General features: G+C 43.0%; 1 protein-coding gene across 1 annotated transcript; it reads right to left on the bottom strand.

Annotated features, from left to right (window-relative positions):
* Nucleotides 1-5753: 5753 nt before the first annotated feature.
* On the bottom strand, nucleotides 5754-60344 carry LOC141133203 (C-type lectin 1-like). The gene is made up of 9 exons (XM_073622421.1): nucleotides 60143-60344; nucleotides 42999-43049; nucleotides 37203-37310; nucleotides 33495-33536; nucleotides 27334-27375; nucleotides 22297-22338; nucleotides 19951-20114; nucleotides 16068-16177; nucleotides 5754-9858 (listed from the first exon to the last, which is right to left on the bottom strand). The coding sequence occupies exons 1-9, from the start codon at nucleotides 60183-60185 to the stop codon at nucleotides 9720-9722; spliced, it is 741 nt and encodes a 246-aa protein (XP_073478522.1). The 5' UTR covers nucleotides 60186-60344; the 3' UTR covers nucleotides 5754-9719.
* Between the last annotated feature and the right edge of the window lie 1346 nt (nucleotides 60345-61690).

Below are 61690 nucleotides of genomic sequence, written 5' to 3' on the forward strand. Positions count from 1 at the left end.
ACCCTGGGTTCAGACATTTTCTATCAATGACAGCAATGAAACAGACACACTACAATCTGATGAACCAATAAACTTTGTTTACTGATATGATAAAGACATTTGAAGGTGAACAACATAAACTTACACTCTATAATAATACTTCAGGTGTCACCAATGGTGAAATAGCAACAACAATGGATAATGGCAAATGATCAAATATAAAGAACAATTGACATGTGACAGTCTGCATGACGCCCAAGAAGGAAGCCTCTTCTAAAGATGATGCACAAGAAAGCCCGCAAACAGTTTGCTGAAGACAAGCAGACTAAGGACGTGGATCGCTGGAATGTCCCGTAGTCTGATGAGACCAAGATAAACTTATTAGGTTCAGACAGTGTAAAGCGTGTGTGGTGGCAACCAGGTGAGGAGTACAAAGACAAGACAGTCAAGCATGGTGGTGGTAGTGTCATGGTATGGGACTGCATGCACAGGTCATTGAGAAATCCATGAATGCCAACATGTACTGTGACATACTGAAGCAGAGCATGATCCCCTCCCTTCGGAGACTGGGCCGCAGGGCAGTATTCCAACATGATAACGACCCCAAACACACCTCCAAGACTACCACTGCCTTGCTAAAGAAGCTGAGAGTAAAGGTGATGGACTGGCCAAGCATGTCTCCAGCCCTAAACCCTATTGAGCATCTGTGGGGCATTCTTAACCTCCCTGACGGTAATCCCGAGTGTGGCTCGGGGTTAAAATTTCAGTCCCATTAGCGGTAACCCCGAGCCACACTCAGGATTACATCGCAGGATCCTGGTGTGGCTTTACTTACCTTGTCCCCGGAATCCTGCGATGTCCCCCGCAGTGTCCGTGGGCTCTGTCCTCCTCCAAAGCCTCTCCTTGCCAGGCTCCGTTCCCTGCGAGCGTCGCGACGCACGTGGGCGGAGCCTGGCGGCAAATTCAAAAAATTGTAAAAATCATAACACATACAGTACTGTAATCTTACAGATTACAGCACTGTATGGAATGATTTCACATCCCTTTTGTCCCCAGTGCTTTGTCCTATGCACTGCATGCAGTTTTATGTTATATATACTGTTCTTTCTGCCTGGAAACTGGAGATTGTCCATAGCAACCAAAAAGTGTCCCTTTACGTCAAAAGTGGCTTTAGACCAGCTATAATACAGCGATAGTAAATTAGAACACTTGCAGAATTGAGCGATAGTGAATCGTGGGGAAATTTATTTCATTATTATTTTTCATTTTATTTTTTTAATTATTTATTTTTATTTATTATATTATAATTTATGTTTTTGTGTTTCAAACTTTATCATACCCGGGATATCTACTAGACTCTTGTTTGGACAGATTTAAGTGTGTTATTGTTAAGAATTACAGACCTACAATATAAAACGCCAAATTTCCCTTCAAAATAATTGTACCGCTTTCAGCACCTAAAATCTGAAAGAATCATACCGCCAGGGAGGTTAAACTGAAGGTGGAAGAGTGCAAGGTCTCTAACATCCACCAGCTCCGTGATGACGTCATGGAGGAGTGGAAGAGGAATCCAGTGGCAACCTGTGAAGCTCTGGTGAACTCCATGCCCAAGAGGGTTAAGGCAGTGCTGGAAAATAATGGTGGTCACACAAAATATTGACACTTTGGTCCCAATTTGGACCTTTTCACTTAAGGGTGTACTCACTTTTGTTGCCAGCGGTTTAGACATTAATGGCTGTGTGTTGAGTTATTTTGAGGGGACGGCAAACTTACACTGCTATACAAGCTGTACACTCACTACTTTACATTGTAGCAAAGTGTCATTTCTTCATTGTTGTCACATGAAAAGATATAATAAAATATTTACAAAAATGTGAGGGGTGTACTCACTTTTGTGAGATACTGTAGATGTCACCACACTGGAATGTAAAGACACCAGTCACCTATTTATCAATTCGCATGGTGAAGGGATATATCACCTACTTGCATATTCCTGCACTTTGTATGGACTTACTTTGTTGTTTATTTTTCTTCTATTTTTAGTTTGTTGATATGCACTGATCAGTCACATCACCATAGTTGTTGATTATCACCAGCACCTACTATTCACAGTTTATACTGTGCATCCATTGAGTGATATATGGGATATTACTTATTTTTTGGTTCTACATCTATCTACATTTTTTGTATTGTTGAGTTTGCACAGCATATGCATTATTTATCGTAGGAAGGCATCCCTTTGTGTTCACTTGTATAGTTGATACACCTTTCAGAAGAATTTTTACCAATTGCAGGAGTTTGTTACTTTAAAAATACTTTTTTCTTACCTTATTACTTATAAGCTGGTATCTAACAGGGCAGCACCACTATTATATTATTACTTTTCATTGGCCATGGATTCGCTGATCGGTGCCTGCGGCAGTTTGTCATCACACCACATTCTGAGCGATAGCGCGAAAGTACTACTACTACTATAAGACAAAACTGTTACTGCCATCTTGTGGCAGAAAAAGAGTTCTACAACCAGTAACGTCACCATCTGTTACAATAATAAGAATGAAAGGGTTTTTTTTTAATTAATTTTTTTGTATATATGGTTTTGATACCTCAAGCTTTTTTGAAAGGTTCCATACTAATATCAATACAAGTCTAAAAAAGGATCTTATGATTACTTACCTTGTCCAAAAAGGCCACAAAGTTCTCCAACATAGGAGTTATACTGCTACACTAAAACATTGTGTCTGTTGCTTTGCCATGCTGGGCCCAAAGAGAACCGGACAGGAAATCTACAGTACAAATAACTCAATATGTCACCTCTAGAACCAAAAGGCAAGATTCTGGTGGCAGGCCAACACATATACTAACAGGACTCTACCCAAAATGGCTGAACAATAACATCTTGTTGGAAGGAGTATATCAGTAAAATATGGATTGTTCTGGCTGTAATTTGACAGTAAGGGAATCTTTCAGACAGGCAGTACTGACCGCTGCCCTCCAAAAAGTGATCCACAGTGGATTGCTTTTCAGAGAATTGTATAGCAGCAGCTCACATGTTTTTTAGAAGGCTATACTGCCACCTTCTGATGCCTGTATTATTGCTTTTTACTTTTTCTTATAATTGCCAAATGGCATTTTTACATTGCTGGAACACACCGCAATTGTGAGCCAAGGATGTGGCTCACAGTTGTGATGCGGCCCCATTGATTTCAATGAGTGAGTTTGACAGGTGGTGCCGCTTGTCAAACTCTTTAGCCTGAGTTAAAATTGCCAAGGCCAAGAAGTAAAGCATCACAGATGAGGTATGTATACAGCCCTTTCGGGTCATAACTTTAGAATTTCATCGGGCGGCCAGGGGGTGGTAAAACCAAGGTTCAGACACATTTTTATACTCCCCTCTGGCTACCAGTGTAAAAAAAAACTTTATCGTCTAGTTAAAGTAGAACTATAGCCTTACCTTCAGTCTTACACATTTGTACAGGCTCCTTTCCTGTGCTAAACTTGCGTTTGCTGATTTCACTGCACACTGTGTGCTTTTTCACAGTGTGCAGTAGAAGCTGCAGCAAGTAAGATGGAGACTTTCTTGTTTCCTGGCTGGAGGACATTCAATATCACCCAGTGCTTGCCACACCAGGATGACTGTCCCTGGCCTGCCCTTTTTATTGACTAGATTTCAGTTCTTTCAATTATAGAGACTCAGCATCACAAGTGGGCATTGCCTAAGGTGGTCTGCATACAAATGCAACTTGCATTTTATCCATTGTTTGGATTTCATTTTAATTTCACTCATGCTTGCTATTGCATAGTGCATAACTACCACTAGACCAGTTATGTGTTCTAGTCTCAGTTAGGTTATCGTATGCACTTTACTTTGGATGAGCCAGGTTAGCCTAATTGTGCATTATTTCTGGATATGCGGCTGAAGTCGAGTGGTTTTGTTTTCTCCTCTTTTTTTTTTACTTGCTTTGTTTAGCTTACGTTCTTTTTTCAAAATTTTGTATGTAACACCCCCCCCCCCCCCTCCCCCGTAGGAGTCGCTGGATCTTGATTCCCCCTATTCCTGCACAGCCAGGCAACACGCATTTCCGACTTGCATCCAAACAAAAAAATCAGTCCATGGGCTTGTTTTTGTTGTTTTATTGGGGAAAACAAACTTCGATATGGTATAGGGATTATGGGATGCCTAAAAATGAAGATCCTGGACTGTACTCACATTCCTGCTGCACTGGGCAAGACTTCTGTTCAGGCCTCCAACTGTTCAGATCCTCTAATGGCAGCCAGGATGTCTACTGCACAAGACCCAAAGGTAATGGTGATCCCTCACTTAGGTTTTCTCTCCTTCCTTTCCTCAGCTCCTGCATAGAGGCAGAGCCCCCAGACCCAGGGTCCCCTCCCAGGCCACACGGTAGCAACCTCAGCACTCTTTCTTCCACCCAACTCCCTGCTGCTCAGGCTCCACCATATTTAAGGGCTGACTCAGCCGCCCTGCCAGTGCCTTCTGCCTGGGGATTGGCCAGATTCCCTCAAGTATGCAGATCAGGACCTCCTACCCTCCGCCCACTAACTTCCAGAAGCTTCTCCAAGCTTCTAGAACCAGAGGCACCAGAGACCTGCACTGCAGAGCCCTCCAGCCTGACCTGGAGTAACCCGACCCAATTACAGACTTACACAACTACCATGAGTCAACAATATACATTTACCTACACTAGTTGCACATTAGAGGGTGCTACAAGTACTTATTGGTTTGTTGCAATTGTGTTATTGTGGCCTTGTGTGATGTGTGTCCAGCATTATGTCTGTAATATGCAAAGCCACAAATATATAAAGAATTTTAAAAAATGCAGCTTGCCAAGGAACTTCTACTCCTCTAGACTGACATCCAGCCATCAAGGCATTTTGATATTTGTATAACAACTCACAAGAGCCTGCTCACTGCTTGCAACAACAGGTTTCTTAAGGGTTAGGCTGTTGTGCCCTTTCAGGAAGTTATATTCAGCACCTTGGTGGCCTCCCCCGCCATGGATTGTTTGCATTGCATAGAGAAGCACAGGTGTCATTATTGGGTCACAGGCATATAATGAAAATGGTAAACATTTTTTTATGACATTAATTTTTTTTTCCCAATAACATATTGCTAAGGGGGGGGGGGGGGGGGGGGAGCGGTTGGGGGAGAAACCAGGGAAAGCTAAATTTAAACAGATTCAACTTCAGCTTTAACATTTTATTTTATTTCATGAACATTTAATATGATTTAACAAAAATATACTAAAATATTTTACTTTGTATTTTAATAACTGAAAAGTACATAATGACATGCAGCAACCAGATGCCCAATAAGAACTAGCCAACTCTGTATAGATGTATTCAGAACTCACTTCAAAGCAAAATTATCCACTTGACCTATGAAAGGTTTACCCCCCTTCCTGAATAGGCCCTTTTTTGTGATACGGCACTGCGTTACTTTAACTGACAATTGCGCAGTCCTGCGACACTGTACCCAAATAAAATGTATGTTCTTATTTTCCCCACAAATACAGTCAGGTCCATAAATATTGGGACATCAACACAATTCTAATCTTTTTGACTCTATACACCACCACAACGGATTTGAAATGAAACGAACAAGATGTGCTTTAACTGCAGACTTTCAGCTTTAATTTGAGGGTATTTACATCCAAATCAGGTGAATGATGTAGGAATTACAACAGTTTGTATATGTGCCTCCCACTTTTTAAGGGACCAAAATTAATGGGACAGATTAACAATCATCCATCAAACTTTCACTTTTTAATACTTGGTTGCAAATCCTTTGCAGTCAATTACAGCCTGAAGTCTGGAATGCATAGACATCACCAGACACTGGGTTTCATCCCTGGTGATGCTCTGCCAGGCCTCTACTGCAACTGTCTTCAGTTCCTGCTTGTTCTTGGGGCATTTTCCCTTCAGTTTTGTCTTCAGCAAGTGAAATGCATGCTCAATCGGATTCAGGTCAGTTTATTGACTTGGCCATTGCATAACATTCTACTTCTTTCCCTTAAAAAACTCTTTGGTTGCTTTCGCAGTATGCTTCGGGTCATTGTCCATCTGTGAATCGCCATCCAATGAGTTCTGAAGCATTTTGCTGAATATGAGCAGATAATATTGCCTGAAACACTTCAGAATTCATCCTGCTGCTTTTGTCAGCAGTCACATCATCAATAAATACAGGAGAACTAGTTCCATTGGCAGCCATACATGCCCATGCCATGACACTACCACCACCATGCTTCACTGATGAGGTGGTATGCTTTGGATCATGAGCAGTTCCTTTCCTTCTCCATACTCTTCTCTTCCCATCACTCTGGTACATGTTGATCTTGGTCTCATCTGTCCATAGGATGTTGTTCCAGAACTGTGAAGGCTTTTTTAGATGTTGTTTGGCAAACTCTAATCTGGCCCTGTTTTTGAGGCTCACCAATGGTTTACATCTTGTGGTGAACCCTCTGTATTCACTCTGGTGAAGTCTTCTCTTGATTGTTGACTTTGACACACATACACCTACCTCCTGGAGAGTGTTCTTGATCTGGCCAACTGTTGTGAAGGGTGTTTTCTTCACCAGGGAAAGAATTCTTCGGTCATCCACCACAGTTGTTTTTGGTGGAAGAATCGGTCTTCCGGGTCTTTTGGTGTTGCTGAGCTCACCGGTGCGTTCTTTCTTTTTAAGGATGTTCCAAACAGTTGATTTGGCCACACCTAATGTTTTTGCCATCTTTTTGATGGGTTTGTTTTGTTTTTTCAGCCTAATGATGGCTTGCTTCACTGATAGTGACAGCTCTTTGGATCTCATATTGAGAGTTGACAGCAACAGATTCCAAATGCAAATAGCACACTTGAAATGAACTCTGGACCTTTTATCTGCTCCTTGTAAATGGGATAATGAGGGAATAACACACACCTGGCCATGGAACAGCTGAGCAGCCAATTGTCTCATTACTTTTGATTCCTTAAAAAGTGGGAGGCACATATACAAACTGATGTAATTCCTACACCGTTCACCTGATTTGGATGTATATACCATCAAATTAAAGCTGAAAGTCTGCAGTTAAAGCACATCTTGTTTGTTTCATTTCAAATCTATTGTGGAGGTGTATAGTGCCAAAAAGATTAGAATTGTGTCAATGTCCAAATATTTATGGACCTGACTGTAGAGCTTTCTTTTGGTGGTATTTGATCACCTCTGTGTTTTTTCTTTTTTGCTCCAGAAACAAAGAATGACCGACAATTTTGAAAATAAAGCAATATTTTTTACTTTCGGCTCTAAAACATATCCAATAAAAAAATGTAAAAAAATCAAATTTCATTTTAGGCCAATATGTATACTGCTACATATTTTTGGTAAAAAAAATCCCAATAAGCGTATATTGATTAGTTTCCGCAAATTTTATAGTGTCTACAAACTGTGGGATATATATATATTTTTTTTTTTAACTTGTAATGGCGGCGATCAGCCACTTAGAGCGGGACTGCGATACTGTGGCGGACACCTAACTTATGACACTTTTTTGGGGACCAGTGACAACATTACAGTGATACAGTGCTAAAAGTATGCACTGTCACTGTACTAATGACACTGGAAGGGAAGGGGTTAATATCAGGGGCAATCAAAGTGTTAACTGCGTGCCTAGCTAATGTATCAGTGTAGTGTGGGAGGTGCTTTTACTAGTGGACGGCATGGATCAGGGTTTCTGCTTCCATGTCTTCCGTACTGATAGAATGGCAATCACACCCAAAACCCAGAAGTGCAGAATCACGTATATATACATGATTCTGCACAGCACAGCCGCCCTTTAGCAGTAAATCTGCTATGCAGCAGTCAGCAAGTGGTAAAACGAATGCTTGTTAAAGTATAGCTGCAGCCATTTTTTTTTATTACATTTTGGATACAAAACAGGGAATAGTAAAAAAAAAAAAAAAACCCTGTCAGGTCTTTATTTTTCATCTAATGTATGTTGGTTCTCTATTGGGGAGATTTCCCTTCACTTCCTGTCCTGTAGTCAAAATAGAAAGTTAGTGAAAAGCTCATTAAAGTGAAGGAAATCCCCTCTCAGAAAGCTGTCACTGCAGATTTCTCCTCTACACCAGTGGTCATCAACCCTGTCCTCAGGGCCCACTAACAGTCCAGGTTTTATGTATTACCTTGAAGAGATGCAGACTAGAATACTGCAATCACTGAGCAGCAAATGATATCACCTGTGATGTATTTCAGTTATCTTGCAAACCTGGCCTGTTAGTGGGCCCTGAGGACAGGGTTGATGACCACTGCTCTACTCCATTTCTAAGGGCAACTAAAATTTTTGGATTCTTTACCAATGATAATGGTCACCAGAACAAATAGAAAGGGTGAACCTTACTAGATGGGACACAGACATCAAAGGGAACCTGATAGGGGTTCTAGTCCTTGGATACTCTATCCAAAAATAAAATAAATGTTTTGTGTTTAGATATACTTTAAGGTAAACCTGACCCAATAACTGATTTACTTAACCCTGGTTTGATACCTACTGTTGATTTTAACGCACTCCCCTACCAATGGACATCCCTAATTCCCTTTTGTCACTATTATTTTGGAAGTCAGTAAATATGTGGGTGTAAGCACACCCTCCACCCCAACAAAAACAACGCTTGGACTTGGAAATTGGCCAGTAAAGCACTTGCTTCATTGAAGAAGTGGGAAAAAGTAACTCCCAAAAGTACATTTTATTTTTTAACAAACTCATCTAATAATGGGAGCAACATGGGGAAAATTCTAAAAAAAATTAGCAGCTGTGTTATAATGCCTGCTATCTGATCATTAGTTAGAAACCATGTCATGTACTAAAATTCTTTCAGCAATGGATATACAGTACCTGTAAGGAGGAGGCTGAAATCTGAAGGATTAATGATGTTTCTACAGTGTATGTTCTCCTCATATATCTATTATCTGAGTTTGACTTTGGAATGTGTTTACTGACTAAGAAATGTTTAGACCGATAGATTAGCATGGCTGAGAGCATCCTGACTTGTATTTTTTTAACCAAAATTACTATGAGTATTATAAGATCGCACATCATATGGAGATAAACTCCTTTTCCTGGAATTGCCATCCCTTTTCTCTGTAGACTGCACCCTAAATGTATTGTAATCCATCCTTCTTTATTTTGTATAAAACAAGGGACATTTCCCTTAATAAAGCGGACATGTTTTTGACATCATCTCATGTGCAAATCATTTAATGTGTCCTCAGGGCCCCGGTGGAGTGTATCCAGCTGCCTGGTCCTCTACAAAAACTTTCCTCTCTTGCCAATGACACCACTCAACTTCTCTGATGCAGAGAAATAATCCCCCAAAGTCCACTGGGAAACCAGCACTTCTGGGAGTGTGGATCTCTGTGGTCCCCCCCAGCTTTCACTGGTTCCTCATGCTGACCTCACGCCACTAATGTATCCTGGGGTCAGAGGGAGAGACCTGTGAAAGCTGTAAGAAACCACAGAGTTCAACTCTCCTGGAAGTGTTGGTTTTCTAGGGGACTTGTAAGGACTATTCCTCTGGAAAGTGGCAGCATTGAACAATGTGGGTGGTAACAGAAGTAGGTATTCAGCCTATTCTTTACAGGTATGTCATTTGCTGATAGTATTTAAGTACATGTCAAGGTCTCTTTAAGTAAACCAGCACTCAGTACATATTGCTTAGCTAATGAAGTTTATTAGGGGTACTCAATATGTATCTCAGCAAGCCCATACTCCTTTACATATGTATCCAATCTTGTGTTCGCAATTGCGGTCATTCCATGCTTGCACGCCTCCTAGAATTTCTGCACAGTGTTCATCATCATGATCATTATTGGGTTCCCCATCATTCCAGGCACTGGAAAAAGATTAAAAAGATAAGAATATTTCCATTTTTCATTATTTATGAATATCACAACCATTAATGAGGGTGTCTGTAGTGCCTAGGAGAAAACCTAATCCGCAGTTATTTGCCCAAGTAAGAAAAAGGACTTTTGTCGACATCCTTCAGGATTGTGTCAACCGCATCATTTTACAACACTTTGAGGCACCTCTGAAATCATTGGTGCATTTGATCTGCAGTTGACCTCCTTTTGACCTGCATTTGACTTGCTTTAAGTGGATTTTCATTTCCATAGATTTGTATGGGAATGCAAACTCTGTTTAAAGTAAACAAAGGCTCATTAGCACAGGTCCTTATGCAGGTTTTCCATACAGTATATATCGAGAGTGAATGCTAAACAGGCCCAAGAAAACTGGAGACTTCTGCAATGTCGAAAAAAAAAATGGTGAAAAAAAATATAGACTCCTTTTGAGAAAGTAAAAAAAGAAAAAAAGAATTTGGTGTTAAAGGGGTAGTAAACCACAAAAAAAGTCAAATTGGGCCTCGGGCAGTTTAAGTCATAATGTGTAGTGATGATCAGAACACCCCAGGGTTCGGTCCTACACCAGAACTCCAGAATAGGGAAAAAGTTCTGACCCAAACCCAGAACCCTATTGAAGTTTTTGCGAAACGCAAAACATCAAAAGTCCCCATTTTTAAGGCTTATATGCAAGTTATTGGCCATAAAAAGTGTATGGGGGCCCAGGTACTGCCCTGAGGAAGATGTAATAAATGCAAAAAAAAAAAAACTTAAAAAAAATATTGTTTTTAAATGAGAAGGTATTTTAATAATGCTTAAAGTGAAACAATAAAAATGAACAATTGTACTATGTATAGAACCTGCTCCGGAAAAACTGACATATATAAAGAAAAAAAATGACATTTAAAGTGATTGTACAGGTTCATTTTTTTTTTAATAACAAATATGTCATACTTACCTGCTCTGTGCAAGGGTTTTGCACAGAGCAGCCCTGATCCTCTTTTTCTGGGGTCCCCCAGCGGCGATCCTGGCTCCTCCTCTTCATCGGGTGCCCTCTTAGAGAGCCCTTTTCCATGGGGGCACCTGCGTCCATTGACACAGACAGCAGGACTCAGCCCCTGGCTCCCATGTCACTGGATTTTATTGACAGTAGCGGGAGCCAATGGCTCCTTCTGCTATCAATCTATCCAATGAAGACCTGAGACAATAGCTCGTTCTCAACACCGGAACAAATGATGTTCAGATAAGAAAAGGGGGGGCCTCTGGGGGGCTGCTGCAACTTTATTAATTACAGCTTGCTTAAATTGATTTTCTCCACAAGCTTTCTTTATTTTGTCAGAAGCCATGAATCAGACTGAGACAGAAGTACAGTTAAATCTCACTTGTTTAATAATAATAAAAAAAGATAAACATAGTCAAAACATAGCCAGTCTTCAGGAACCTGAACGGATAGTCAGACAAGCCAAAACGTCAGAGAGCCAGAGATGAGCGTAGTAGAACAGCAAGCAGGATCTGGAGCCAGAAGGAAGGTCAGCCAAGCAAGTCTTTAACAGGAACACAGGAGAGCATCTCCAGAGATGTGACCAAGGCGAAGCCAGAGATCATCTGGGCTGGGTGGCTTAAGTAGGCAGGACTGATGAGCAGGATATTATCAACAGATGAGTCACTGTGGAGAGATAGGAGCTGGCAATTAGCCGACAGCTGAGTGGCCAGCTCAGAGAAGGAAGGGCTCCTCATTGTTCTCAACCTGTACAGGGTGAGGAAGAGGCCCCGAGGTGGTAAAACGGTTGCAGACCAAAGGTTTTATTAAGGAGACATGAAATACATTTGAGATATGCATATTAGAAGGAAGGTCTAATGAGTAAGCCACTGGGTTAATCCTGCGAAGAATACAGAAAGGCCCAATAAACCGAGGTGCGAACTTCAGAGAGGGAACACGAAGTCGGAGGTTGCGAGATGACAGCCAGACCCTGTCCCCAGCCTGGTATGAAGGTGCAGACAGGCGTCTGCGGTCAGCATGGAGTCTGTACCTATCATTAGCATGTCGCAAAGCCTCCTGGACTTGTGTCCAAGTGGAACAAAGACCACGGAGATGCTCCTCTAACACAGGATACTCTGCGAAACAAATGAGTCAACATGGAAGGTCGGAAACCATAGTTCGCCATAAACGCGGACAATCAGGAAGCAGAATTCAAGGCACTATCGTGAGCAATCTCTGACCACATTAAGAGGTCTGACCAGTTGTTATGATGGTCAGAAATATAGCAACGTGGGAATTGCTCCAAGGAATGATGACTGGCTCGTTCTGCGGCCCCATTAGACTGCGGGTGATACGCAGAGAAGAAAGCAAGCTGAATTCCCAACTGTGCACAAAAGGCTTGCCAGAACCGGGACACAAACTGACTACCCCTGTCCGAGACAATCACCTTGGGTAGCCCATGTAAGCGAAAGATCTCCCTAGCAAAAATGGAAGCCAATTCCTTAGAAGTGGGCAACTTCTTAAGTGGAATACAATGAGACATTTTTGAGAACCGGTCAACCACCATAAGGATAACTGTGTTACCCTGGAAGTTGGGTAACTCCACAATGAAATCCATAGACAGGTGGGTCCAGGGTCTCTCTCCATTGGGTATGGGTTGTAGGAGGCCCACTGGAAGGTGTTGTGGAGTCTTACTCTGAGCACACATGGAACAGGCAGCTACAAAGGCAGTTACATCAGCACGTAGACTAGGCCACCAGAATTGTTGGGAAATGGCCCAAAAGAGTTGATTCTTCCCAGGGTGGCCAGCAGCCTTGGGAGAATGGTAAGTCTGGAGCACAGCAGTATGGAGACTCTCTGCGACAAAGCAGCAGTCACAAGGTTTCTCAGGAGGAGCATGAACCTGAGCAGCAAGAATTTTGTCACCCAAAGGAGAAGTGAGACTGGTGCGAATACGATCAGGAGGAATCACAGGAACCGGAACCAACTCAGCCAGGAATGTGAGATTCTTATGGTCAGTAAGAATAAGAACAGGCACAGTGGTACCTTCGAGGAGATGTCTCCTAGCATAGCGCTCTCAGAGGTAGGGCGTTGAGACAGAAGGGCGCCAACTCCACTCTCAGAAGCATCAACCTCAAGGATAAAACGTAACATAGGATCAGGATGTGCCAACACAGGAGCAGAAACAAAGGCAGCCTTGAGACTCTCCAAGGCCTTAATGGACTCCGGGGACCAACACTGTGGGTTACCTTCCTTTCTGGTCATATCAGTCAGGGGCTTAACCAGAGACAAGAAGTTAAGAATAAACTTCTGATAATAACTGGCAAAGCCGAGAAAACACTGCAGAGGATGTAAACCCACAGGCCACTGTAGGACTGCTGAAAGTTTCACTGGGTCCATTGAATAACCAGCAGTGGTAGTGACATTACCCAGGAATTTAACCTGTTCACGATGGAATTCGCACTTCTCCAATTTACAGTACAGATTGTTCTCTCTTAGTTTCTGAAGCACACGACAGACATCTGTATGGTGGCTCTTCAGGGACTTGGAAAATATGAGGATATCGTTGAGATAAACCATCACACATTACTGCATCAAATCTCGGAGGACATCGTTATTAAATTCCTGGAAAACTGCCAGTGTGTTACAAAGGCCAAAGGCATTACGAGGTACTCATAATGGTCTGTTCTGGTATTAAACGCAGTTTTCCACTCGTCTCCCTCCTTAATCCCCACGAGATTGTATGCCCCTCTCAAATCAAGATTTGTGAAAACCGTTGCTCCCTTGAGGTGGTCAAATAACTTTGTAATCAACGAAATCGGATAGGCATTCTTAGTTGTGAAACGATTGAGACCCCTATAATCAATACAAGGTCTCAGTTCACCACTCGAGAAAGTGTGTCTGCAACATACTCCTCCATGGCCTTATCCTCCAAGACTGACAAAGGGTAAACCCAGCCACGAGGGGATATGGCACCAGGTTGAAGGTAAATTGCGCAATCATACAACCGGTGTGGAGGCAAACTAACGGCTTGACCTTTGTCAAAGACTTCATTAAAATTGCAGTACTCCTCCGGCAGGGAGGAGAGAGAAGTGCAGAGGACCTTGGCTACTAGAAGCATGTCTTGCCACTGCATTGTGGCAACCAGGAGAGAGGGGTTGTGCCTCTGTAACCAAGGATAACCAATAACCAGCGGAAACTTAGGTGAGGAAATAACTTGGAATTGGATTATATCATGGTGAAGAGCCCCTACGGCCATGGACAACGGAACAGTCTCATGAGTCATATGGGCAGGCTGTAGAGGTCTCCCGTCAAGAGGCTCAATGGCAAGTGGAGTGTCATGCAGCTGCAGCAGAATCGAGTGCTTCGATACAAAGGCAGCATCAATGAACAGGCCTGCAGCCTCAGAGTCGATTAGAGCCTGTATCTTGACGAAAACTCAGCCCAAGAAAGGGTACCCGAAACCAGGGGCTTATCCTTCTGGATAACTGGGGACGAAACAACGTCAGCCATACAGGGGTTAGGCACCTCCTGAGTAAGGGTGCTTCCAGAAGTGTCAGGGTCTGCAGAGACTATAGGGGGTAATTTCTCTTCACTGAAATGGTGTTTGGCAGGGCAGGCAGGAGAGGTAAGTATTTAATTTTTGTTTTACATGAATAACTTTTGTTTTGTAAATCATTTTTGCAATGGAGTTACTTTAAGGGAGCTACACTTAAAAATGTTCAATAGAGTGTAAATTTTTATAATAATACTTTTTAAAATAAGTTGTTGAGGATAGGTTGTCTTCCCAAAATGTGATTCTTCTGTTTCAGAATTGAATTGTCTTCTTTTTTAGTAGCTAGGTGAGAAGATTTTGAAATAAATTTGCTGTTTTGGATAAGTGGCATGGGCAATGGTCAGATTAGGTTAGCCTCATCAGGTAGCTTTAGCAGTGAAACTTTTCTATCAAACAGTAATAGGCCCTCTTTGACCAGCAGTTGTTCTTAATCAGAAAAAAATATAGTGAAGCCCTCACATATACACTCGCCGGACACTTATTAGGTGCGCCTTGCTAGTAGCTTGTTGGACCCACTTTTGCATTTAGAACTGCCTTAATTCTTCATGGCATAGATTCAACAAGGTGTTGGAAACATTCCTCAGAGATTTAGGTCCATAGTGACATGATAGCATCACGCAGTTGCTGCAGATTTGTCGGCTGCACATCCAAGATGCAAATCTCCCTTGCCACCACATCCCAAAAGTGCTCTATTGGATTGAGATCTGGTGACTGTGGAGGCCATTGGAGTACAGTGACCTCATTGTTATGTTCAAGAAACCAGTTTGTGATGATCTGAGTTTTGTGACATGGCGCATTATCCTGCTGGAAGTAGGGTTTTTGTTATGATTACACATTATGATTGCTTATACCAATGAATTTTATTGGTATAAGCAACCATTTTTGCTTCATGAAACTGGTTAATTCTTTTTGAGATGGGAATGAGGGACACCTACCAGCAAAAATATGCAGGCATAGGACACACCCCTTGCCACCCCCCCTTAAAGGAGAATTGTACAAAAAAACAAGATTTGTTAAACCCACAAGTTCTTTTTTTTACCACCACTATTCCTTTATATGGGATTTTGGAATTTACAAATGCAGCAATTTAGAAATCAGATGAAAGGTTTAGTGCTGGAAAAAACACTTTTTGATAGATAAAAAGTGCATTTTATATACAACTATATAAATCAGACCAAAATGAGGGACAAATGAGGAGGAATGAGGGACAGAGGGACATTGCTCCAAATCAGGGACAGTCCTTCCAAATCAGGGACAGTTGGGAGCTATGTCTTTTGTTGTGATTAGCTATGATTGGCCAAAGCTAATTACATGGTAAAGATGGTCTGTGATTGGCCCTGTTTGTACCATGTGATCACTGTGACCAATCACAGCTAGCAACACAAGTGTATACAATGGATGGCATGAAAGGAAGCCCTCCATTGTTTACAATTGTCATGCGATCTGCTGTGATTGGGCACAGCGATCATAAGGGGAATGGCAGCTGACCAGTACAGTGATCAGTCATTGACTTTGTCCGTTGAACACGGCGGATACAGATCGCGACGCTGTGTGGCCATGAGAGAGGCACATTCTGGGAGGACATCATATGACATCCTCCCAGAACAACAGAGCTCCCGCCCGCCCTATAGTACGATAACAGAAGGTGTTAAGCTATTTTGTAAACTTACCTAAATTTCAGAGGGGTTTCATCAGCCCACACCCATATATCAGTGTCCTCACTGCTCCGCTTCAGTCCCATCCAGAATCTACCTTTTCCTATGGTTGGCAGTAAAGCATTCTGTTGCATAAAAAAGAACTAGTTACCAGAAATATTTTACTGGAAAAATATAATCTATGTGTATTGAACATTGAAGGTCGCGCTGTCCAATACCTACAGTATATTGTATCTTCATCTTGTTTATGACCCTTCCATTTATAATTAGTACATCTGCTTGAATATGGCCCTCTGTTCTATGTATCTCTTGTTTAAATTATTTTAAATGCCCTTTTTGTGCAACACTTCAAGAGTCAGTCTGTCCAAAACTAATATATCACTGGAGTGGGCTTTGTTGAGTTGGATTACCAAAATTCTCATCAGTACATTCGATCACATGATAAATGTCATCCGAAAGTTCTTAAAAAACATTTGCTTTTAACATTCTATTTTGAAGTGAATGGACTTTCCTGAACAAAAACTACATACGCCTTTCCCATACAGTACTGCTCCTTCCAATTTCTCATCACTGCGGTAAAAAATCTGACACCACTGACAATTTGAAAATGAAATAAATGTTCTTAAAATTAAAATTTTAAAGAAAGTTCTACTAGTTTATGGCCAGCTTAACTATTACTTTTGCATGGACTAACCCTTTAAAATGATAAAGTCAGTCAATAGCATTAACAAAACTGTTTTTGAGTCCTCCATGTAAAATAGTTGTATCCTACCAGTACAGCTGTTATTTTTCAACTTCATTTATTCACTTAAAGAGGAGCTGCAGTCTGCTCACATAATTTGTAATAAAAACATCTTTGCCATTCTGAAGCTTCCCTCCAACCCCTTTGCATATTATTTTATATATACTGTGATTCTGTACTTGCCAAATATGCTGCAGAAATCTCCCTCCACTGAGTCTGGCTGCATCCATTTTAACTGTGGGCAGCTGAAGCTGCTGCCTGTTCACTTCCTGGATTTACACAGGCACACCTCCAGCTCTGCAGCTCTCATTGGCTCTCTTATGACTCATTCTCCCTCCCTTCCTGGCAAACTCTCACAAGATTCAGAGAGAAAGCCCTGCAAGATGTCATAAGCCTAGGCTCTTTACCAGACAAGAAACAGAATGTGGGCTGTATAAGGTAATTACTGGCAGAAAAAAAATGTTTTACTATCCAAAGTTAAAACAACAAGGGCAGAAGATTTAATAGATGGAAAGGTGGAAAAAATGACTTTAAAGTGGTTGTCAATCCTTGTGTATACTTAGTAAAGTGACTGGCCTCAGGTGATATACAAAGATGAAAACAATCCTTCTACATAAGTTGTACCTGATTATCTGCAGCCCTCTCTTCTCTACAGCTATTCAAAGTGCAGTATTCATAAAGCTTAAATTGCTCTTCAAAGAGCAACATATGATCAATAGAATTTGGTTTGCACAATTTGCACGCAGCACTTTTTTGTACAGTATTGCACAAGATAAATGATAGCTGCAAGCAGCACTTGAAGGATGCTATTTATTAATGGACTTTCTCCTTAAAGCTGCACTATATGGATTATGCACTATATGGGTCATTATAATTTTATAATTTAGTATTATTTGGTATAGTTTGTGGTTGATGGTTTAAGTGCTGTTATAAAAGATGAAATCTTTATTGAGATGTGGGGAATATTATTTTTTTTCTACACAGACATGTGTTTACATTCACCTGTCCAGCACATTCCTCTCAAGTCACAACAGGCCAAGCTGTCTAGCAAAATTGTCAGTTACAGGGTTGGGAAACAAACAAACCCTATAAAACTAGCAGGGGTGCTTAAAATGACCACCTTTTGTTTGTTTTAAACTTTTTAATAACTTTTGCTGCAACCTCCTAGCTGGAGTTGGGCTATAATTTGGTTGGACTCTGTCCATAGTGACAACAGTCGTGCTCACTGCAAAATGAACAGCATTGTCACTCTTTTATAAGAAGTTGAAAAACAACAGATTCACTAGCAGGATCAACAGGTAAAAAAAAAAAAAAATTATTATTGTTTTTTAACAGCTCTAAAAACACATTATACACAGTTTAAAGCTTGTGTGTATGCCGGTCTGTCCGACAGAAGCCAGCTGTTCTTGCTGGAAAACCAACAGCCGACCGACTCCCGATCAGCACTCTCAGCCAATGGCAGATCGGAGTGTTCTGGCAGGGGGGCCGTCCCCCTGTCAGAACACAACAGCTCAGCCGGGGAGATCGCTGAACTAACCTTACATGGTTAGTAGAGTGGCTCTGACTGGAGATGACAATTTGTTTTTTGTGCGAAAAAAAAAAACTGTAGTGTGTACCCGGTTTAAAAAGTCACTTGCCGGACTGTCCTTTATGATCTTTAGAATTTAAATATTAGACTCTAAACATACTCTTATTGGAGCAAATAATTGATCAATGACGTTGTCATTACTTATGATACAGAAGCGATTCCTGTATTGCACTTTTGGAACAAACAAGGTTCAGTTTTGGTAGCATTGTTTCCCAATAGTAAAAAAGTAGAACTACTGTATAGGCAAAACTTTTTCTTTCATTTTGGATACAGTAAGGGAGGGTCATAACCTCTGTCTGTATACTACTGGAGAGATTTCCCTTCACGTCTGGTCCCATGGCCAAAACAGGAAGTGAGAAGAAATTCCTGCAAATTAAGGAGATTCCCTGGGGACCCCCAGGTCACCAGAACTAGTTTCCTCATTGGAAGATTTCCTCTCTTACTCTCTTACTGTTCTGATGTCAAGCCAAAATGTGGTATTTTCTTTTACTTTCACATTCAATGATAATGGTAAACAGGACAAATAGGCTGAATCTCCCTAAGGAGGTCTCTTACAACAAAAGAAAACTAATAGGTGTTTCTAATCCATCCCCACACTGTCCAAAACAAAAAAGTTTTGCTTTTAGTTGTACTTTAAACTCCATTTCCTCTTCCTCCCTCAACATATCAGATTAACACAGAAATAGGGAGTCTAATGCCCTGTACACACAGTCAGACTTTGTTCAGACATTCCGACAACAAAATTCATGGATTTTTTCGGACGGATGTTGGCTCAAACTTGTCTTGCATACACACGGTCACACAAAATTGTCAGAAAATCCGATCGTTCTAAACGCGGTGACGTAAAACACGTACGTCGGGACTATAAACGGGGCAGTAGCCAATAGCTTTCATCTCTTTATTTATTTTGAACATGCGTGGCACTTTGTCCGTCGGATTTGTGTACACACGATCGGAATTTCCAACAACGGATTTTGTTGTCGGAAAATTTTATAGCCTGCTCTCAAACTTTGTGTGACGGAAAATCCGATGGAAAATGTGTGATGGAGCCTACACACGGTCGGAATTTCCGACAACAAGGTCCTATCACACATTTTCCGTCGGAAAATCCGACCGTGTGTACAGGGCATTAGACTGAATGCACACAGATTTTTGTCTCAGATTTACCAAAACCATATAATATGAGGTCAAACCTTAGGGGTTTCAATTTGTATGCAATCAGGCAGGCCCTTGCACCACGTGGTTTTGGTAAATCTGAAGACGAAAATCTAATAGTGTGTATGGGGTCTTACAAAAGGTAAAATGGGGAGGGGACATGTTTTGTTTTTATAAAAAAGTTTACATTTTACGTAGTTGTCGGTATCACTAATCTATAGCTTGACTTTACATCCAGTTTTCATGGAAGGTTTAATCATATGCTCAGCATGAATTGCTTAAATTTGTGATAGGTTCATTTACCAAGCTACCAGGAAAAATGAGAGATATAAATACTCTGCTGGTTAGTAAACTTTCACTCTCTTCACTACGTACTCAAACACATGACATCCAGAGGCAAGTCAGAGATTTACCATTTCATATATATCCTTCATGATCAGGAGGACACCGTTAAGGGTTGCACATTTCTCTCTGCTCTTCTCCCATGTTTCCAAACTGAACTTGAAATAGTAGCAAAAGTTATGAATTAACTTCCATCCTGGGGGGCAACTGATACAGCTTCCCCCTGTTGTGTCCACTGGTGAAGAAAGGATAACACGATAAAGGCCAAAGTGAAATATTAACAAACCAATATAAATTGTTTGGAAATGCAACGTATGTTTGATGGGTTTTGTACCATTACATGTTCTGATTTATAAGGGCATTTTTTTAGGATCAGTTCCTTTCAGTGCAGTTGTTTTAGTGCAGTAGTTTGGGCACTAAAATCTAAAATATGCTAAGCTCATGCCAGAATTTTTGTCCTTGATATCATATTAATGTATTTTTTATTTTGATTATGAAATTTTCAAAACTGTAGCATTGTTGCCTCTACAATAGCCTTGATAGTAGGAGTACATGTCAAGGAGATGGGCTGAGATTTAGGAGTTAGAAAGAAGCATGCAGACTGGTACTGGGGCAGTCCTCTGGCAACCAAGCAGAGGAATGCAAAGTGCACCAAAACCTGAGCTATGATAGATTATGCTTGTGCATAGAAAGATGAGGTGGACCCAGGGTTCAGAAGTAAAAGCTGCTGTCCACCAACCCTTATGATTCCACCATTTAGTCCACTAAAACCAAATGTACTAAGGAAATTATGTGTTAGAAGGTTAAAACTGGTATGAATTAGTCATAGTGAAACAAAGTGTGCTTTTCATAAATGATAAATTTGCAGCAAACATGTAAACTCAAATGTAAGAACGACTGCAAAGGCAGTCACAACCTTTATCAGCGTTCCATACCATAGTAATTTAGAATACGCTTATTAGAAATATGATGTATACAAGGAAATAAAAGCAAACAATAGCAAAAAGTGACGGTACTTTAGGCCTAATTATCAGCCTCTCTAGCATCTCCTGCCTGCCCACTACTATCAGTGCCTTATTCTAGTGGCTTCTATAGCATATCCAGCCAGCCTAGTACCCTTATGCCGCGTATACACGCTCGCACATTCTGACAACAAAATCCATGTTTTTTTTCCAACGGATGTTGGCTCAAACTTGTCTTGCACACACACCGTCACACAAAGTTGGTCGGAAATTTTGAACGTCAAGAACGCGGTGATGTACAACACGTACGACGAGCCGAGAAAATGAAGTTCAATAGCCAGTGCGACTCTTCTGCTTGATTCCAAGCATGCGTGGAACTTTGTGCGTCGGAATTGTGTACACACGATCAGAATTTACGACAACGGATTTTGTTGTCGGAAAATTTGAGAACCAGCTCTCAAATTTTGTGTGACGGAAATTCCGATGGAAAATGTCCGATGGAGCCTACACACGGTTTGAATTTCCGACAATAAGCTCCCATAGAACATGGAAAATCCTATCGTGTGTACGGGGCATTAGTCTAGACAAATCTAGTGTCTCCCTGCCTTGCACCACCTTCACAGAAGATAGCAACTCAAAGTTTTGTCTGCCCACCACCTTCAGTGGGCCACAAAGATGGTCACAGTGGGCTGTACATGTGACATGCCTAATGTAAAAAAGGCATATTTGTGTTGGCTGGAGTAACACCATGATAGAGAACATTTTGTGAACACCTGCCTTGCTTGGCTGTCTGAAATCTTGAAGGGTGTTTTTAGTCTAGCCGCATTCATTTTTTTATAGACACAACAGAAAGTGAGAGGAAATCTTTTCAAAGTGAGACAAATCCTCTTCTAAGACAGTTGTCTCTGTAATAAATGTTATTATTGAAAGATTTCTCCTTTATTCCTGTCCTGGATACAACTCAAATTGTTAGATTTTCCTTTGCTTTCATTTACAACAGTGGCCATTACAAAAGAGTGAATCTTCCAAGAGGAGACAAAGACAGCAATAAATACCTGAATGGGGTTCACTTTTAATACGCTTTACTCATTATTGGAAAAAAAAAAGTAATCCTCAACTATTTTATTTATTAAATACCAACAATAGTAAACCAAAATTAGCGGGACATACTGTAATGTATAATGTTGAAAAGATTTCATCCAAATGCCTTCTTCATTTCAAATAATAGTAGTATTTTTAAACTGAAGAAGCCACTCAGAGAGTAGAAACATGTTCCACAATAAACATCTAATCCTGTTGACTTTGGTTTCTTCTGGAAGATATTTAGTAAAGGCCTCATACACAGTTAGACCTGGTATCAAAGCACATTCCCCACACTTCTGGTAGTTCTATAGTCTACCCTAGACACGCTTGTATATGTTGAGTATTATTACAATATATATAAAGGACTTTTACCTTTTGTCTTTATCTTTGACATGTCACCCATTATGTTGTCAACTAGCAAAGAGAAAAACAGGGAGATAAAATCTGGTTATTTTTTAATCACACTACCATGTAATACATTTCCATGTCTTCTAGAAATTCTGTAAAAGAAAAATAAATGCAAATGGGGTAACTAGAAATAATACTCCGTGTGGGGATATCTTCTACGTAGTGCAGTTGTATACATTTAAATGTTTTACCTTTTTTTTGGGGGGGTTGCAAACTATATTGAGTGGAAGACATTTTGAGAGTTGCACAATACAAAAAAATTAAGTTACTAGGTAACAAGAATTTCTTTCTTTTCCTCCATAGTATTCAGCCACACACAGGTCAGGATTAAGGTGATATCCATCCTAGTAAAGCGGTTGAACTAGTGATTCTATATTTGCAAAGAATAAAGTAATTTTAAACTTTTGTTTTTTTTTTTTTTTGTTTCACTAAACATAACAAACATGTTATACTTTCCTCCTCTTCTTGGGTCCCTCTTCTATGCTCCTGGCCCCTCCCTCCTGTCAAGTGCCTCCACAGCAAGCAGCTTGCTATGGGAGCACCCGAGCCGAGTCACCGCTCCCTGTGTCCATTCAGACATGGAGGTACGGCCCGTCCCCAACCCCTTTCTCTCCTGATTGGCTGACTGACTTTGATTGACAGCAGCGGAAGCCAATTGCTCCACCGCTGTTTCTCAGCCAATCAGGAGGGAGAGTCTTGGATGGGTGAGACACCCATGGACATCGCTGGACAGAGATGGAGCTCAGGTAAGTATTAGGGGTGCTGGGGTGGCTGCTGTACACAGAAGACTTTTTATCCTAATGCATAGAATGCATTAAGATAAAAAAGCCTTCTGACTTTAAAACTCCTTTAAACCCCAACTAAACTTTCATTTTAAATCAGCTAAATAAAAAAAAATATCTCATTTTTTTTTATTTATTTAGAAAGCAGCCACATTCCAAGTAGCAGGCCCCCTATCGCTCTTGACGTACACCTATGCCGATTCGCCCAGGAGAGCCAAACTGCCACAGTATAATGACGTTGGCTGGTCCTTAAGCGGTCAAGACAGCTTTCTTTGACTAAAATAGGATTTCACATGACACGTGACTTAGAGTCTCACAAGTGGGACCCCAAGCTACTCGTATTGCAAGACATCGCTCGTTTATCAAGTTAAAAGTGTATTTAAAAATGTGCTCGTCTTGTAAAACACTGGCAGAATAAGTTACTCACAATCCAAGGCTTTAGTGTACATTTTTTTGTTGGTTTTGCTTCATTTTTATGTAACTGAATAAACTGCTACATCTTCCCCACAATGCTAACAGGGTACAGATGCTGAATGAGCAGGAGACATGAAAAACAAGCTACCACTAAGGAAGCAGATAATATTGAGGAAGGAAATGTGTTTTTTAAAAGCACTTTTGTGGTGTGCACATGTTTCTGGACAAAGGACGGTCCTAAGTAGTGGTGAAAGCCCTCCTGAATGGGCTTTTTTTTTTTGTTGGTTTCATTTTGCTGGAGGTTCAGGAAATCCGTGAATCCGTGAACATAGCGTCCAAACCCCAATAAAGTTTATGGGAGCCTTACAAATATGTGAATGTATGGGAATATTGTTTTTTTTTTTTCAGCTTTTTTAAAAAGAGAAAAGCAAAAAAATTACAGTTAATGCAGCTCAAAGGGCAACATTATCATAGTTGCCAACAGTCCCGATTTTCCCGGGACAATCCCGATTTTGGGATCCTCGTCCCGATTGGAGGCTGTCCCGAATCGGGATTTTCCATAAGGAAAATCGGGAATGTTGTTTTTTTTTATTTTTGGAGCAGCTGGCTCCAGCAAAATGGCGGCCGGCGCCGCCGCTCGATCTTCCCCTTAGTGTTCAGTCAGTGGAGAGAGGAAGGGGGCTCGATCCGTGCAGCCAATGAATCGGCTTCTTTAGCTGCACGGCCCCTCCCCTCTCCACTGAAGACACGGAGCCGCCGTGTCTTGCCGAAAAGTTCCCCAGCTCGGTTATTTCTGCGCAGTACAGGGGGTCCTTACTTGCCGAGGGGAACTTTCTCGGTAGAACACCGGCCGCTCCTGGACGAGGGGAGGGTCTGCACTGAGGGGGGGGCTGCACTAATTGAGGGGGGGTCTGCACTAATAGAGGGGGCTACACTGAGGGGGGTCTGCACTGAGGGGGGCTGCAGTAATTGAGGGGGGGTCTGCACTAATAGAGAGGGGGGCTGCAATGAGGGGGGGTCTGCACTAATAGAGGGGGGGCTGCACTGAGGGGGGGATGCATTAATAGAGGGGGCTGCACTAATAGAGGGGGGGCTGCACTGAGGGGGGTCTGCACTAATAGAGGGGGGTGCACTGAGGGGGGCTGCACTAATTGAGGGAGGGTCTGCACTAATAGAGGGGGGCTACACTGAGGGGGGGCTGCACTAATAGAGGGGGGGGCTGCACTAATAGAGGGGGGCTGCACTAAGGGGGGCTGCACTAATAGAGGGGGGCTGCACTAATAGGGGGGGTTGCACTAATAGAGGGGGGCTGCACTGAGTGGGGGTCTGCATTAATAGAGAGGGGGTTGCACTGAGGGGGCTGCACTAATTGAGGGGGGGCTGCACTAATAGAGGGGGGGCTGCACTAATAGAGGAGGGGGCTGCACTGAGGGGGGTCTGCACTAATAGAGAGGAGGGGGCTGCACTGAGGGGGGTCTGCACTAATAGAGGGGGGGCTGCACTAAAAGAGGGGGGCTGCACTAAAAGGGGGGGCTGCACTAATAGAGGGGGGGCTGCACTGAGGGGGGCTGCACTGAGGGGGGCTGCACTGAGGGGGGGTCTGCACTGATGTAGGGGGTCTGCACTGATGTAGGGGGTCTGCACTAATGGAGGGGGTCTGCACTAATGGAGGGGGTCTGCACTAATGGAGGGGGGTCTGCACTGAGGGGGTCTATACTGACTCTGCTGGGGGCACCTGATGCGAGGACAGACTCTGCCGGGGGCACCTGATGCAAGGACAGACTCTGCTGGTGGCAGGCGACGTGGCTAGTGACACGCTCAGGGATCCCACTGATTCAGCATTATGGTGAGTTGAATGATTTAATTTTATATTACAATGTAATAATAGAAATAATGCACTTCAATCATCCTGACACCATAACAACCATGGTGTCGGGATGATTGAAGCGTTAACACCAGGTGTTTGGAGTATCTTTATCTGCTGATTGTTAAACTTTCTAGAATACACATATTTTTTATTGTGTAGGATCTGCAGCTGCTGTCCTGTCATTCCCCTCCCCCCCTTTCCCTCTCCACATTCATCTCAGACTCTAACCACACCCTCTTGAGCCACGCCCATTTAAGCCATACCCACTATTTCACGTAAGCCATGCCCATTTTTCACCGCGGCGCGCAAAGCCTCTCTGAACCATACCAGGCTAGATATTCTCTGACTCCAATATACCCCCGTAGACCCACACATCCACAGAACCAGAGATGTCAGGATGAGGCCCTTCTTCCAATCAACATGGGGACAAGGGTCTTGTGGGGGGAGGCTTTACACCCTATCCTGCAGGGTACCATCTCAATGTTAAGGGGACAGCTAGCTTGTTATTGTTCAAAAGGAGGCTGCATGCTTGCTACCCATCCCTTTCTTGGCCAGCCAGGCTGCATGCCAGTATAAGGATCTGATTTTGGGGGAACCTTGTGTAGTTTGTTTTTTTTTTTTATTAATCTGGGACCCCTCTCAAAATCGATACCAGGCCCTTATCAAGGATGGTATGGATTTTGCGGGGAGCTCACCCCATTTTGTTTGGCCTTTTTGCCTGGGCCCCCCTTCAAAGTTATACCAAACCTTTATCAAGAACAGGATTTTAAGGGGGACCCCTGCCATTATTTTTTGTTTTGATTTTCTTCAAGGCATGTGGCCTGGTATGGTTCAGGATGGGTGGCACACAGGGTCCCCCTCAAAATCGATACCAGACCCTTATCAAGGATGGTATTGATTTTGCAGGCATCTCACCCCATTTTATTTGGCCTTTTTGCCTGCCCCCCCCCCCCTCAAAATTATACCAGACCTTTATACCAGACCAAAATTATACCAGACCTTTATACCAGACCTTTATCAAGAACTGGATTTTAAGGGGGACCAATGCCATTATATTTTGTTTTGATTTTCTTCCAGGCATGTGGCCTGGTATGGTTCAGGACGGGGGGCACACAGGGTCCCCCTCAAAATCGATACCAGACCCTTATCAAGGATGGTATTGATTTTGCGGGCATCTCACCCCATTTTGTTTGGCCTTTTTGCCTGGGCCCCCCCCCCCTCAAAATTATACCAGACCTTAATACCAGACCAAAATTATACCAGACCTTTATACCAGACCAAAATTATACCAGACCTTTATACCAGACCTTTATCAAGAACAGGATTTTAAGGGGGACCAATGCCATTATTTTTTGTTTTGATTTACTTCAAGGCATGTAGCCTGGTATGGTTCAGGACGGGGGGCACACAGGATCCCCCCAACGTCCATACTAGACCCTTAACCAGGCATACAGTCTGGCAAGGAAAGGGGGAGCAGCCAGCATGCCTCCTCCCCCTGAACCATACCAAACCACAGTTGAAAAAATTCCTGAAGGTCCGCTTTAATACCTGCTAATTAATCTATAAACAGCATCAGTACAAATGTAAGGTATCAGAACCTACAGCAAAATAATGTACTAAGACTGCAGTCACACATTTTTTCAATGCATCGATGTGCATTGCCACAAGGCACCTATTCACTTTGAATAGAACCTTAACAGGCCTCAACAAATGTCAAAAACATTCCTGCACCTCTTTTGAGCAATGCAGCAACCACAGCGCACAGTACATTCATATGTTCACATGTGTGTGCGGTGCAATGAAAGGCAGGTGTGTACATTTACCCTTGTTCCTTGCTTGGCTGTGCATGCATGCATGGTAACCTTTAATATAACACGTGCTCAGAGGTGTAAATCCAGTTCCATACAATGAGTGAAATGGGTGTGATTCTCCATTTACCTGATTTCCATAGGTCAGAAGTGTCACTTTTTGAATTTGAAACTGTCAGAAAAAGAATATTAAAAAATATATATATCAAACAACATGGCTCACACATTATTTAAAGTATGTCTAAAGTCAAAACAATTTTCTTAGATTTAAATAGGATTAGAACCTCGGTCGAATTTTTATGGTAGTCTGTGTCTCCCCTGGGGAGATTTATTCTCTATTGGAACTGGTGACCATTGTCACTGAGACAGAAAATGAGGGATAATCAAAAATGTTCGAGTTGTCAACAGAACAAGAGATGAGGAGAAAGTCTTCCAAAGGTATACTTTGCTGATAAGTAAGTATGGGGATAAAATGTATGTAAGAAGTGTGGAGTTGCTCCAAAGAGCTGAAAAGTTTCCAAACCCCCCCCCCCAAAAAAAATACGAATATACTGAAAGATAATCCCGTCTGGCACCACTGGAAACCCCACCTGGCCTGTTAAGTATACCTGCCCACTGGGTTCCATGCTATGTAGAACTCAGCAGTACAGCTACACTATATTGTCAAAAGTAGAGTGGAGGGGGATTATTGTGTGGGGTCGTCTTTCAGGGGTTGGGCCTGGCCCCCTATTTCCATTGAAGGGAACTCTTAAGGCGTCAGCATACCAAGATATTTTGGACAATTTCATGCTCCCAACTTTGAGGAACAGTTTGGGGATGGCCCCTTCCTGTTCCAACATGACTGCGCACCAGTGTACAAAGCAAGGTCCATAAAGACATGGATGAGCGAGTTTGGGTTGAAGGAACTTGACTGGCCTGCAAAGAGTCCTGACCTCGACCCGATAGAACACCGTTGAGATGAATTAGAGTGGAGACTGGGAGCCAGGCCTTCTCATCCAACATCAGTGCCTGCCCTTACAAATGCGCTTCTGGAAGAATGGACAAACATTCCCATAGAAACACTCCTAAACCTTGGGGACAGCCTTCCCAGAAGTGTTGAAGCTTTTAGAGCTAAAAGGGTGGGCCAACTCAATTTTGAACCCTACGGACTAAGACTGGGATGCCTTTAAAGTTCATGTACGTGTAAAGGCAGGCGTCCCAATATGTTTGACAATATAGTATACTTCTGTATACTAAGCTATGTAATGTGAAATATATAGGAATCATGTGTATAATTTTTAACCGTTTCCTAAGTAAATACATGCATAAAAATTTGTATCTATTCATTTGAAATACCATTGTCATTCTCAACATATAATGTAGTGAACAGTAAGACCTTCAAGTTATTTGCGGCTATACCCTATGCCCCTCTAAGTCATGGTCAATATGCAGAACTTTGTACCCATGCCAATATTTTTGCTGCAAAGCACAAAGGGCCCTCCTTCTCCATTTGTCCAGTTGGCCTCTATATATGTATATCGGATTAACGTTCACAGAAACCTTTTAAAGTGATTGTAAAGTCTCATTTTTTTTTTCTCTAAAAATAACAAACATGTTATACTTACCTCTTCTGTGCAGTTGGTTTTACACAGAGCACCCCAGATCCTCCTCTTCTTGGGTCCCTCTTTGGCTCTCCTGGCACCTCCCTCCTGTTGAGTGCCCCTACAGTAAGCAGCTTGCTATGGGGGCACCCGAGCCGAGTCACAGCTCCGTGTGTCCATTCATACACGGAATACTCCATATTTCCATCGCACACATTCCTGGATAAAGCTTCGAAAAGATTTAGGTGCTGTAACAATGGCCAATTGGAGACTGGTTCAAAAGTCACAATGCAGATATTTGCCAGCACACTATGGATCAACAGAATAGCGTCCAAATTGTTTTTTATTGCATGATCACATCACAGAATGGTGCAACGTTTTGGAGCCATACAGGGCCCCTTTGACAGGCATGTGACCCGTTAGGATGCTATTTTGTTGATCCACGGTGTGCTGGTAAATATCTGTATTCAGACACGGAGTCCCGATTCGGGCCCGCCCCTCCTCTCTCCTGATTGGCTAACTGACTTTTATTGACAGCAATGGGAGCCAGTGGCGCCACTGCTGTGTCTCAGCCAATCAGAAGGAGAGTCCCAGGCGGCCGAGGAACTCGTGGACATCGCTGGACAGAGATTGGGCTCAGGGTAATATTAGGGGGTGCTGGAGGGTGGCTGCTGCACACAGATTACTTTTTATCTTAATGCATAGAATAAACCTTGTGACTTTACAACCCTTTTAACTTGCCTTCCTAGTTAATCGAGAAGGAAGGAAGCAGTAGACTGCTTGTATGCTCCTTCAGGCCATAGGGCATGTGACACCAGAAACAGAAATTGTTACCAGTGCTATAGAACTGGGCAGGAGAAGATATCTACTTGTTTGTGGCTGACCATACAGCTGGAGTAACTGGCAAGTAATAAAAGTCACTATAAGTATGAAGCAGTGGCGGAAGTATAGGGGTCGCTGAGGTCGCCATGGCGACCAGGCCCCATGCTGCAGAGGACCCTTGAGGGCCCCCTGTATGCCTCGATAGGAGGAGCGACAAGGGGGGCTGAGACCGAGCTCCCCGACCCTCAGCCGTACTGTAATCGGCACTGTGCAGGGAGCTCATCACATTTATTACATCTAAAGTGAAAGCACAGTGTGTGCTGTGCTCTTTGTCTCCCCTACAGTGCAGTACCCGGCAGGAAGAGGTAAGGCACACCTCCCAATTTTTTGAGATGGGAATGAGGGACACCTATCGGCAAAAGTATGCAGGATAGGACACACCCCCTGCTACGCCCCCTTAAAGGAGAATTGTACAAAAAAACAAAATTGGTTAAACACACAAGTGCCTTTTTTTACCACTACTATTCCTTTATATTGGCTTCTGGAATTTACAAATGCAGAAATTTAGAAATCAGATGAAAGGTTTAGCGCTGGGAAACACTTTTTGATAGATAAAAAGTGCATTTTATATATGACTATATGGATCAGACCAAAATGAGGGACAAATGAGGAGGAAAGAGGGACAGAGGGACATTGCTCCAAATCAGGGACAGTCCCTCCAAATCAGGGACAGTTGGGAGCTATGGGTAAGGTAAAGCACTGCCGTTTATTAAAAGGCTATCTGTATGTTTGTGTGTTTATATGTGTGTGTGTGTGTGTGTGTGTGTGTGTGTTTATATATGTGTGTGTGTGTTTATATATGTGTGTGCGTGTATTTATATATGTGTAGCGGTGTGTTGTCACTAATAACTAACATCCACCATATCACCCTGCTGCCAGACCTCCATATATCGCTTCTGAGACAATGAACAGTCATTTGCTTTGTTTTTGTTTATTGTGGGGGAAATAACTTGGTTGGGGAAAGGATATATGGGATGCCCATAGATCAAATTACTTTGCCATGATATTTATGAATTAGAACTTCATTTGAGCCTTGAAGAAATGATGCACTTGTATAACATCTACAGTCCGGGGGTCAGGGGGGCCCGTCATGGTTTCTTGCAACGGGGCCCTAAAGGTTCTAGTTAGGCCACTGGTATGAAGACTGATTATTTGATACAAATGGAAACATAGCCTGACAGCCAGCTACTTACAGGTTCACTTTGTATCAAACCCACCTTACAACTTTTAACCTCATTCCTCAAATATGACTTTGGTTTCCACATAACCTTCTCTTCTCCTCCTATCCCATTACATTGTTCCTCCTCCTTATTCCTCTAGATTTTAAGCTGGTATGGCTACTCCAAATTGTATTTTCTGTTGATTGCAAGTATTTTGCTGTACAATAATATGTACTCAGTCAAATGTTTTTATAGGTACTTTTGTTCAGTGCGGGGACAAGGTCATCCAGTGCCCAGGGCAACGATGCAAAACTGTGCCCCCCCCCTCCCATTCATGATGTGCAAGTTTGGGGATCCTACATCCAGCAGTCACTAATGTTTTAAAATCACTGCCAGTGCCACTGTTACTACTGCTGTAAGCCTTGGAACAGAAGGACGGTGCCCTATAGCAAGCCACTGCGCCCAGGATAACAGTACCTCCCGCCCACCCCTTGTCCCGGCCCTGCTTGTGTTACCTACCCTGGTTTTAAAGCTCACTTTACAATACACCAGCAGGCAATGGACTTTTATACAAAGAAAATCAATAATAATATCATTGCTTTCTATGGGTAATTTCCAACCTTTTTTCGGAAGTCAAACAGGGTGCCATTCTTTGGGAGTCACTCAGGGCTGGATTTTCAGCACCTGGCATGTTGTTGTGTTGGATGCCTGTGCCCCCTGCTGTGTGCTGTGGTTCTGCCCACTAACCACTGCATCACTACTGTGCTCTTGCAATGCACAGACTGATTTGTGGACCCACAGCACACAATGGGGTGCAGGCATTTGACATCCAGACGTGTAGGATGCTGAACTTTTTTTAACCTGTGAGCAAGAGAACAATGTTAACCACTTCAGCCCGGGAAGAATTTACCCCCTTCCTTACCAGAGCACTTTTTGCGATACGGCACTGTGTCGCTTTAACTGACAATTGCGCGATCGTGCGACGTTAATTAACGTCATTTTTTTCCCACAAATAGAGCTTTCTTTTGGTGGTATTTGATCACCTCTGCGTTTTTTTTTTTTCGCGCTATAGACAAAAAAAAAAAAAACGATAATTTTGAAAAAAAAAGGCAATATTTTTTACTTTTTGCTATAATAAATATCCCCCAAAAAATATATATAATTTTTTTTCTCAGTTTAGGCCAATATGTATTCTTCTATATATTTTGGGGTTTTTTTTTTTGATGTTTAAAAAATCGCAATAAGCGTATATTGATTTTGATTGATTGGTTTGTGCGTTATAGTTATAGCGTCTACAAAATAGGGGATAGATTTATGGCATTTTTTTTATTATTTTTTTTTTTTTAGTAGTAATGGCGGCAATCTGTGATTTTTATCATGACTGCGACATTAAGGCGGACACATCAGACACTTTTGACACTATTTTGGGACCATTGTCATTTATACAGTGATCAGTACTATAAAATTGCACTGATTACTGTATAAATGACACTGGCAGGGAAGGGGTTAAACACTAGGGGGCGATCAAGGGGTTACGTGTGTCCTTGTGAGTGATTCTAACTGTGGGGGGGGCTACCTAAGACATGACAGCGATCACTGCTCCCAAGTCCCGATGACAGGGAGCAATAGATCTCTGTCATGTCACTAGGCAGAAATGCCTTGTTTACATAGACATCTCCCCGCTCTGTGACAAGATCGCGGCACACCGGCAGACATCGAGTCCGTGGTCATGGTCACGGAGCATGCGGCGGGCATGCGAGTGCCCACAATGCCGCCTCCTAAAGGGGACGTACCTGTACGCCCATTTGCGCAGCTGTGCCATTGTGCCGACGTATATCGTCACGCACTGGTCGGCAACCGGTTAAGGGTCACCAGTGACAGGGCTGGTGATTTTTAATACTCTTTGTTTACAGGCTGACTATTATTTTGTTTATGTATGTATTTATTTGACAGAATTGGTTTATAGAAACACTACATAACTGTTGGTAAATTTCACTGATCTGACAAAACATCTACCCGTGGATGGACGTTTGCACATAGACCTGAAAACATTAACTATGTACATTTATATAATGAGCCTGGTCCAACAGACTAGTGTGGTATTTTCAGGAGAAGAGGAGGATTGGGCTAGGGGCCAGAAGGTTATCTGCACCCAGAGCCAGTATTTGTAAAATATGTTGGGCTAAAGACCCTGAGTGGAGATACTTCCCCATTCAGACATGGAACAGAGCAGGAACCACAGTCAGAGACACATGCTGAGCTTTATATAGCTACCTGCTCCCTGTTCAGACCTGAAATCACAGCTTCTGTGATGGCTTGGAGCTCCGAGATGTTATGTGAATGAATGTCAGTAGCTGCAAAGAAAGATTGGCTAGATGTAGATTTGTGCCACAATAAAACATGTCCTTTGGGAATACTCACCTTCCATCATGTGTACTAGCCAATGCACTATAGTAGTACACTTTCTAGGACCACAGAAATCTGCCTCTACCTTGAAAGGGCTAGTTGGCTGTGTTTCCTCCCATGCCAAAAGTTTCTGTCCTCCCCTGTACAGGAGTTCTCTGATTGACTAAGAGCTAGAATAGGCTGCCATCATCCAATCAGGACAGATTCCCACTATAAATACAATTACAATGTAAGTCATAAATATAAAGTGTTTCTGTAGTTACCATTATATTTTAGCACTGTGAGTTCATCAACCATGGTGGCATCTGAAAATGAAGGAGAAAAATTATTTTGTTGGATGTTAAAAACACTAAAAATCGAAGCAGTAAATTTATATTAAAAAAACAATAATAATAACAAGACAATTATTTATATTTATATATACAGTATATATATATATATAGATATATAGATATATAGATATAGATATATAGATATATATATATCTATATATCTATATATCTATATCTATATATCTATATATATATATATATATAGATATATAGCTATCTATATCTATCTATAGATATAGATATATATATATATCTTCCCACTGTACAAATAGCTGTATAAACAAAACACTTTCAAGTTTACAGGGCTATCCCAGTAAAAATGCTCACAGGTATGGTTGGAGACTAAAGGTCTGCTGTAGGAGACAGTCAGAGATTGGGGACACGTTACATGAGACTGGTAGAGATCACTGCCATTATAAGCCATTTACAAATGAATGCTCCTATTTCCACAGCTGACTCCTGGAGTCCAGGGGCCCTACCGCAAGCATCAGTAGCCCACAGGGTGGGCAACAGGGGTTTTGAAAATCTAGTGGCAAATCCAACTACTGTAGTTACTATATTGGATGGGCTCAGAATTTCATTTATCCCTGCACTGAAAAAATCTTGAGATTTCCTTTAAACCAGTGGTTCTCAACTCCTGTCCTGACCCACTAACAGGCCAGGTTTGCAAGATAACTGAAATACATCACAGGTGATATCATTTGCTGCTCAGTGATTGCAGTATTCTAGTCTGCATCTCCTCAAGGTAATACTTAAAATCTGACCTGTTAGTGGGTACTGAGGACAGGGGTTGAGAACCACTGCTTTAAACCCTTTCAGCTACTACCATAAAAGCCTGCACTCAACTTTATTCCAGTAAAGCTTCTCTGCTTTCTTCATTACTGGAATAGGTGGAAAAATGAAGACCCCGGCTAAACTTTTTCCACCCAGTTTTGTATAATGTGTAGACAGGTTAGAATTTCAGTCAAGTTTTTATCGGCAAGGTACAGTTAACATAAGCACTCAAATCCAATCAGAAGATGCAAAACCTTTACTGAGTCATAGCAGTCTATAAACCTCAGTAAACTATGGTTATTGTAGACTTCTAGTACCTTAATTATCTTTCACATCAGTGACTGTAGAACTTCATGTACAGAGAGGGAAAAAAGTATTTGATCACCTGCTGATTTTCTATGTTTGCCCACTGACAAAGAAATGAGAAGTTTATAATTTTAATGGTAGGTTTATTTTAACAGTGAGAGACAGAACAACAAAAATATCCAGAAAAATGCATTTCAAAAAAGTTATAAACAGATTTGCATTTTAATGAGTGAAATAAGTATTTGACCCCCTTCGCAAAACATGACTTAGTACTTGGTGGCAAAACCCTTGTTGGCAATCACAGAGGTCAGACCATTCTTGTAGTTGGCCACCAGGTTTGCACACATCTCAGGAGAGATTTTGTCCCACTCCTCTTTGCAGATCCTCTCCAAGTCATTAGGGTTTCGAAGCTGACGTTTGTTAATTTGAATCTTCAGCTCTCTCCACATATTTTCTATGGGATTTTTCAATGCCCTGGCTGTTGGAAGGAGGTTCTCACCCAAGATCGGACAGTACTTGGCCCTGTCCATTGTCCCTTTGATACAGTAAAGTTGTCCTGTCCCCTTGGCAGAAAAAAAAACCCAAAGCATGATTCCACCTCCAAGTTTGACGGTGGGGATGGTGTTCTTGGGGTCATAGGCAATATTCCTCCTCCTCCAAACACGGCGAGTTGAGTTGATGCCAAAGAGCTTGATTTTGATCTTATCTGAGCACAACACTTTCACCCAGTTCTCCTCTGAATCATTCAGATGTTCATTAGCAAGCTTCAAACGGGCCTGTACATGTCCCCCCAAAGGGAGGACTTTGCAGGTGCTGCAGGATTTCAGTCCTTCATGGCGTAGTGTGTTACAAATTGTTTGCTTGGTGACTATGGTCCCAGCTGCCTTGAGTTTATTGACAAGAGTCTCCCATGTAGTTCTGGGCTGATTCCTCCCTGTTCTCATGATCATTGAAACTCCAAGAGGTGAGATCTTGCATGGAGCCCCAGACCGAGGGGGATTGACAATTATTTTGTGTTTCTTCTGTAGCGCTGCCCTTTTGAGGAGATAAATCAGTACTTCCGGTTGCTCTAACCCTGTGAGTCCTCTGCTACCCTTGACACCCTGGGTTCAATTTTTTTTTCTTTAGATAACAGCAGTAAGAAGGAAATACACCAGAATTGGTTAAATCAGAAAATAGTTTACTCAATGAGATGATAGCAAAATAAATCAGAGTCGAATTAAGTTTACACTTTGAAATGTTGTTTTCCAATAATGTTATTAACAGTGAAACAACTATCACCTCTAAGATTCAAACATTCAATAGTGAACACTGTTCTGTCCACCAGATGTCTTGCTGGTTATTTTTACCTTATTTGTACCTGTGTTGTTAAATTTACATGCAAAATGTGTCATTTACTTAAAGTGGGGTTCTACCCAAAAAAACAAAAATACCTGAAAAATTGTAAAACAAAAAAACAAAAAAAAATTTGAATATTTTTTTTTTTTACTTACCTCTAAATGCCTGTTGCTAGGTGGTCCCTCATAGTCTGCCTCTTCCTTTGCCTGGGCTGGTGACATCATTCCCCCTCGACACAGGAAGGGCTCGGCTCTGCTCCCTCCCTCCTGTCAATCATCTGGGACCCATTACAGGTCCCAGGTGATTGAGCGGCCAATCACGGCGCGCGGCGCCGCTCGCACATGCGCAGTGGGTGCCAGGCTGTGAAGCCACAGCCCGGCGCCCACAGTTGAAATGCCGGCGCCGACGAAATCTTGCTGATTGATAGGGGATCAAATACTTATTTCACTCATTAAAATGCAAATCAATATATAACTTTTTTTAAATGCGTTTTTTCTGCATATTTTTGTTGTTGTTCTGTCGCTTACTGTTAAAATAAACCTACCATTAAAATTAGACTGATCATTTCTTTGTCAGTAGGCAAACATTTCCTTCTGGGTGAACTATGTACATTACAAGGATTTTAACAAACTTTGTTACAGATTCCTATATTTTGTTATTCTGAAGAAATCCCTGTGTGTTTATCTGTCTCCATGTGGAAAGTGAATCTAATGGGAGTGATTTCATAATTATCAGTCAGTTGCTGCACCTGCAGGGCTCCAATGAGGAAAATTGCAGGGTCTGCATTCCTGTACACATGAGTTCCTATTGGTAGTATTTCCCCAAAAATTTAAATTTTTGTTGCAAGGGATGCCTGATATCTGACTTGCATCTTAGTGAAGACTTCTAGGAAAATCAATGAGCTAATCACACAGGAAATGATGTTTCTGAGGGGTGATCTGTACACCTCTAGGTAGCCATATTGCATTGCATTTTACAGATAATTACAGTGCTGCAGATTAAAAAGGAAAGGTAATTTTTAATAACGTTCATTTACAATTGACTTGAGTCGCAACTGTATATGCTATATTATTTTTTTTTATTTGCTATTTTTTTCCCACGCAAGTGGAGTAACCCTTTAAGATCAATTTTGCTATAAAGTCTGCTAACATCTTCATGTCTCTGTACATGAGAAAAAGACTGCCACAGAATGTTCTACTGAAACTCTTCAGTAATACTTACAATGACCAAACAGGACTCCAGTGAGAATGGCCAAGATCACAAATATAATAATTAGAACAGCCACAAGAGCTAGAGATAGCCAGCCATGATTGCCTTTTCTAGGGATTCCTGTTACATAAAATAAATAAGATATTTATGTCAGCAACACCCCAAATCAGAAAGGTCCATACAACACACTTATTACCTCTCCCAGTCATTTTCCTTTCAGATTATTTAATAATAAATAATAATAATGCACAGAGTTGTCAGAAATCTTTTCCTAGTCCTATGTGTGGGTGGGTGTAGTGTGGTGAGGCGGCAGAAAAAATTCCCAGTGCAAAGTAACAGAATTATATTGTAACTGAAAAATATGCAAAGTATTCGGAATACTTGGGACTTTTAAGGTGCTTTACATTATGCAGACAACATGTAAAGCACCTTTTAAGGCTGCTTTCACACTGGGGCGGGCGTGCATTGACGGTAAAACGCCGTTAGTTTTAGCGGCGCTTTACCATCATTTTAGCGGCGCTTTACCGTCGTTTTAGCTGCGCTATTCGGCCATTAGCAAGGTGCTTTTAACCCCCGCTAGCGGATGAATAAAGGGTTAAATGTGCCCGTTTAGCGCCACTGCCGAAGCGCTTTGCAGGTGGTGCCCATTCATTTCAATGGGCACGAGCGGTGTATACACCGTTCCTCCACCGCCCCAAAGATGCTGCTTGCAGGACTGTTTTTAACGTCCTGCCAGCACATCGCCCCAGTGTGAAAGCACTCGGGCTTTCACACAGGGGCTGCAGGGGAGGCGTTTTTCAGGCGCTTTACAGGCCCTATTTTTAGCCCAAAAGCACCTGAAAAACACCTCAATGTGAAAGGGGTCTAAACAAGTTAGCAAACAGGAACTGTATTGCAGTTCAACCTGCTCTTAGACCCCTTTCACACTGAGGTGCTTTTCAGGCGCTTTCACACTAAAAAAAGCACCTGAAAAGCTCAAGAAAACCCAGAATTTCCATTAAAATCAATGAATGCTTTCACACTGGGCAGTGCTCTGGCAGGGCGGTGAAAAAACACCTCTCTCCATTGAAATGAATGGAAAGCTTTTCAAAAGTGCCTTCAAAGCTCTTCAAAAGTGCTCAGTGTTTTACTGGCAGTTTAGAAGTGCCTCAGTGTGAAAGAGGCCTTACAGGGAGTTCTTGGTGAACTGCAACTTTACAAGCTTCAGTGAACCAAATCCCCTTCACTGTCCGGCAGCGGTCCTGAGGTCGCTCCTGTTCCATCCAACCTGCAAAGATATCGGATCGGTATGAGCCATGGTGTGGTGCGACGCAGACTGGATATCATCCGTGCGAGATCATCATCCTCATCATCTTCATCATCCCCTGCCCCAGGCGCTTTACAGGCGCTATTTTTTGCTCAAAAGCACCTGGAAAATGCCTCAGTGTGAAAGAGGTCTAAAAGTCATAAATATTCCTTTGCATAATTTTCTATATTATCAGGGATGTCGTGCAACTAGTAATTGACGATCCATCCACACCTACCTCTCCAATATTGTAACTGAAGTTCAGCAATAACAACAAGCCCAGCTGGAAGGCAACCCAACGGGGAACACTCACAACATGTAACAGCGAATGGACAGTAGTGGTAGGCCTCAGGTGTGCCGACATCGTCTGTCTTGAGGGATGAAATGGAGCCCGGCCGGTCCAAAGCCAAGTGGAGAGGTTCATGCTGATTTTACCTTGTTTTATTATGCACAATGTGAGTGGAATATTGTTTTTACCATAATCTTTTTTAATAAAACGGAATTACACTATATACTTCATCTTTTCTCTGCCATTATACTATACATAAGGAGAATCTGAGCCTACAGAGAAGGAGTCTGGTTGGAGGACTGCTAATCCCAGCATTTCTAGTCGATCTGCAAAGCGCATATGACTTCTGTTATGGGAGTCTATAGCAGCTGAGGAGAATCTGAGTTTACAGAGAAGGAGTCTGGCTTGAGAACTACTAATCCCGGCATTCAGTCAATTTGCATATGCAAATTGACTGAATATGACTTCTGTTATGGGAGTCCATAGCAGCTGGTGAGTGAGCGGGCACACAGGAGGGGAGCGCGGACTGCACCGATTTTGTTTACAGCACTTGGCACCGAAGCACTTTATTACCTAATTGAGAATAACACTAAATTGATGGACTTGTTTTGGTTTTGAATTTTGAACCTCGATTTTGGACATTTGAATCATTGTGTATATATATGATTTTAATGTGATGCATATTGGTATCTATTCACAGTGAGAGTGTCCTTTTTCACATATACAAATGATTAAAGGCACTATACCTTTTGAAGGAGCAGCAACCTCACATTCACATTTTATTAATATTATTTTTTTCACAATATGGTACACAGTCATTATAAAAATGTTAGTTGATTGATGCACTACACTTATTAGTGTGTATAAGTATACATATATACATATACATACATTCATAGGTATGTACACATGTATAGGTACACATACTTTTATAGATGATAGAGGAACTATGTTCCTCTTGACTTCCTCTCCCTCCACAATGCCATTGTGCTTGAGTGCCACCTTCAGTGGAGAAAGCAGACTGCACCCGCCTACACTGTATAAGTTCAAATACAGATTGACATAGAATTTTTTTAGATGTAGGCTATCAAGATGTACTTGCCAACATTCCTGATTTTCCCGGAACATTCACAGTATTCAGACCTAAATCCTGGTCCTGCTGTGTCCTGGGAAAATTCATGAGAAATTGGCTTTGTCCTGGTGTTCTGTGATGAATCGCCAAAGCCGCCGCTAGAGATCTGGGGTCGCTGCCATTTTTGCAAAGAGCAGCTCTCATTGAGGTCGAGGGGAAGAAACAAGAGGCGGAGCCTGGGTTGTGGGCCAGGCCGTGGGGTGGGGGGTTGGCGGCAGCTCCATTTCTATTGACAGGCGCTTTCATTGCCACCTGGGCTCCGCCTCTTGTTTGTTCCCCTTGACCTCCACGAGAGCTGCTCTTGCAAAAATGGCGGCGGAGACAGAATCACCAGTGCCTACCCTGGACCTCTAGTGTCGGCTCTGGCAATACAGCAGCATGGAGGTCTCAAAATCTGGTGACAAGCTGCATCTTGGTGAAAAGTGAGCGCTGCATCTCTGGTGACAAGTAACAAGCTGCATCTTGGTGGCAAGTGAGCGCTGCATCTCTGGATGTCAATTAACAAGCTTCATCTGGTGGCAAGTGAGCGCTGCATCTCTGGTCACAAGTAACAAGCTGCATCTTGGTGGCAAGTGAGCGCTGCATCTCCATAGTTGCCAACAGTCCCGATTTTCCCGGGACAATCCCGATTTTGGGACCCTCGTCCCGATTGGAGGCTGTCCCGAATCAGGATTTCCATCAGGAAAATCGGGAATGTTGGTTTTTTTTAATTTTTGGAGCAGCTGGCTCCAGCAAAATGGCGGCCGGCGCCGCCGCTCGATCTTCCCCCTAGTGCTCAGTGGAGAGAGGAAGGGGGCTCGATCCGTGCAATGAATCGGCTTCTTTAGCTGCACAGCCCCTCCCCTCTCCACTGAACACACGGTGCCGCCGCCGTGTCTTGCCGAAAAGTTCCCCAGCTCAGCTATTTCTGCCGTCTCGTACTGCGCAGGCGCAGCGCCTGCGCAGTACAGGGGGTCCTTACTTGCCGAGGGGAACTTTCTCGGCAGAACACAACACCGGTCGCTCCTGGACAAGGGGAGGGTCTGCACTAAGGGGGGGGCTGCACTGAGGGGGGGATCTGCACTAATAGAGGGGGGGCTGCACTGAGGGGGGGCTGCACTAATAGAGGGGGGGCTGCACTGAGGGGGGTCTGCACTAATAGAGGGGGGGCTGCACTGAGGGGGGGCTGCACTAATAGAGGGGGGCTGCACTAATAGAGGGGGGTCTGCACTGATGGAGGGGGTCTGCACTGAGGGGGTCTGCACTAATGGAGGGGGTCTGCACTGATGGAGGGGGTCTGCACTGATGGAGGGGGTCTGCACTGAGGGGGTCTGCACTGATGGAGGGGGTCTGCACTGATGGAGGGGGTCTGCACTGAGGGGGTCTGCACTGATGGAGGGGGTCTGCACTGATGGAGGGGGTCTGCACTGATGAAGGGGGTCTGCACTGATGGAGGGGGGTCTGCACTGACTCTGCCGGGGGCACCTGATGCAAGGACAGACTCTGCCGGGGGCACCTGATGCAAGGACAGACTCTGCCGGGGGCACCTGATGCAAGGACAGACTCTGCTGGTGGCAGGTGACGTGGCAGGTGACACGCTCAGGAATCCCACTGATTCGGCATTATGGTGAGTTAATGATTTAATTTATATTACAATGTAATAATAGAAATAATGCACTTCAATCATCCTGACACCATAACAACCATGGTGCCGGGATGATTGAAGCGTTAACACCAGGTGTTTGGAGTATCTTTATCTGCTGATTGTTAAACTTTCTAGAATACACATATTTTTATTGTGTAGGATCTGGGGCTGCTGTCCCGTCATACCCCTCTCTCCCTTTCCCTCTCCCCCTTTCCCTCTCCCCCCCTCGTTCATCTCAGACTCTAACCACACCCTCTTGAGCCACGCCAATTTAAGCCACGCCCACTATTTTACATAAGCCACGCCCATTTTACCACTTCGCAGTTTTGCGAAGCCACGCCTACAAATGCATGCCCCACCCCCTAATTATTGTACGGCTCCGCCTACAGCCAAAAAAGTGTCCCACATATTTTTTTTGCAATGTTGGCAACTATGCATCTCTGGATGTCAATTATCAAGCTTCATCTGGTGACAAGTGAGCGCTGCATCTGGTGACAAGTGAGCGCTGCATCTGGTGGCAAGTGAGCGCTGCATCCCTGGTGACAAGTGAGCACTGCATCTGGTGGCAAGTGAACACTGCATCTCTCGTGACAAGTAACAAGCTGCATCTTGGTGACAAGTGAGTGCTGCATCTCTGGTGGCAAGTAACAAGCTGCATCTGGTACAAGTGAGTGCTGCATCTGATGGCAAGTGACATGGCAAAAGACATACTGCATCTGTGGCAGGCAACGATGACAAGTGACACACTCAGGGCTCCCGCTGATTCTGCATTATGGTGAGTTGAACTATTTCATTTTATATTACATTGTAATAATAGAAATAATGCGCTTCAATCATCCTGACACCATATCAACCATGGTGCCATGATAATTGAAGTGCCAACACCAGCTGTTTGGAGTATCTTTATCTGCTGATTGTTAAACTTTCTGGCATACACATATTTCTAGTGTGGTGTAGGATCTGGGCCTGCTGTTTCTCCATCCCTCTTTCTTTCCTTCCTTCTCTCTCCTTCCCTCCCTATTTCTTTCTCTTTCTTTCTTTCTCCCTCTCTTCCTTCTCCCTCCATCCCTCTTTCATCTCCGACTCTAACCCCTTTAAGCCACACCCAATATTTAGTTTAAACCACACCCATTTATGCAGCGGTGCACGATAGGTCCACTGTCATTCCACTGAGACTCTGTCAGCTATATAAATGTAGAGTACTGTAAGATCCCTACAATAGAAGACACCATATATACATTTTCCAAGCATCTTGTTTCTCTTCCCTCCATTTTTGAGCTGCAGCCTGCCTCATACTTTTCATCATTCAACACATCTGGGATTGTCAGATACCTGTGAACCCTTTGTCACTGCGGAGTCCTTGTACAGTACAGGCCCTGTGCTATTAAGAATTTAGTCTTTGTTGGTCTTTTACTATGGCATCCCTTCATCTGTTTCCCCTTTTTTTGTAATGCAGTAAGTTATGTTCGGTTTCTCACCTGCTTCACTGGAAAACCTTTCTTGGAAAAAAGAAGATGGATTATCCAAATCTAATAAAAATAAGAAAACAACTGATTAGTCAATAGTCGGTTGCAGGGAGTTGTAAAAATAACTGCTTATTCTTGCAAAAAATATTCAGTATCTGCATGTTTTACATATTGTTTGATGAGGATAAGGTAAAAGTTATGTGCGCTATATTTTCCTCTTTTCTCTTGACTCAGAGATCGGTCTTAAAGTCGGGTTTTTGACCCCAACCCAAAGCCCACCACCCTCCTCCTTGCACACTGGTCCATACATTGCACACATTTTAAGAATATATAGATGAAATCCAGGTTTATTCCAGCTGGTAATGTGATGAGTCTTCTGCTTCTTCTCTCTGGTCAGCAGTGGGTGGACATCAATGCTGCAAAGAGCATTGCGATGTAAGCTCTGCAGCCATGCACAGATAATGTTCCAAGAGGAAATACTTTACACTATGAAATGTATGGAAAGTTTTGTTAATTATACAAACTGCTCCATTTAAGCACAGCAGCAAAGCAACTCCATAAAGGCATTAAGTATAGTTAATGGACCAGTGAACTTACTTAATTATTATACCCCTCCCTCAAGAGGATGGGATAACCATTATTTAGAATGCATCATTGGGTGTTCAAACACATATCAACACCCAACATATAAAACATTTTTCAGTACAACAGAAGGAAGGCTGGAGCTATGAGGAACGAATGACATGTAGCACTAGTAGGACAGGGTGGAAGGGGAAACAGAATGCACAGAGTTAACATGCAGTGTTGCCAATTGTCAGTATTTTTACTGGCAGCCAGTAAAAAACAGGCAATTTTCTCCTGCCAGTAAATGCCAGTAAAAAGAAAAGGTTGCCAGTAAAAAACGACGCTCGGCCCGGAGCCAGCCGAGACCATACAAGTGCCTGCTACAGTGTGTTCGGGCAGCTCTGGTAGAGGTGGTGCCTGAACATGTCCTATGATGTCATGGTGCAAGGGAGCCAAGCAGAGCGGCCAGAGCCTTGTGTGTGGGTCTGCGGGATGGGAGCAAGGCAGGCCAGGAGGGGGATCATCAGTGCTGTTTGGACTGGAGGGACCACCTGGTTTGGAGAGAGACTGTCACTGTGACTCAGGAGGGGACGTGTCATGTTGGTAATCTGTACTGCTGCACACTGCTGTCAGTATCACTGTGAGAGTCAATTTCATGTGTGTGCCGCCCATTCTAATTTCTTGCCCTCCTGATTACTGTCCCTGAGCTACTTACTATATCGAAAATAAAATAAAAAATATGTTTTTTGCCTTATTATCTACCTTAAATAACATTGCTAATTACATATTGTACTTGTTTGTAGCCTAAATAGTGAAATTTGCACTTAAAACTGTAATTTTTTAACTTTTGGAAATGCCAGTAAAAACGTGGATGTGCCAGTAAATTTTGGGTGTCGTGTCAGTAAATTTCAATCTGGTAGGTTGGTAACACTGTTAACATGTTCAAAGGGAGATGTAGGAGGTCTACTTATGTGATTGGCTGAGAAGACGGGGTGATGGGGAGGAGCGTAGGGGAATAGACTGCAGGGAGGGGTTGGACTGTAACAGTTGGAGCCTGGAAGCCATCTGATGAATGTTCCTCCCTCCCCCCCTCATATTGGCTATATTGGTAGGGGGTGTAAAGGTATTACAAGGTTAGAGTTGGCTGCTGGGACCCCTTGAATGGGGTTAATATCTGTTTGTGGAGAACCATCGGTTGCTATGGTGGTAGGGTATGGTCCAATAACAGGGACCAGGTTGTGGTAGACCTGTAAGGTCTGTGGGCGAGTGGTAATCTGCACGAGGCGGTGTCTTGGAGCTGAGGGTATATATATATATATATTGTTCAATAAAGGGCCTGATGGCCATTTAACTCCATTTTGTGTTAAAGTGGAGTTCCACCCAAAAATGGAACTTCCACTTTTTGGATTCCTCCCCCCCTCCGGTGTCACTTTTGGCACCTTTCAGGGGGGAGGAGGGAGCAGATACCTGTCTAATACAGGTATTTGCTCCCACTTCCTGGCATAGATCACCGCTGAGCTTGCGGTGACCTACGCCACTTCCGCCGTCTACCCCGTCCTCCCCCTCTGTATTCTGTGAGACACAGAATACAGCAGGGACCTGTGAGGACGGGCAGCGCGGCTCGCGCATGCGCAGTAGGGAACCAGGAAGTGAAGCCGCACGGCTTCACTTCCTTATTCCCTTACCGAGGATGGCAGCGGCAGCAGCAGCCGAGAGCCGAAGGAAGGATCGGCTTCGGCTGCCGACACCGCGGGCTCCCTGGACAGGTAAGTGTCCATATATTAAAAGTCAGCAGCTGCAGTATTTGTAGTTGCTGGCTTTTAATATTTTTTTTTTCAGCAAACCTCCGCTTTAAGTGTTTTATTGGGGTTAAAGGATGATGGAGATTTTTAGAGGGTTGTTTAGGAGTTTTAGGGGTGACCTCTGATCTACCCTAGTCATGGACATATGGAGAACACGTAGAATACTAATAAAAAAATCAAGCCATGAGAAAATCACAATTTTAAAGATTTTTTTAAAATATAAATTTACATACCAAAAATTAAGATTAAACCTAAAGGAATCCTGGAGTGCAACTCAAATATGCAGTATACCTCATGCACCAGGACCCTTGTGTGCAAATCACCCTCCTAGAGGGAACAAAATCACCCATTCAATCCCACAGGAAGGAAAAGATGACCTTTATGTATTTCCACAAAATGCTTAGACACATTAAAAGATTGTAGGGTTTTCACATTGTGACCGCCACAATAGTGCTCGGTGATTTTAAATCTTAACAATCATGTAGTACACCCAACGTACTACAGTGAACACACATAGTAATCATAAACAATAAATTACATTTTGAGTATTACTGTTTTATTGAGAAAATTTACCCCATAATCCTAGCTGTAAAATATTTGCTTCTTTTGTAAACTCTGTAGTACCTGCATGTATAAATGCCATATTGCTAGAAGCCCATTGTTGATAAGTTTTCTTTAGTTTTTTGGGTCCATTATAACTGAAAGAGAACATTGGCCCAAATGTCGGAGTGCTCTGGTTGGGGAAACAACACTCTTTCTTAAGGATGTCATATAACTGTTTATCAGCATATAAAAACTGGTAAATTGTTATTTATGATCTTCACTACCTGATTAATTTTTGCAGAGAAGGAAGTCACAAAAGTCAGACATCCATGCTTATATGGAATAACTTAATTCCTTTTCTTGCCTTAAAGGTCACATATACAAATATTTGGGACAATCTTCTTGCCTTGAATGATGAATAGAATAACCTCTGTATGTTAGATCCTTCTCAACAATCTGAGGCTCTTTTGCCAAAGGGGTTCAGTAGAACAATTTATCCTGCCTCTAAAAACTCACCTACTGAGATCGATTTAGTTGTATGTGGTGGATGACAACTGGAGGCACTTAGAGTGAAATTTTGAGCACATGGTTTACAGTATGCAGAAGTGGACCCCGTAACCGTCTCAACATCACGAATGTGATGCCCAATGAATAAATGTGATGTCCAAATGAATCTTTACCACATCTCAAAAGTAAGTAAAATACAAATTCACATTGTTGTCATTAAAGAGCATTATGCACAACATTTTCAAGTAAAGTAATAGGACCCCTTCATACCAAAAAGGAGGTCATCTATATACCTCCCATACCATGCAACTTTTCATCCATGGTCTCTCCCATCCACAAAGATGAGCAACTCACGCCAACCCTTGTACAAGTTGGTGAAAAAGGGGGGGAAATATAGCCTCCATTGAAGCTCTGCACCTCTGCAGGTAGAAGAAAATTGCTGTAAATCATGGGAGTAGCCACTATACCTTTCAAGATGGAACTTCCCAGCTACCAAGGCAAGGCAAGAATATAAGAATATAAGGGCTGAACATTACATTTTACAAAAATAAATCTTCCTGTCATGTAAGCTTATGAATTTCTAATGAAACTGCTTTCATGTCTCTGATGTAAGCAAGTAATGGCAACAATAATGGTTGAAGGTGCATGTCTATGACTTCTCTAGTTTCTTTTTTAAAAAATCTGATTTTAGCCACAATAGGGTACTTTTCCAATGGTCCATATACCTTGTGGACTTTGGGCAATTGATGGAACACCGGAGTTATGGGGGAATGCACCTTCAAATATTTAGCTGTTTTTTTACAAAGGACCCCCACAGATTTGCCAGTGGAAACCAGATCAAAAAGAATATGCTAAAAAAACAAAGAGTTGTGTCTAAATCAATGGCATAGTATACCTCGGTATTCTGTCTTAAAGCATCTCTGCCGTATTCTTAGGTGCTAAAGATCTCTACACAATCACCTTTGTCTGTGTTTTTACTAATTCTAGAGAGTTAATAACTTCTGCATTTCCTGAAAATCAAATTCATTAGCGCCACGTTCCAAAACCCATACATGGACCCAAAAAGAAGTCCAAAATCTGACATAGGGCTCTCAAAGTCTATTGGGACATATATTACCAGTGTCAATAGTTATAGTGCCTTAAAAAAGTATTCATACCCCTTTAAATTTTCCACATTTTTTCATGTTACAACCAAAAACCTAAATATATTTTACTGGGATTTTATGTAATAGACCAACACAAAGTGGCACATAGTCGTGCACTCCACAAATCTGGCCTGTATGGAATTGTGGCAAGAAGAAAGCCATTGCTGAAAGAAAGCCATAAGAAGCCCCATTTGCAGTGTACAAGAAGCCATGTGGGGAACACAGTAAACAGGTAGAAGAAGGTGCTCTGGTCAGATGAGACTAAAATTAAATTTTTTGGCCTAAAAGCAAAATGCTATATGTGGCCAAAAGCTAACACTGCACATCACCCTGAACACACCATCCCAACCGTGAAGTTTCACCTTCCAGCACAACAACAAACATACAACAACTAAACATACAGCAAGAGCTACAATGGAATTGTTTAGATAAAAGCATACTCATGTGTTAGAATGGCCCAGTCAAAGTCCAGACTTAGATCCAATTGAGAATCTGTGGCAAGTCTCTGACCATCTTCTTAATCATGCCCACAGTCTCTGACTGCCGGGAACATTCTGCAGTAACCCTGAGACGCACAGGAGTGCGCAGGCGCAAAGTGGCTGGTACCCATCCAGCTGCGAACAGACGTGCGCTAGTGCGCATGCACGTGTGCAGAAGCGGACGCGCGGTAGCCATCGCATTGGCACCCAACAGCCACTTTAGTAACATGCCCGCAGTCTCTGACCATCTCTTGTATCATGTCTGCAGTCTCTGACAATTTCTTGTATCATGTCCTCAGTCTTTAACCATCTCTTGTAGTATGTCTGCAATCTCTGACCATATTTTTTGTATCATGTCTGCAGTCTCTGGCCATCTCCTGTACTATGTCTGCAGTCTCTGACAATCTCTTTTATCATGTCCTCAGTCTCTAACCATCTCCTGTAGTATGTCTGCAATCTCTTACTTAAACACATTGCTAATAGTATTAGTTATCTGTTTATGCTGAAGGTAGGACTGTGCAGGGGGGGCAGAGAGTAAAAGGGGGGAATGTGATTAGAGAGACGGGGGAGACTGCAGGGGGCATTGTGATGGGGGCTGATAGTGAGAGCAATATTTGTAGCACCCTAGCTCACAGTTAACGCTAAACTAATGACCAGGAAAATCCTTAAAAGGATAAGTTCACCTTTCTGTAGGGTGACCAGACATCCCCGGTTTCTGGGGACAGTCCCCGGATTGAGGACACTGTCCCCGGACCAAGTCTGTCCCCAGTTTTGTCCCCTGATTGGATTTGAACAGGGGCTGGGGCAATTTAAAAGACAGCCCGTGCAGAATAAAAAGAAAAAATCTGAATTGCACCCCTTCCTCTGCCGCTTCTACTAGCTTATGGGGGTTTATTTTTTTCCATTATCTGTGCCCCTTTCTGAAGATCATGTGCTGGTCGGAGCGGAGGGACTATTTCTTCAGTTGCAGGCGCATGCCCATTCAGCTCCACTCGCATGTTCCTCTGCCTTGACTCAAGTCCCGGCCAGCCGCCTGCCTGCTTATTTCCTTGAAAAAAATAAAATACTGCGCTAACAATCATAAAAATATATGAGCTGCGACTAAAGTGTTATACAGCACACTCAAATAGACAAGAAAAAAAAAGGCTCATACAAAAGGCTCAAGGCTGATACACAGACCAGTGACCATCTTCCACGCAGGGTCTACTGGCCTAGGAGACCTGCCATTGACTGGTTCTTGAGCAGGTAGAATTTTCCACTCTTACAAAAGAGAAAGGCCTTTCTCCAGGGAGTTCACCATGTGGGTGCGTCCATCCTTTGAGACAGACAATTTAGTGGGATATCCCCAACTGGTTCCTGTGGACTGGATGACACCCAGTGCCTGTCTCTGATCCCTGGCTGGGGTTACAGCCGTCCGCCCAGTGGGGTCTCCTATAATTAAGGGACCAACGATCTCTGGTAAGAGGCAGCAGTTTTTCTGAAGGTGGAGGTTTCATCTACGCACCCCATTCACTGCAGCAAGATTATTATTATATTTTTTTTTCACCTGTCACTTGGGGATATTTTGCTTTTTGGTCCTTTTTTTCCTTTTTTTGTGTGTGGTTTTTTGCCATACATAATATATGGACTTTAATCAATCACTGTTCATTGTGCACTGACTATACGGACATCATCTATGTTTTTTAATTTGTTTCACAACATTGATTATCACTTATTCATTGTATATTGATTATTGCTTATATTCCGGTACGAGGTTTTAAGGCAAGTATTTGTTGCCTATATCACACTACTAAGCGCAACTTTTTTTTCTTGTCTGCTTATCTCCTTGCCTTCCCTGGTGGAGTGATCTTCCCCTGCTCCCCACCCAGTAGTAGCTGGGGCCCGAAGAGTAAAGCCCCATACACACTATCAGATTTTCTGCTGATTTTTGTCTTCAGATTTACCAAAACCATGTAGTGCAAGGGCCTGCCTGATTGCATACAAATTGAAACTCCTAAGGTTTGACCTCATATATTATATGGTTTTGGTAAATCTGAAGGAAAAAAATCAGCAGAAAATCTGATAGTGTGTATGGGGCTTTAGACTTGACAGGCTGTGAGGCGGAGACGGGCAAAGAGTCGTCGATTGCTGCCATTACAAGTAAAAAAAAAAAAATATGTCCCTGGATTTCATTTTAAAAATCTGGTCACCTTACCTTTCTGAGCATGTTATACATTACCCCCATATTTCAGATGTAACATACTCCAGACCTTCCCCCACACCCCCGATCCCCTCCCTCCTTGGGTCATCGGTTGAGAGATCCACTCCCTGCACCCACTGTCCCATTTTGAATATAACGAATATAACATGGCCAACACAGCCGAATGATTCACAGCGATCTGTGAATGAGAAAACTATAGCTCTCAATGAACTGTGCTGATGAGCACTCTCATTCTAGTTCATTCACAAGCTCTGCAGCTTGCAGTCAGCTCTTATGGAGGTACAGGCTGACAGCTGAAGGGTTTCTCTGCAGGAGGCTGACATTGCACCCCTGATTTACTGATCACAGGTGCAATGCTTTGCAGACATGTTGGAACAGGAAGGGGCCATCCCCAAACTATTCACACAAAGTTGGGAGCATGAAATTGTCGAAAATGTCTTGGTATGCTGACGCCTTAAGAGTTCTCTTCACTGGAACTAAGGGGCCACGCCCAACCTCTGAAAAACAACCTCACACCATAATCCCCCCTCCACCAAATTATTTGGACCAGTGCACAAAGCAAGGCCCATAAAGACATGGATGAGCAAGTCTGGGGTGGAGGAACTTAAGTTCTGACCTCAACCCGATAGAACACCTTTGGGATGAATTAGAGCGGAGACTGCAAGCCAGGCCTTCTTGTCCAACATCAGTGCCTGACCTCACAAATGCTCTTCTGGAAGAATGGTCAAACATTCCCATAGACACACTCCTAAGCCTTGTGGACAGCCCTCCCAGAAGAGTTGAAGCTGTTATAGCGGCAAAGGGTGGGCCAACTCAATATTGAACCCTACGGACTAAGACTGGGATGCCATTAATGTTCATGTGTGTGTAAAGGCAGGCATCCCAATACTTTTGTCAATATAGTGTATCTTTGCTTGTGACTTTTTAAGGCTTTTCAGTGATTTCCATTCAACTAGGCAAGCCAGAGGGGCTGAGGGTGTTTATCGGAGTAGAGGAGCAGAGAACCCAAGATACCAAGCAGCTCCTTCAAGGGTGGTGCTACATTTAAAAGAGTTTATCAAAGTGTGTTTGTTTATTTAAGTTGGGCTTCCGGGTTCTGAAAAGTGGCATCTTGCAGACCTCCACAACCAGCATGCCAGGGATGTGGGGAGGAGGCCCTTGTCTACATCAACACAGAAGGTACCTTCCTCATGTTGAGGGCATGAGGCCTGGTATGGTTCACAAGAGGGGGGGGGCAAGCTTACTGCCCCCCCCCCCCCCCCCTTTCCTGGTCTTTGCATGTTAAATATATGCACAAAATCACTAAACAACAAAAAAACTATTACAGCTGCACAATGTAGCTGAGTACTAACTGTTAAGGAACTAAACTTATTAGAAACAGGAACAGCAGTGGACGTCATTGGGATACAGTGGGGTATGAGCAAAGGAAGGAGGACTTGTGAAGGAAAACCAGGGTTAAAGTTCAAAGAAGATAGAATATATCTCCTTTCCTGATCTGTTGCATTCTGTAACACTGAAATATGGTTGTTTGTGTGTATGCAGCAGGAAATGTATTGACATATCTAGGGATGGGCGAACAGTTCGGCACGAGCATAAGTTCGGGCCGAACTTTGGTTGTTCGGCGAACAACGAACATTATGCGGTGTTCACAACAAATTCGAAAGTCGCGGAACCCCGTTAAAGTCTATGGGACACTAACATGATAAACCAAAAGTGCTCATTTTAAGGCTTATATGCAAGTTATTGTCAGAAAAAGCATTTGGGGACCTGGGTCCTGCCCCAGGGGACACATATCAATGCAAAAAAAATATGTCCCACGATGTAAATCCATCTCACGCCACCCGACAAGCCGAAAAAAGAAAAAAAAGCTGCAACAGCTCCACCTCCATGGGAGGCTCCCGCCGAATGACGCTTCTTCCCGCCATGTGATGTCAGAGGAAGGCGGGGCGCCCGTTTATGTAACCCAGTTGCCCCGCCCGCAGCTATATACCAGCTGTCACAGAGACGAAGCATCACTCGGCGGGAGCCTCCCATGGAGGCGGAGCTGTTGCGGCTTTTTTTTTTCTCTTTTTTCGGTCTGTCGGGCGGAGTGAGATGGATCTACATCACATGACTTTTTTTTATTTTTTAATAAATTACTTGTCCCAAAGTGTCTCCTGTCTTTTTTACTATTTTTTACACTTTTTTGTGAAATGGTAGGTGTACAATGTACCCGTTACCAATTCACATAGGGGGGAGGCTGGGATCTGGGGCTCCCCTTGTTAAAGGGGGCTTCTAGTTTCCGATAAGCCCCCCACCTGCATACCCCCACAACCACAAGGGTTGTGGGGATGAGGCCGTTGCCCCCATCAACATGGGGACAAGATGTTTTGGGAGGCTACTCCAAAGCACCATCCCCATGTTGAGGGCATGTGGCCTGGTACGGTTCAGGAGGGGGGGGCTCTCTGTTCCCCCCCCTTTTCCTGTGGCCTACTAGGTTGCGTGCTCGGATAAGGGTCTGGTAAGGATTTTGGGGGGGACCTCTATGCCATTTTTTTTTTATTTTGGTGCAGGGTTCCCTTTAATATCCATACCAGACCTGAAGGGCCTGGTATGGATTTTAGGGGGACCCCCAAGCAATTTTCTTTTAAAATTTTTGGCTCATGGTTCCCCTTAATATTCATACCAGACCCAAAGGGCCTGGTAATAGACTTGGGGGGGAACCCATGCCGTTTTTTCAATGAGTTTTAACTATATTGCCAAGACCCGACAATTCATTACAGCCGCGAGTTTTAAATTACTTTTTTTCCTTTAGAAATTTAATTTTGCTGTGGTACTGTTCTAAACACGGGAAAACTGTGTTTAGTGGAAAACCACTTTACAGGCATACTATAGACACCCCCAGACACGATATTTAAAGGAATATTTCATTTTTATTGTTTCACTTTAAGCATTATTAAAATCACTGCTCCCGAAAAAACGATCGTTTTTTTAACTTTTTTTGCATTGATACATGTCCCCTGGGGCAGTACCTGGGTCCCCAAACACTTTTTATGACAATAACTTGCATATAAGCCTTTAAAATGAGCAATTTTGATTTTTCATGTTTGTGTCCCATAGACTTTAACAGTGTTCATGTGTCCGTCCGAATTTTTTGCCTGTTCGCAAGTTCTGGTGCGAACCGAACCGGAGGGTGTTCAGCTGAGCTCATCCTTATTGCCCTGTACACACGATCGGACATTGATCGGACATTCCGACAACAAAATCCATGGATTTTTTCCGACGGATGTTGGCTCAAACTTGTCTTGCATACACACGGTCGCACAAAGTTGTCGGAAAATCCGATCGTTCTAAACGCGGTGATGTAAAACACGTACGTCGGGACTATAAACGGGGCAGTAGCCAATAGCTTTTGTCTCTTAATTTATTCTGAGCATGCGTGGCACTTTGTGCGTCTGAATTGTCCACACGCGGTCGGAATTTACGCGAACGGATTTTGTTGTCGGAAAATTTTATAGCCTGCTCTCAAACTTTGTGTGTCGGAAATTCCGATGGAAAAAGTCCGATGGAGCCCACACACGGTCGGAATTTCCGACAACAAGCTCCGATCACACATTTCCCATCGGAAAGTCTGACCGTGTGTACCGGGCATTAGACATATAATGATTTTTCTAGTAAATATTCAAATTTTGCTCATCCTGACTAAAGCAATGCAGTAGTTGCTAAAGAAAACATCAAGTAGTACCAACAGTAATCTGTCGAAAAAACAGTGGTGGTCCTTCCATTAGGGGCGCACGGGCGTCGCCCCCTCATCCATGCGTCCTGCCCCATGATCTACATGCAGGGCACCGGACATATGGATTCCAATGGGGGGGGGGGGGTTAAGCACATGATTAGAGCCAGAGGTCTAATAGGCTTCAAAAAAGGGTGGGCTCGGGGCCCCACCCAGTTGAGTGACAATAGCGAATGAATATTCGATCTTGTAACACTGATTCTCCTCTTGGACAGTCAAGAAGCAAGGCAGCAGCCGGGGAGAAGCTGGTGATGCCGCAAGATGGGGTAAGTGCGGTGCCCCGATCTACTGACTGACCGACCCTGGGGGGGTGCCGGCCGTGACCCCCATGACCTGGCCGTCCGACCGGGGGAGGTGGTGGCGGCTGGTGGATCGTTTGCCGCCCCAACCCCAAAAATAAACACTGAAACGTTGAATAGAAAGTTAATAAAATTGTTCCAGGCCCAAGCACTTAAAGCGTTTGTTACCCCAGCATTTCATATTCCTGGTGTGTCTGTTGTACCATGTACTTGTGGGAGAAGGTATCCTGTTCTCTTTGCATTGCATCCTTTATGTGAAATCCCTGATATTCCTGCTAGTCCCTCTGATTTTTTATTAAAAACCGACCACACTAAGCAGGAGAGCACACCGTAATCAGTTCTCTAGCTATGCTGGGAACTTAGCCTGCTCTCCTCCATTGATCAGACTTGTCCTTACATGCCACCCCCTATACAGCCATTCACTGGGAAGATCAGTGTCCTGCTGCTGCTTCTCCTCCCCCCGCCCTTATGCAGCTGAGAACAGAGGGAATGTGATCACTTATAAAAAAGGGAAAAAAGGTATTTATATAATTTTTTTCAATCTATACACAAATGTTTTGCCTTTCAATGCAATTTCAAACTGAGTGGGTTGTTTTACAGGGTGATTGTTTACAACCACTTTAACAAAATTTTACAATAAGTGTATGAGTCTCCTTTTAAAGTGGAGTTCCACCCAAAAATTGAACTTTTTGGATTCCTCCCACGCTCCCACTTCCGGGCATAGATCACCGCAGGCTCCGTGACGATCTATGCCCAGAAGACAGCAGGGACCAGTGAGGACGCGCAGCACGACTAGCGCATGCGCAATAGGGAACCAGGCTGTGAAGCCGCAAGCTTTTACTTCCTGATTCCCTTACCGAACATGTCGGCGCCTCCACCCGAGAGCCGAGGGACAGATCGGCTTTGGGTCAGGACATCGCGGGCGCCATGGACAGGTAAGTGTCCATATTTTAAAAGTCAGCAGCTGCAGTATTTGTAGCTGTTGACTTTTTTTTTTTTTTAATTTTGGCGCAACTCCGCTTTAACTTACATAGTGTTCAAGTAAGGACTTTGCCAAATAGATATATTGTTTCTATATTTTACACTGCACCTCTAAAGGAAGCCAGTATTAAAACCCAAGAATAAAAAAATAATAGATTGCAGATTACCAGTCCTCAGAAGTCAGCTGAATGTAAACATAGGGGCTGACTGTTGTCACTAACCAAATATGACCATGGCCATCAGCCAGCATCCCAGCTATGGCCATATTTGGTCAATGACATCAACCTACTTCCTCATCTCTTTGTTTACATTCAGCTGCTGGCTTTGGAACAATCAATTGTGGCTAAAGTCCATCAGAAAATCATTGGCGCGAGTCATTGTTTTTGTGTCAGTGTAATCGGCTTTCATCATTGTTGATGATGGATCTACATCATTGACCTACATGACTGACAATGGATTTATATCATGTTTGTATTTATTTAAGGTGGGCATCTAGATTCTAATAAGTCCCCCATCGCAGACCATGTATGTGGGGATCAGGCCCTTGTCCCCATCTACATAAAAGATACATTTTCCATGTTAAGGGAATGTGGCCTGGTATGGTTTAGAAGAAGAGTGTTTCAATTTGCACTGGTGCATACTTACCAACTGTCACGAATTACCCGGGACATTCCCGGGATTTAAACCCTTTTCCCGGATTTAGCCATTCCCGGGAAATGTCCCGGGAAATTCTTATTTTACCGATATGTCTCCACCGGCCACCATTTTCCCGAAGACCATAATAAACAATTACTGTTTAGCAATGGCCGGGTGGCTGCCAATAGAATTTGAGCTGTGGCACCGCCCACCTCCCGCCCCGCTGCCGTCTGTCTGTCACCTGATGTGGGAAGGGGCGGGGGTGGGCGGCGCCGCAGCTCAATTCCTATTGGCAGCCACCCGGCTATTTTGTCCCATTCTATTTAGTAATGGCGGCAGAGAGAGAGTCTCCACTGCTGGGAATGCCTGATGTAAGGAAAGGGGGGGCTCCATTGAGGGATGCCTGGTGTAAGGACAGGATGCTGCTGGCAATGCCTGATGTAAGGGGGGACTCCGCTGCAATGCCTGATGTAAGGGGGGACTCTGCTGACACTGTCTGATGTAAGGGGGGACTCCGCTGCAATGCCTGATGTAAGGGGGGACTCCGCTGCAATGCCTGATGTAAGGGGGGACTCCGCTGACACTGTCTGATGTAAGGGGGGACTCTGCTGGCAATGTCTGATGTAAGGGAGGACTCCGCTGGCAATGTCTGATGTAAGGGGGGACTACACTGGCAATGCCTGATGGAAGGGGGGACTCCGCTGGCAATGCCTGATGTAAGGGGGGACTCCGCTGCAATGCCTGATGTAAGGGGGGACTCCGCTGCAATGCCTGATGTAAGGGGGGACTCCTCTGGCAATGTCTGATTTAAGGGAGGACTCCGCTGGCAATGTCTGATTTAAGGGAGGACTCTGCTGGCAATGCCTGATGTAGGGGGGGGACTCCGCTGGCAATGCCCGATGTAAGGGGGGATTCTGCTGGGGACACCTGATGGCATCTGGTGGCAGGCGACGTGGCAGGTGACACGCTCAGAGCTTCCACTGATTTTGCATTATGGTGAGTTAAATAATTTCATTCTATATTTCAATGTAATAATATAAATAATGCACTTCAATCATCCTGACACCATAACAACCTTGGTGCCGGGATGATTGAAATGCTAACACCAGGTGTTTGGAGTATCTTTATCTGCTGATTGTTAAACTTTCTGGAATACACATATTTCTACTGTGGTGTAGGATCTGGGCCTAGTGAAAAAATATTGTGTTGCGCTAATATTAACCTTCCAATCAAATTATATTAAACTCTGTGTATATAAAACCTTCCAAATGATTAATTGGACTCCATGTGTATGTGCTAAAGTCATTAACAATACAACCAATACACTGAAAATTAGTGCTCAAAAATAAATAACTAAAATCCCAAATACCATCTGTGGTAATAATTAGAATGAAAAACCATAATATCAAATCCAGTATTAATATAGGGAATATATTAGGAAATATATGAAGACTTACAGAAAGCAATGGGGAATTAGATGCTCAATGGTGCATATATTTTAACACCTTTGAGCCCCAATGAAACATATTATAGTGACATTGATGTAGAATTTCTCTGACAAGTTTGATATTTTAAGGCGTGATGACATATTAAACTTCACAAATAGGATTAAAGTAGAACAACTGGCAATTTTTATTTTATTTTTTCAATTTTTGATAGAGTAAGGAAGGGTTATAACCCCTGTCAGATTTTTTTTGGCCATCTGTGTCCCATTGTAGAGATTTCCCTTCACTTCCTGTCCCATAGCCAAACAGGAAGTGAGAAGAAAACCCTGCAAATTAAGAGAATCTCTTGGAGACCCCCAGGTCACCAGAACCAGTGTCCCCATTGGAAGATTTCCCCTCTATTACTTTTCTGGGGACAAGCGGAAATTTGGGATTTTCTTTTACTTTTCACTTTTGATGATAATGGTAAACAGGACAAATAGAGAAAGTGAATCTCCTTAACAGGAACACAGACAGCAATAAAAAAAAACTAACAAGTGTTCTAGTCCCTCTCCAATCTATCCAAAACGAAAAAAAAAAAAAAAAAAGTTTAGCTATAATTTAAAATCAAAACTTGTTACTGGGGTGTTTTTTCAAATACCTACTGTGCTCAGAGATACATATTCAAAGATAAATAATTCCTATGAATATACACTCACCGGACACTTTATTAGGTACACCAGTTCAATTGTTTGGTAACACAAATTGCTATCAGCCAATCACGTGGAAGCAATTCAATGCATTTAGGCATGTAGACGTAGTGAAGACGACTTGCTGAAGTTCAAACCGTGCATCAGAATGGAGAAGAAAGTGGATTTAAGTAACTTTGAATGTGGCATGATTGTTGGTGCCAGACAGGTTGGCCGAGTATTTCAAAAACTGCTGATCTACTGGGATTTTCATACACAACCATCTCTAGGATTTACAGAGAATGGTCCGAAAAAGAGAAAATATCCAGTGAGCGCCAGTTGTGTGGATGAAAATACCTTGTTGATGTCAGAGGTCAGAGGAGAATGGGCAGAATGGTTTGAGATGATAGAAAGGCAACAGTAACTCAAATAACCACTCGTTACAACCAAGATATGCATTATACCATCTCTGAATGCACAACACAGCAGCAGAAGACCACACCAGGTGCCACTCCTGTCAGCTAAGAACAGGAAACTGAGGCTACAATTTGCACAGGCTCACCAAAATTGGACAATAGAAGATTGGAAAAATGTTACTTGGTCTGATAAGTCTCAATTTCAGCTGAGACATTCAAATAATAGGCTCAGAATTAGGCGTAAACAACACGAAAGCATGGATCCATCCTGCCTTGTATCAACGGTTCAGGCTGGTGGTGTAATGGTGTACGTCACGTCCTAACTGAATATTGTTGTGATCATGTCCATCCCTTTATGACTACAGTGTACACATCTTCTGATGGCTCCTTCCAGCAGGATAATGCATCATGTCACAAAGGTCAAATCATCTCACCACTGGTTTCTTGAACATGACAATGAGGTCACTGTACTCCAATGGCCTCCACAGCCACCAGATCTCATCCAATAGAGCACATTTGGTAAGTGGTGGAACAGGAGATTCGCATTACGGATGTGCAGCCGACAAATCTGCAGCAACTGTGTGATTTTATCATGTTAATATGGACCAAAATCTCTGGGGAATGTTTCCAACACCTTGTTGAATCTATGCCAGGAAGAATGAAGGCAGTTCTGAAGGCAAAAGGGGGTCCAACCTGGTACTAGTAAGGTGTACCTAATAAAGTGGCCGGTGCGTGTATGTCTTAAAGTGACCCTATCATAAAGGAATACATGGGGGCTGACATTACACCCTTTGATAATCCCAGTTGCTTGGCAGAGCTAGAACAAACTCCCTGTAGATGTCTGGATTCCTTATCTCTATTTGTTCCAGGTCAGTAACTCATAAATCATTGAACGTATCATTCTTAAAAGGAGAGATTAACAAAGGCAGACCAGATACTCTTTCATGACAAAATCACTTTAAGGCTGGGCTCACACTGAGGAACGGAGCAGCTTACAGCAGGGGTCAGGGGTCCGGTGCGACTCCATTCACCGTTTCAGGTCTGATTTCAGCCCGAATTTTTGGCTGAATTCGGACCTGAAACAGACCAAAAGACGCACAGGACTCCTGTGCAATTCGGACCGGAGACGTTCCGGAGATGTGTGAACCGGCTCCATAGAGAGCCAGGCACAATCTCCTGACATGCGAATTGTACACTAAACCAAAAATCTAAATGGAATGCTGTGTCTATTTCGAAAATGTTATTATCACCGTAAAACTTCTAAGGCTGGGTTCACACCAGTGTGGATTTCACCGCATCCAATTTTCACTGCTGTGAACCCAGCCTAAGAAATTTTACGGTGATAATAACATTTTCGAAATAGACACAGCATTCCATTTAGAGTTTTTTGTTTAATAGATACATTCCTGACATTTGCAGTGTGCACAGAGGATATTCTAAAAGCTTTTACAATCATAATGGAACATGAAAAGGGTGAATGAATATAGTATGTACATAGCTGGTTACTACACAGCCCTGCTTTACAGCGTGGAATTTGTATGGATAGGCTCATTGAAATCACATTACTTTATGAGAATAGCGGGATGCTTGGCTTCTTTCTTGGTTCCTTTTTATGAAAGCAAATTCAAAATGTTATCATCTAACATCGTCACCGCTGCATCAGAAATTTTGTAACATGTTATAGAATTTTGTACATTACCTGTAGTGGAATCGCTCAGCGACTGCTCATAAGAATTCTTCATTTTCCCGATGCTGGCAGCTTATCGGTCAGACCGGTCTTTGTGTGTTAGTGCCGCAAATGACTCTAACGTTGTCTCATCAGTGGACCCCATATAAATCACTCGCTCCATCCATCCTCTCTCATCCTTCCTGTGAACAGTGAGGTTGAAGATAATCTGTAAAAAAAGCATTCAGGAAGCAAGTTAAATGCTAAGATCAGCATTTGAGAAAAGAGAGAAAAATAAATTATTTTGTTCTCTGTATTTTCCAGGAACTACTTTGTTGACATTCAGAAAATGGCTTAATTTGGCCTCTGCCCCCCTCAATAGCCCCCCCCCCCCCCCCCCCCCAAGTGACCATCCAGAGGTATTTATTTATTTTTTGCTTTTTTTTTTATATTTACCATATATACTCGAGTATAAGCCGAGTTTTTCAGCACTTTTTTGAAAATGTCCCCCTCGGCTTATACTCGAGTCAAGCACTTTTCTGCAGCAGAGAACGACATTTTCCGAACTGATTTGGGGCCCCGTATCTCGGGGCCACTTGGTGCTAGGAACCACAAATTTGGTGTGCAAACCCAGAGGAACTAGCACTACAACATATCTAACAAAGCTGGGGTTCCTAGCACCAAGTGGCCCCGAGATACGGGGCCCCAAATTCGGTTCGAAAAATGTCATTCTCTGCTGCAGAAAAGTGCTTGACATTTTCCGAACCGACTTTGGGGCCCTGTATCTTGGGGCCACTTGGTGCTAGGAACCCCAACATTGGGGTTCCTAGCACCAAGTGGCCCAGAGATACGGGGCCCCAAAGTCGGTCAACTGTGTCCATCTGCAGCAATGTCATTTCGGGACCCTTTGGGTCCAGAGACTCCAAATTTTGGCTGCAGCTAGGGGGCATCTAGGAACCCTTAACCACAGAGTTTGAAGCTTGGGGGTCCTATTGCTGCAAATGGGCACGGTGAGGCATGCAAATGATCACAGATAGGCTGCAAATGGGCATTGATGACCCTCTTTTCTACTTACAGCAGCTGCTCATTTCTCACCCTAGGCTTATACTCGAGTCAATAAGTTTTTACAGTTTTTTGTGGTAAAATTAGGTGCCTCGGCTTATATTCGGGTCGGTATATATATATATATATATATATATATATATATATATGGTACATTTTCCTGATGTGTTCAGGACGGTCATGTGAATAGTGGGTGTCTTCTTCCTTTTTTCCTCTTCTCCCAGCGGTGGGTGGTCTCAAATGACATCAGTGCCACTGTCGGCAACAAACACTAAGCTTGATTTACTAAAACTGGAGAGTGCAAAATCTGGTGCAGCTCTGCATAGAAATCAATCAGCTTCCAGGTTTTTTTTTGTTTTGTTTTTGTCAAAGCTTAATTAACCACTTCAATACAGTGCACTTTTACCCCCTTTCTGTCAAGGCCAATTTTCAGCTTTCAGCGCTGTCATACTTTGAATGACAATTGCGCGGTCATGCAACACTGTAGCCAAATGGCCTCGTTATCATTTTTTTCACGGA

Source organism: Aquarana catesbeiana, linkage group LG03 (genome assembly GCF_042186555.1).
Source record: "Aquarana catesbeiana isolate 2022-GZ linkage group LG03, ASM4218655v1, whole genome shotgun sequence".
Classification (NCBI taxonomy): Eukaryota; Metazoa; Chordata; class Amphibia; order Anura; family Ranidae; genus Aquarana; species Aquarana catesbeiana.

Coding starts and splice junctions, on each gene's coding strand:
- LOC141133203 (XM_073622421.1), bottom strand. CDS start 60,185: ATGAAGAATTCTTATGAGCAGTCGCTGAGCGATTCCACTACAG. Junction 20,115..22,296: donor GTCAAAGATAAAGACAAAAG/GTAAAAGTCCTT, acceptor TTTCTTCACCAG/TGGACACAACAGGGGGAAGC. Junction 9,859..16,067: donor GAAACCCCTCTGAAATTTAG/GTAAGTTTACAA, acceptor ATCTTTTTCCAG/TGCCTGGAATGATGGGGAAC.